This window comes from Erpetoichthys calabaricus, chromosome 4 (genome assembly GCF_900747795.2).
Source record: "Erpetoichthys calabaricus chromosome 4, fErpCal1.3, whole genome shotgun sequence".
NCBI lineage: Eukaryota > Metazoa > Chordata > Cladistia > Polypteriformes > Polypteridae > Erpetoichthys > Erpetoichthys calabaricus.
In genome coordinates this window covers 303,600,603-303,672,691 of record NC_041397.2, presented here as the reverse complement: position 1 = coordinate 303,672,691, position 72,089 = coordinate 303,600,603, and the positions used below count along the sequence as shown (strand labels likewise).

General features: G+C 38.3%; 2 protein-coding genes across 2 annotated transcripts; both read left to right on the top strand.

Annotated features, from left to right (window-relative positions):
- Nucleotides 1–17,854: 17,854 nt before the first annotated feature.
- On the top strand, nucleotides 17,855–18,832 carry LOC114641280 (olfactory receptor 10A2-like). Its single transcript, XM_028790354.1, has one exon. It carries the CDS (start codon nucleotides 17,855–17,857, stop codon nucleotides 18,830–18,832), a length of 978 nt encoding a protein of 325 aa, XP_028646187.1.
- A 14,786-nt stretch (nucleotides 18,833–33,618) lies between these two features.
- LOC114641279 (olfactory receptor 10A6-like) lies at nucleotides 33,619–51,716 on the top strand. The gene is made up of 2 exons (XM_028790353.2): nucleotides 33,619–33,695; nucleotides 50,467–51,716. The coding sequence occupies exons 1-2, from the start codon at nucleotides 33,619–33,621 to the stop codon at nucleotides 51,449–51,451; spliced, it is 1,062 nt and encodes a 353-aa protein (XP_028646186.1). The 3' UTR covers nucleotides 51,452–51,716.
- The last annotated feature ends 20,373 nt before the right edge of the window (nucleotides 51,717–72,089 follow it).

Sequence of the window (72,089 nt, the reverse complement as noted above, 5' to 3'; positions counted from 1 at the left end):
AGCCCTTCAATGGCTCACTTCATATCTCTCTAATAGGCAACAGTTTGTGACACTCGGCCAATATAAATCCTTCACCTCACCTGTGTCACGTGGTGTCCCCTCAGGGTTCAGTCCTTGGGCCATTACTTTTTCTACTTTATACCCTTCCTTTGGGTCAGATTATTCACAGACATGGCCTTAACTGCCACTGTTATGCAGACGATATACAGTTACATCTTAGTACAGACTCCCCTACAGATTCACCACCCAGCACACTCACTGATAGCATCACTGATATTAAGCTATGGATGGAAAGTAACTTTCTCAAACTTAATGTCAATAAAACTGGTAGACCTAAACTCCCAACTTTCTAAGGCATCCAACTTCTCTGTTTCTGTTGAGGGTCCACTTGTCAAACCTGCTCCTGTTGTCAGAAATCTTGGTGTTTTGTTTGATTCATCACTTAACTTTGAGTTACACATTAGGTCTCTTTCAAAAATTAAATTCTATCATCTCCGTAACATTGCCTGCCTCTGTCAATTTCTGTCCTTTAATGATGCTCAAATTCTGGTTCATTGTTTCATAATGTCTTGTATTGATTACTGTAATTCCCTCTTCATCTGCCTCCCTGCAAAAACTATACAGAAGCTACAGTATATTCAGAACTCCACAGCCAGAGTCCTCACCCACACAAAGTGTTTTGCTCACATCTCCGCTGTTCTCTCCCAGCTTCACTGGTTACCGGTTCCATCAAAGATTAAATTCAAGATTCTGCTTCTCACCTTCAAAGCCCTACCTAACCTTGCCCCCCTCTACCTCACTCAGCTCCTAGCACCTTACACTCCTTGTCGCTCTCTCAGGTCCTCGAGCAGCAATCTCCTTACTGTCCCATGCACCAGACTCTCCACCCTGGGAGGCAGGTCCTTTAGTGTTATGGCCCCTCAACTCTGGAACTCTCTTCCTCAGTCTCTCCGAGATTGCTCCTCATTTTCCACCTTTAAGTCTCAACTGAAAACTTTCCTCTTCTACGAACTTTTGTCTTCTGTGTAATTTTTTTTTTACTCTGTATGTAAAGAAACCTTGGGTTTGTCAAAGGCGCTCTATAAATGCAACTTATTATTCTTATTTTATTATTGTTACTCTCAGTGAGAGATTAGATGTGAATAATCAGTGCCAGTCAACAGTGGAGTACATTCTTTATGAATGGGCTTCAGAGACAAGCCTTTCAAATGGTAATATTTACTGGAGAGTTACCTTGAAATAAGAGAGTTTAGCTATCCTCAGGTACCCAGCAGTTACATATACCATAAATTTGTTGAAGTAGACATATTGAGAGAATCATTAAACACACCAAAGTGCTGGGAAAGTTTTACTGCATCATATCTAACTATATTCAATGGCCAATTCTCTAGTGTAGTCCTGCAAAGCATAACTTATTGTCTAAATTAAAGCAAGATAGCCCTTCTGTAGCTTGACCCACAATACTTTGTAGACTTCTTTATACTGGTGGGAGACCCGATTAGCTGTGCTTTACTGTCTGTAAGTGTAAGCATTCAGTTCTACAAGGAACATTTAAAGCAATATGTAAAGCACTAAAGATCAGGACTGGCACTGTGATTTTCCTTGTTGTTTTGCATCCTTCTGTATTGAGAAGGAATACTCATTAAAACCAGTAGCGGGCTGAGAAAGGATTCAAAAATGTTTTTAAACATATTTTGCCAAATCATACAGGTGAACAACGCCTTGCACTGACACACACAATGCCTCATTTGCAATTGATGGGTGTCTACTACACACTCATAATGATCACATTGTTACAGTATGTACAGATGGCTTTTAATCTGGTTTAAAGTTATACATGAGGTGTTCTATAAATTGTCACAAAAAATAATAGAAAAAACAAAAAGTAGTAATTATTCTGTTTAGGAATATCAAAGTGTTATCCATCCATCCATCCATTATCCAACCCACTATATTCTAACTACAGGGTCACGGGGGTCTGCTGGAGCCAATCCCAGCCAACACAGGGCACAAGGCAGGAAACAAACCCCGGGCAGGGCGCACACACACACACCAAGCACACACTAGGGACAATTTAGAATCGCCAATGCACCTAACCTGCATGTCTTTGGACTGTGGGAGGAAACCGGAGCACCCAGAGGAAACCCACGCAGACACGAGGAGAACATGCAAAGTTCATGCAGGGAGGACCTGGGAAGCAAACCCAGGTCTCCTAACTGCGAGGCAGCAGCGCTACCACTGCGCCACCGTGCCGCCCCCCAAGTGTTTATATATCAATGAAAAGGTTTTGACTAGTAGATTTCAACCATTCCATTGAACCCTCCCTTGGATTGAGCAAATGCAAACTACAGGGTGAAAACCGGAAAGGCTGTCATACCTGTCCTCTGATTTTTTGTGTTCTCTTGCATATTACTTCACAAAACAACCACAAATATATACACATCAGTACTTACAGCAAATTCTCCTGATAAAAATAAGCCCAAGCACATTATTGTACGATTTATAAATCATGAGGTATCCTCCAAATAAGAGGGGCCGGGCAACCATGACTTGCACATACCATCTTGTGTTTCTTGGGTCATACCATCACATTCTATTGTATAGCAGTGACTGAGACGTTTGCAATGATAGGTAACACATTCATGTTTGAAAAAAGGAGAGATCCAAAGGTGAGCATAATAAACTAAAATGTGTGTGTACATATATCATAAATATGTTTGTGTATGTGGGAAATTATTTATATTTTATATAAATATTTGATATTTTATATTTATATTCATAACTTAACAGAACACCACACTGGCTACTTTGGACTGGTAGAACATTTCCAGCAGTTTGCTGCACACATCAAAAGACTTGAGTCTCCTCAACAAGTCCAGACTGCTCTGACCTGTTCCAGTTTGTTCTTTATTTGAACCCCCAGGTAACTTGTATCTCTGCACCACTTCCATGTCCTATCCCTGAATGGCGACTGTTCTCAGAGGCTCCTTGACACACTGAAAGCCCACCACCAGCTCTTTTGTCTTGCTTATTTTGAATTGCAGGTTGTTCTCCCTGCACTACAATATGAAGTCCTCCACAATCTTTCTGCACTCCGCTTTGTCTCCATTATTAATGCAGCCTATGATGGAGGAGTCATCTGAAAATGTCTGTAATTGGCAGGTGCTGGTATTGTGCTGGAAGTTTATTATGTAGAGGATGAACAGGAAGAGAGACAGGACAGTTCCCTGAGGTACTCCAATATTTCACACTCTGAGCCTCACAAACTTCTCTCTGTTATTCAGTTAGTCCATGACCCAGGAGATCGTGGGGGCATTAAAATGCAAAGTCTTGAGCTTTTTCCAAGTCAGTGAGGCAGAATGGTGTTGAAGGCATTGGAAAAGTCAAAGAACATGATCCTGATTATAGTGATGGCTTTGTTCAAGTGGGAGTAGGCTGTGTGGAGCATGTAGATGACAGCATCCTCCAAACCTCAACGTTCTACGTTAACTCCTACCAGGCAGCTTTGGGTACAGGGAAGTGACCAGCCATCTATGCACACCCCAACTCACTTACAGGCATGAATGTAGAGCCACAAATCAACCATTTTAAATGTGGGAGGGGACAAACTTGACTTGACTTGACCAAAGATTCTGTTGAAAAGACTTCTTCATCAAGGAAAGACTTGGAAACCACAGCCTGTTGAAGTAATCAGGCTAAAGTTCTCCTGTGTGAACAATTGAATTAGGAAATAATATTAATTAATATATACAAAAACACAACCAAGTAGAATATAGAATGACATTTACTAATCAAGAGAGGAAAAATAAGTGTAAAAAGAAACAACTGCTTAGAGGCAGAAGTTTTAAAAATTATACCTTGTCACACATGCACACCTGAGGGCCGTCTTCCAGGTTCATTATAAGTATGTAATACCACAGGACCAGGAACAAGATGGTGTGCTGCCACTAACAGTCTTGTCCCTTTCTTCCTTCACAATCTCGAGAAAATGCCCTTTCAGAGCACCGAAACGAAAGAAGCCCCACTCCTTCCAGTCTGCACAATAGAAGAGTAGACCTCTCCTGGAGGATGGTGTCTCATTTTCTGATGTTGACCAGGCTTCTGCACTCTCTTCTAAATGTCCAACTGAAAGGACTATTTGTTAACATGATAATGCACATTGAAGTGCTTGAGTTTTGTTACTTGCCTTTTTTATTGAAATGAAATGGGGTTTTTGCCTAATTGGTACCTAGCAGCCTGCTTAGTTCTGCACCATTGTTTCCTCTCGCTACAACCTACATTATAATGATAAAATTGATAAATCCTAGAATGGGACTAAGTATAATAAAAATGGATGATCATTTTTTTATATAGACAGGCATCAAGGAAATTAGTATTTAAACTCTTTCAGAGCAGATTTCGACTTTTGTCAAACTTCATCGGTTGAGGAAGGCAATCAGTTGTAAACTGTGACAAAACTCAGTGTTATGTTTTAGTTCGACTCTCTTTGCTAGAAGGAAAGTCAGCTTCATTGATCTGAGCGAGATTTCCGTTTGCGTGCACGAGTAGCAAAGACCAACAACCTCTAAAATGGCATCCATCTCTGGCGAAAGACCAAAGTGAATGTGCCAAGCAAAATATTCTATGGATGACGTTTTGCGTATGAGCGCTGAATTGGACTCTGAGTTGTCAGATTTTGATGCAAGTAATCTGGAGATCGAAAACGAAAGTGAGGTATGTGCATCACCTGATCGGTCCCCAGCTGATCGTGGTGCTGAATATGTAGCATCGTACAGCTGATGCGCCAATGCCAGCATTCACCCAAGAGGACTGCCACTTATGATGACAAGAGGTACATACCAGATTGCGTCACAATGTGACGTTTTATGTTGATTTTGTGTGTGTAACCATTGCTTTGTGTGCTTTTTAAGAAAATATTCAGCCCTCAAAGAGTTAAATAAAGAAAAGGCAAGATCACCATTTCAGAAATCCCCATCTGCTGGACGTCCTTTATTGCAACAGTCCTGAGGGAGCTTTGTTATGTAATCACATCAGATCAGGTCCCGTATTTATCAGGCATCCCAGAATGATTTCTAGGAAAAGCACTGAAAGTCTGACAATTATTAGAATTTGTCCTAACTCAGAGTAGGACATGAGAAGTAGTTACGACGAGTCCTAATCTCAGTTCTGGAGAAGAACAGGAAGTAACATCTGTGAATGAATGGCATCATGATTTTACGACATCTCTTACAGGAAATTAATACTTGTGATGAAGTTTTGTAGTTTTCTGATACTAATGCTGAGTCCTCACCACAAAGACAATAATAATAATAATAATAATAATCAAAGCAAAGAAGAAGGAAAGCATAATAAACTGGGGTGTTGCATTAAGCTGCATGTAAATGTTGAATAATATTTTAATGAACACAGAGATGGAAAAGGCAGAGACATACACTCTGATTGAGAATTAGACCTGATGTTGGGCACGTTTTTTTATCAATGAATAATCCACAGCCACACTTCCAGAAGAATCGCCTTCCCTCTGTTATGGCACATGGACAACACCCTGTAAAGTAATAGTTATACTGAAACTAGTCTCAGCTGTTCCTGCACTGTTACTGCAGGTGTGTTCACTCTTACTTAGTTCCTCGTTGTCCTCTACAGTCGCATATTGTTCTCTCCCTGAGATCCTCCCTGCTTATCCAATTCCCTGGGAGTATTGCCTCTCTTCTTAAACCTTTCTGGGTTTTTAAAGTGTAAAGCGAATATTCCAGGGGTTTGTGGAATGCAAATTTCTGTGTACTTGTGTGATATTCATTGTCAAACACACATCCAACCCCATCTATTTTCAAGATAATATGCTGGGTACTACAGTATAATTTTGCATCCATGACCACCTGTGATATCACTTGCAATTCACATATATGTGCTCATCCACACTTAGGGCAATGATCTATATTTGCGTGCTTGAGCAAATGCAGCTTGTTTTAACATTACTTCACATTGAGTCATTGGCTACAGGGAGATACTTTAAAAATGAAGACAGCAGTCTTTCTGATACAATATAAGTCTATGCTGACCAATGTTGGACAACAGCAAACAACAGCAAAATATATCTATGAAAAAGTTTCACGTTGGTCGTGTTGCATAATCTAGTTGTGAAGTCATCCATTTATATGTTCATAATGTCCCAAGCACAAGTATTTCTACTAAAATATTATCAAACCAGTAACAGTGTTCTGCACAAAAACGTGCAGTGAATACACTTGACTTATAGTTTTCATACTCTTTCCCTGTAAGATTAGCATTCATTTGCTCAGAGGTTGATGCGCTTGCTGCTCTGTGAGCAGCTCTTGTTTTCTCCACTCTAGTGGCCTGCTTCTTCTCTTCTTTCGTCGGCATCTTTTCGCATTAAAACTGATTAAGTCAGTTTTTGTGTTGCAATTACTTAGTACATTTTTCTTAATTTTTCACTTAAGCTGCCTCAAGAATGATTTAAGATATGGAGAAGTAGAGGAAGCGAAGGTGGTAGGGGTGAGAACAGCACCGGTACACATGCGCTGCATGGCCTCCCTGCTGCGTGCCGCAGAGAGTTTATTCTACAATAAAATAAAATAAAAATAAAAAGAATAATGAAAATCATCACCCCGAAAGTGGATAGAAGAGGACACGTAGTATACAGTATGTGTACCAAATTTCATGTCAATAGGTCAAATTGTTTGAGAGCTACAAGTGATTTAAAATCTTGGACAGACAGGCGGAGGGCCACGGTAGCGTATTATATAAGAAGATATACAAACCACTTCCAGAAAACATTGTTGTGCAGTAAGAGGGAATGCTCTCAGACATGAATGACCATTTGAATTATAGACCTGCCTCTTGTCATTTCATTTATATTCACATCCACAACTGGTGTACCACAGGATTATTTAGTGGTAGGCTGTGAAACTGCATAGGTGAACTGACCTTCTGCTTGTTGGAGCTTCTTGGATATGCACAAGTACAGTATAAGGAATACGCACTTCCTGATAATGTTTTCAGTGACTCTTCTTTAACTTTTTACCTTTAGTTTTATAGCATACATCTCTCAGTGATATTTGCAATGCTAATTCTACATAAAACATAATGTTACCCAATGAAAATGTGTTCATGGACTGGATTCCTGATCAATAAATGTGGTGTGAGGAGGCCGGATTTCAAATGATCGGGTGTGGCTTTTTTTGTTTACAAGAGCATTTTGATTAATTGATTTATTTAACAATATTTTAATAAAAATACATGTGTTTGCGACACTGTCAGCATATGACTGGATTGTGTGCCATGAGTAACGTAAGATTTTTTTTTTAATGGGTGTTTTGATATCAGTATGTGGTTCCTCTGTGTTTTTGTGCGTTGACTCAAGATATTGACACACTTTAGAATATAATGGATTTTAAATAACTTTACTGTTTTGCTGTGGATTAGATGCGTTATGCAGTTGCAGAAACACGGGGAAATGCAGAGTAATGAACAAGCTCTGAATGTATATGTAAATCAGTACATTTATTTTGTTGTGTTAAAGAGGGTAAGCTTCCTAAATATTTAATTTTCAGGTTATTTTATTTTATTTCCAAAAATCAAACAGTAAAAAATATACTGTGGCCAAATGAAACATGTAAACCTGTTAAACAAAATAGACACGAACATTGTCACGAACATGTCAAGTCGAGAGCACAAAAGAAACACTGCATCTTTTTACATCTGCAATGAGTACTATGATATTCTAACAGTTTTCCACCACACTAAAGTTTTGGTAAATTAATTTTTTAAATGTATTTCTAAACTAAAGATGGACATTTAATGAAATGTTTAATGAATGGTAATTAGTAACAGAGAACTGGAAGGGTTTTTCCAAAATTCCAATATTTTCTATAACAGACTGATTAGTACAGGAAAGTCAAAAATGTTAAAATATTCTGTTGAAGAGAAAAGGGAGTCAAATAAGAGGAGACGAAGCAATGTATAAAGAAAAGACAATTCTCTTAATTAAGAGACAAGAAGACAGTGTCAGAGTTAAATCACAAAGCCAGTTCAGGACCTTTATTGACACGTATGTGGAGACTCTCAGTACATAGAAAGTTACGACTGATTCACAGATGGTTTTAACAACTCTTAAAGACATCTGTCAGAAACAGAAGTACGTGATTAGATTTGTTTCTCATATTTCTGCTAATTACTGATAAACAGGACACTTGAAATCAGGATTCTGCTACACTTGATTTTGCTGGTTCTCTTATCAACTCTTGTCCTTGTGCTAAAGTAGCAGTAGGACTGGGTCACAAATCAAGAGACTTTAATTAAATTGCATTCTAAGAATGTTAAAGGCAAAAACTAACAATTAGCAAACATAGAAGTCACTCAATATAATGAATATATAGTCAATTTGTGAAAATCATAATAATCAGTAATAATCAACTCTCACAACAGCAAAAAGACAGCAATACAAAACTGAAAAAGATAAAGGGAAAAGCAAATGAATAAGATGAAATATTTAAGGTAGAGGAAAGGAGCTGTAGAAATGAGTGGATATGGAAAAATCAAAACATTTATCCATGTAGAAAGGAAGAATGTGGGATGTGTAGATCATAGATGATAGATCTTGTCAAAAAATGAGGGTACAAGCAAAAGAAGTTTGGTTTCTCTGCTGTGTTAGATGGTTTAAGAGCAAAGGTTAATAATCCAGGACCTGGTTAGCTGGCTTCTGTGTTTGACTGACAGCAGAAATAAAAATACATGCTAGCTAGTGTTACAGAATAGTTTAGATTGAGTGTTTTATTACATTATTTTGCTTTCTTTGTTTGCGTGTGTATTTTTTTTCTTTTTTGCTGCAGACAGAAATCGTTACAGTTTTTAATGCAGGATAGAAGTATGTAATGTAAAACGTATCTAAAATTACTTCATTTTACAGATATTCTGAAATTATTATTAAAAATATAATTGTCAGGTTTGCGATAGTACAATTATAAACAGGCTGCATTACACATTAATGTAGAATTCCCCCAGCTGTTGCACTTAGGTGCAGTTACAGTACATCTGTGTGAAAAGTGCATCTGATCTCATTCCTCCATAGATTAGGTCTCTGCAGATCAACTGATATTCTATTTCTGAACTTCAGTTCATGTGAGAGAAGCTGTCTGCAGGCACTGAAGCTTAAAATGGTATTTACAAACAAAGTTAACTTACACAGGTAAGAAAGGCACAGCATCCAACACAAGAGAGAAGAACAAGAGACTCCATTTACAAAAACACTTGTCTTCATAAAAATGAATTTTATTCAAGCAGGTACTGGCATTTCTGTTTATACTAATTTATAAGCATAGTTTAAAGCTACAATAAAGGCATAGTAAAACTGATAAACCTGATAATAGTAAATAACATTTCACATGATATCTGTTGATTCACATTCTATTGACTTTCTGAATGACATTTTTTAAAAAAACGTTCTTTAGGTCAGAATTCCATAATTCAAAATATTAAAAATGAGAAGCGAAGACCAGAAAATATTTTTGATATTCCTTGAAATGTGTTTCAAATTAGTGCTGTACCATTTAAGCCCAATGAATTTAACTGTTCCTATTAATCTTCTTCTGTAGTTATTCCCATTTTTTTATGGGGTCACTATTTTTTTTGACTAGACTTCTCCAATAGAGGTTTCAACGTGATTATTACAACAGTCCTCCCCATTTGTAACACTGCTACCTTGCGGTAAGGAGACCAGGGTTCACATCAGGGTTCACGGAGTTTGTATGTTCTTCCTGTGTCTGTGTGGGTTCCCTCCAGGAGCCCTGATTTCCTCCTATAGTCTAAAGACCTGCAGATTAGGTGGATTGGCCATAGTGTGTGTGTTTGTTTGACCTGCAACGGACTGGCACACTGTGCTGGGTTTGTTCCTGGTTTGCATGCTATGCTGGCTGAGATAGGCTCCAGGATCCTCCATGACCCTGTCATACTGTTTGATTAAATGCCTTTTGTTATTGAATAAAACTTACAATAAAAATTAATTTCCTTTAAAAAAATCTAATTAACTGCTAGTTGGTGCATGGAACAGAAAATTCTTGCAGTTGGTAGTCAACGTGTTAAACATAACAAATTAGAAAACGAATGCCAGGCGTAACATTCAAGTGTATTCATGGATTGCATTAACTGTTTGGGGTTAGCTCCTTGCTACTTCTCTGACCTTTTACACCTGTGGACACTGAAAGTCAGAAACAACGGGAGACAAACACCAATTTAAAGTAAAAAGCAATTTCTTTATTCTTGGTGAGTCAAAGAGACTGCAGCCCCTCTCAGCTCAGTGCCACTGACTGGTCAGATCAGACAGCCTGCAGCATCGATAGTAGGGGGCTGACCTCTTTATATCTAGTTTGTGTATTAAACAAAAAAAATATATATATATGGCAGTTCATTTTGAGGTTATACATAAATTACCATAGCTTGCGACTCCCTGAATTGGAATGTGCATATTGCTTCTTTCAGATAAAGAGGTTATCAGAGCACTCACGGTTTTAAGAAATATGCTCAAATAGTTTTAAGCAAGAATTCAAAAATGGTCAAAACTGATTTATAATATCACAGGGTGTTCTGTTAGTATGAAGAGGTCAGCAGTTTCTCATAAAAGAATGCAAGTTAGTCCCTTATCCTGTGCACAAACTTAATTCTTTTTCTACATAAATGAAGAACAAATCATATAGCTTTTTTTAGCATGATTAATACATAATTCAGTCCTTGGTATTGTGAGTTAACTACTTATAATCATTACAGTTAATAATATTTTTTCCTCACACCTTTATATTCCACCTCGCCAACTTAAGTTGTCTGATCACACAGTCTTTGAAGTGGCATAGGCTCAACTAAAACATAAAGATAAGCGAGCTTTTGCAACAGCCACTTTTTGGCTATAGAACAAAGTACCTGTTTATGTCAGGTCTGCCACAGCTGGAACCATTTTTTAAATCTAGCTTGAAAACACATCTTTTTTCTTTTTCAATATTTTTTCCGTTTTATGATTTTTTGTTTAACTTTTAGAATGTAGTTCTACTTACCTTATTTATTCCAATGTACAGCACTTTGGTCAACATTGGTTGTTCTAAAATATGCTTTATAAACAAATTAAACTAAACTAACTAAATAAACTGTTTCTAAAGTTATAGATTTTTTTTTCTTTTTAGCTTAACACTAGAATTACCAGAGCCTACGAAAAAACTCGTAGATCTGGCCCACCTTAAATTGCTTCTTAAAACCATTCTCACCTCTCCGCCAGCGTCTTTTGTCATCTAAATGTACTGATAAAGACAAGCTGCCAGCAGCCGGCTATTCCATCCCCCCACCGACTTAGAACGTAAACGAACTTTTTCCAGCTCATGTCTTGATTGATTATCTGGGAGTGAAGTGGAGTTTTAGAGTGGAAATAATAAATCGTTATTTGGAACACACGCATTTCATGTGTGTTGCGTTTCTACAGTAATCTGTGTAAACACATTGTTAAAACAGAAACTTTTTTTATATTCTAGTAACAAAATGTAGGCATAAACTATATAATGTATGAAGCCTGAAGTCCAAATATCAAAGAAACACTTTCACAAAAGGTACAAAAAAAAAAAGCCGCTGCCAAAAAAAGCCGCCTTAGTGTGCGACATTGACACTCATTTACTATGACTGCCACTGTGGCGCAACAGTATCAGTTGCTGACTGGCAATCAGAAGGTCACGAGTTTGATCCTGCATGACTCCCTTTTGTGAAGTGTCCTTATTTTTACTGTTTTAGAATAAAAAGATACATTTGATTTCAGTCTGTAACAGCCGGTGTAATTTATGATATTTGTAAAGGTTAGCTTTATTTATTTATTTTTTTAAATTCACTTTTCATTCTCTGTCGCATTCAGGATCCTTCCCTAGCCCACCTGACACTGCTGTTATCACATAAAGACACGCTATAGCTCTGCAGTTTATCACGATACATATGACCACGTGTTTTTTTTCCCACAATCTTGCCAGTCTCCACATGTTGCTGTATGCTGTTTCTTTTGTACTCCAGGACATGCAGAGGAAAGCATAGTAAAGAGCAGTCACTTCAGCGCTATATGCAATCATCAGACACTCCCCATCTGACACTGCTGTTTTCACATAAAGACTCGCTATAGCTCTGCAGTGTACTTGTGACTGCATTGTCATACCAATGCTTGCGAACTGAAGTGTCTGCATGCACTTTTCGTGGCATTACATGCGTATTTTTTGAGCATGCCCATGTCGCTCAAACACAGGAACATATGTTGATGTAAAAGTATAACAAAACAAGTGCACTTTTATTCAAGACTATAACCAAAGAAAAAAGAAAGCAAGTTACAGTAGGCGGTTGATATGACAGCTTGCGTGGTGCAATGCTAAGAACTGCTGATTTCCATTACGTGCTATATAACTGTTAACATTTGAATCTGATGATTGCATATAGCGCTGTCTTATTCAGTGTGCGCAAGAGCATGCAGGTGGCCAGTTGCTGCGTGCTACAACGCACATTTTAAAAAAAGAAAGAGACAAATATGTGTGACGTTTTGAAGAAATCATTTTATGCCGCGAATAGTACCAATCAGAAAACATTGTCAAAGTAATGCAATATTATTTGAAAACGAACAGCGTCAGGTTGGGTGTGAAGTTATACTGGCGCTGTTTGAGTCAGATCAGAAGCTAAATAAGCTGAACAAGCTCCTGCTCTGACTCTAAGTAAAAAGCATGAATTAATCAACAGAAATAACCGCGATCGACATTTTAAACTTAACGATTTACAGTGCATACCAATTTATAAATTTTATGTCCGTTTGAGGAAAAAAAAAACACTTTCTCCAAAGCTGGAAATCGAACTCGCGTCTCTGTAGCATTGCAGGGTTGCTGTGGTCCAAGTCAGCAAATCTTAGCGTTAAGCCACAGAAAGAGTTGTAGTATCCTTGAACCTTTTGTGAAAGTGTTTATTTGATGTTTGGACTTCAGGCTTCACACATTCTATAGTTTATGCCTACATTTTGTAACATTTATTACTAAAATATGAAAATGTTTCTGTTTCAGCAATGTGTTTACACAGATTACTGTAGAAACGGAACATGCATGAAATGCGTGTATTCCAAATAACGATCTATTATTTCCATTCTAAAACTCCAGCAGTTCAGTCACTCCCAGGTAATCAAACAACGCATGAGCTGCGAAAACTTAGTGAACGTTCTGCGACAGTGGGGGACGGAATAGCTGGCTACTTGCTGCTCGTCTTAATCAGCACATTTAAAAGACAAAAGAGAGGTGAGAACAGTTTTAAGATGGGCCGGATTTACGAGTTCTTTCATAGACTCTGGTAATTCTAGTGTTAATTGCTTCCCCAAATAGATGGATATCACATTTTTTTAATTAATCATTTGTGTAAAATGTGTGGCACAGTGGTTGCACTGTTGCCTTACACAGTGAGGAGGCCAGGGTTCGTTTTCAGGGTCCTCCTTGCATGCAGTTTGCATATTCTCACTGCGTCTGCGTGGGTTTACTCTGGGTGCTCCAGTTTCCTCCCACAGTCTAAAAACATTCAGGTTAGGTGAACTGGCAATGCTAAATTGGCCCTGGTGTGTGTGTGTGTGTGTTTGTGATTGCCTTGCGATGGACTGGCACCCTGTCCAGGGTTTATTCCCTGCCTGGCACCCTATTGTAGCTGGGATAGGCTCCAGCACCCCATGCAACCCTTTGCAGGATAAAGCTAGTTAGAAAATGACTGATTTGCATAAAAATGATATATATTGTGACGCGTGAGTCCCTGCCTTGCACCCCAAAACACGACGCTGAGTCTCAGTACTTTAGCCAAAACCAGCTTTATTCAGTTTGAAACAAAAATAAGTTGGAAACCAAGAAGGCATCAGAGCTAATCAGTAAAATTACCAGAACAAATCCAGAACATGCCAGGTGCCCAAATGAGGCACTTCATAGGAAAGGACAGGCTTTGCATTCAGAACTCAACCTTTTGATAGCAGATTCTGCTGAATAAAACTAACTCAAGCTCGCTACCGTGGGATGAAGCGTTAGTGAGATATGAGTGGCTGTGCTTGCCAGATGAGCACTGACGATCTGGAACTTCCGGTCTCTGTGGGTTGTGCCATCAAAAGCTTTATACCATTGTATAGGTGCTACTGAGACAACGTATAACATGTCCATGTTTGAAAAAAGGAATGTGGTAAACGAGAACAAAATAAACAAAAAGTTATTTTTTGTTATTTTTTTTTGGGTGTCAGGAGAGTGTGTGTCTTTGTATTATCAACATACCACTTTTCACAGAAACAGCTAACATGTCTGGGAACACCTCAAAGGTGAAAAAACTCACCTGTCATTGTTTGGACTTGAAATATACTGTATTTTAAAACCAAAATTTGGAAAAATCACAGTGTTCGCCGATGTTGTTTTGTTATTTTGGCCTTAGTTTTTTAGTAAAGGAATATTTAAGTTTGACACAAATACAATTTATATCACATTTGAAAAGTTATATGTCAAGTTTTTGTGGAAAAAACATCTATTGCATAATAAGGCTTTATTATAGTGTTCTCCTATCAGGTGGAAATTGCTGAAATGTGCCCTCAGGGCATATTTAGTTAAATACAGTATGTTAGATCTCTTACTATAAATGGAATAAGAAACAATAAAAATATTTTACAAAAATAAAATGGCTTAGGTCAATTCAAAACCATCCAATCACCAGACTCTCAACTCAATTTCACAAACTTGTTCTTGAGTGACTGGACTCAGAGCAAGAATGAATCCCAATTCCCAAGAACAGACGCCGAATCATCTCATAAATGTATCTTAGTTCTTCTGGGTAATTCATATTTAAGGTATACAGCAGCCCCCTCAAGTTCAAAAAAGCGTGCGGGACATCATCAAGATGCCGAAGCACGACTTGTAATTCAATCACAAGGGCAATATCGCTGTAAGCTCTTCATGATGCCTTCTTCAGGTCCAGTAGGCTTAATTGGAATAAATAAATAAAATATATTATTATATTATCCATGTGCATACAAATACCATATAATTCTGTAACACAATTACACAATCCTCACTCTCATGACATTTTATCATGATTGTCTGGCTAAGCACTGTTAAACATACCTCACATATTATGAAGAATTTAGAAGGATTCTCTCTCATGCACCATGGCAGACCCAGAAATCCTGCAGCCCTCTTTTTTGGTTTGATATCTAAATGCGTAAACAAAAGAAAATGAATTCTTCATGAAAATCTCAGGAAACAAAGTTTATACAACATTTACATTTAGCCACCAACAGTTTTAAGTAGACCTGAAAGAACCTCTTAGTAAATGGACATACTGAATATACCCTAGGTTCTTGTCTATAAGCCGGACTCATGTATAAGCCGGAGACCAAAAATCATACGAATTTTTTAAATAAAATCGTATCATAGATAAGCCGGACTCATGGATAAGCCGAACGTACTATAACCTATAACTAATAGAAGGGAGGGAGGTCAGTGGTCTCACTCGCACCCATTTAATTTCTTTAAGGGGGGAGAGAGTGTGAGATATTGGCGTCTCTCTCACTCCCCGCATGGCACGGTTGGAGCGGCCGGAGCGCGTTCTTTCTGTTCTGGGCGTCGGCGAGTCAACACGAGCGCGTAGAGGTCATTTAAATTGTGATTTTATATGTAAGCATATTTAAATATATATCGCGGATTTTTTGCTGGTTTGCGGATTTCTGCGGACAATGGGTCTTTTAATTTCTGGTACATGCTTCCTCAGTTGGTTTGCCCAGTTGATTTCATACAAGGGACGCTATTGGCAGATGGCTGAGAAGCTAGATTGCTTACTTTTCTCTCACTTTTGCGCTGACTATCTGTGATCCTGACGTATGGGGATTGAGCAGGGGGGCTGTTCGCACACCTAGACAATACGGACGCTCGTCTAAAAATGCTGAAAGATTATCTTCACGTTGCTATCTTTTGTAAAGCTGATTCCTAAAAAGACATGCTGCACAGTGCTTCGCATACTTAAAAGCTCGAAGGGCACGTATTGATTTTTGACTGAAAAACAAACTTTGTCTCTCTCTCTCTCTCTCTCTCTCTCTGTCTCTCTGACGGAGGGGGTGTGAGCTGCCGCCTTCAACAGCTTTGTGCCGCGGTGCTTTGCATACCTAAAAGCCAAATAGCACCACTGATTTGTTTGCTAGAGATTGTTTTCTCTATCTATGTGACATTCTGTGCTCCTGACACACACACCTTTGAAGAGGAAGATATGTTTGCACTCTTTTAATTGTGAGACAGAACTGTCATCTCTGTCTTGTCATGGAGCACAGTTTAAACTTTTGAAAAAGAGACAAATGTTTGTTTGCAGTGTTTGAATAACGTTCCTGCCTCTCTACAACCTCCTGTGTTTCTGCGCAAATCTGTGACCCAAGCATGACAATATAAAAATAACCATATAAACATATGGTTTCTACTTCGCGGATTTTCTTATTTCGCGGGTGGCTCTGGAACGCAACCCCCGCGATGGAGGAGGGATTACTGTATAAGCCGGACTTATGTATAAGCCGATATTCTATTTTTTCATTTTCACAACTTTTTTCCTTAGATAAGCCGCGGCTTATAGACAAGAACTTAGGGTAATATAGTTGTAGATCTGCATGTGTATCTGTGAATGTATCTGTCAGATATGGGGAGAATCAGCATCATAAGTATATTCAAAGGTTAATGATTTTAGAGCATTATGAGTTAAACCGTTAAGGGGCTATAATGAAACTACTAGTGAACTTTATTTACACGGCCCATCATGTGAAATCCTACAGTTTGAAATATAACCTTAAATTACACCAAGAAGACGGGCAATCTCCAGCCATCCCTTCTAACAAAGACAATTTTATTGAACTAAAAATAAAAAATAGATCAAACAAAACTGAAAGTCACATCCTTGTCAAGGTTCTGAAGCAGAGTGTTTTTCTACCTTAAGGTATTTGGTTATTTTTTTTTGGTTCTAATGATTGTGTTAACTTCCGCACTTCCCCTTTCATGTAGTGATATAATTTCTATTATGATTTTTTTATATGTGTTTTCATAATTTTTGGTTGCATTTTCAGGGTATATTTGCATTTTCATCTTTTTTGTTGATGTTTTCAGTTTTGTGTGTGTTTTTTCTTTGGAGGCCACTATACTAGGCCTCTTCAGGCCATCCACAACAATTAAGTTGTTTTTTAAGTGGGGCATGAATTTGGAATTTTGGTTGTTTAACTGATATTTGAATGTGCCTTTTTATTTCCTGTAATCATCAGGCTTTTTAACGCCTCCTCCCATGATGCCCATCTCTACTCTAGCCAGTTGTAACAGATGTATTGGAATAGGGAGTATGTTTCTTTGTATTATTATATTGTGTTCTTTGTCACTGCTAAGGAAGTTAATTTCTTTTCTGCTCTCTATAAAGTTCACCATTTATTATTTTTTATTTATTAGTCAAAAGCAAAACAACATGTTAACCAGCTGGGCATATTAAATAACAACTACAAGCTACTTTTTTTGCAGAAGTAGTTTACAAATGTATAACGTTCCAGAGACACGGCGATCGGTCTTCAGTGTTGTCCCGTTGGGGGGAGTCCCAAAACACTTTAGAAACCTCACAAAATATATATATATGCCATGCAGTTCCTTACATATCTACTGTCTAAAGATGCTGTACAAAAGTAATTTCCTGTTCTTCTTTTCACAGGCTGGTTTGCTTACTTTACAGGGTGAAGATATGTATATCATGTAGTACCTTACATATCTACTATCTAAAGATGCTGAAAAAAGTAATTTCCTGTTCTTCTTTTCACAGGGAGGCTATGAAGAGCAAGAACATGAACAATTCCAAGGCTTCACTTTTCACAGAATTTGAAATTGTTGCATTTTCGGGTCTTCAGGAGTACAAGACACTTCTTTTCTTGGGATTCCTCATTTTGTTCTTAATAACACTTACTGCAAATCTGCTGATTCTGTTTTTCGTTGCGGTAGACCACAGGCTCCACACACCCATGTATTTTTTCCTTTGGAATTTATCCCTGTTAGATTTGCTGATGACAATAGCAATTATACCAAAACTGCTAGCAGTTCTCTTAGACATGAATAAAAAAATTTCTTTTGGTGGATGCTTTTTTCAAATGTACTTCATAATTGCAGTTGGGGGAAGTGAACTGTGCTTGGTAGCTGCAATGGCTTATGACCGGTATGTTGCTATTGTGAAGCCTCTCCAGTACAATGTGATTATAGACATGAAAACATGTCTCTCAATAGCTGCCACAGTGTGGATAGTGGGATTTCTCCTTACACTAGTCTCAATAACCTGGGCATCCTATCTTCCATTTTGTGGATCTAATAAAATTTTGCACTGTTTTTGTGATTATCCAGTTGTAATCGCCCTTACGTGTACTGATGTGACTCTCCATGCCAATTTGGCTTTTTCACTGGCTATGCTTGTTATCTTCATCCCATTTCTTTTTGTGCTTTGGTCGTACTACAGAATTGTAATTTCAGTTGTGAGACTTAAGTCAACCGCTAGTCGAACAAAAGCCTTCTCGATGTGTTCCTCGCATTTGCTTGTGGTGCTCCTTTATTATCTTTCTACTGCAGTTCTTTATATCGGTTTCCGAATTGAAAGCATTTCATATGATGAAAGAATTTTCATTGGGGGTTTGAATTATTTTCTCACTCCAATGGTTAATCCTTTAATTTACACTTTAAGGAATGAAAAGATGAAGGAAGCGGCAAAAAAATACCTTAATGTTTACACCCTGTTTCAGTATGGATTACAGTCAAGTGGCTGAGGAGTTTTCCTGGCATTGCTATACTGATGTTATGTGCTTTATTTATTTTAGTTTTCGTGTACCATCTTTTTTTGGCTTTTTCACTATCTATTTTAATTTTTGAATATAAGAACTTGATTTATTATGCAGAGTTTTGGTTCTGACACTTCAGTAAGATTTTTGTAATTTTATTTTATTCTTTTATGCCTATTTTGTTTGCCTGTGTTTGCTGACATTTGTTGGATATGACCTGGATATGCACAGCACATGATGTCATTGAGGTGACAGCATAAAACACCATTAGTAAAGTCACATTTCTATCTGAGATTGTGGATTAACAATCAGTAATTGTTGCAGTTTTTTCAATAAGTTTTCTTGGTAAATTGGTAACTAATTTTTGGCTCTCCTTTCAACTTTGATTTCTGAAAGTCGTCTAAAAGTTTGTTTTGGTCGTCGTATTTTCAAAGTCCTGGTTACAACCTCTAGTTGCTTCATGACTGTGTCTCTTCTCTTGATCCTTTTCATCATTTTGTCCTATACAGTATTTTCTGTCTTAGCACAGCAGATCTCCACATGATCAATGTTACGAGACAGCATCTCCAGGAATTATTATAAAAGTCAAGAAAAAACTGGGAAATAAAAACATAAGATGGGAATCATAATCATGGCCTGGCCAGGTGTAAACCAGAAGATTAAAAAGGAATGCAAGCAAGTACAGCAAATGAGCATACCAAAAATCAAAGTCATATTCAGAAAGGAGATCAAAAACTGAAGTGAAACAAAACACTTGGCCTACTTGAATAGCAAACTAACTAAACTTCTTTTTCTTCTTTCGGCTGCTCCCATTTAAGGGTTGCCACAGCAGATCATCCTTCTCCATCTATCCCTGTCTTTTACATCATTTTCTGCCACACCGACTGCCTTCATGTTCTCCCTCACCACATCCATAAACCTGCTCTTTGCCCTTCCTCATTTCCGGCAGTTCCATCCTCAACATTCTTTTCCCGATGTACCCCTCTATCTCTCCTCTTCACGTGCCCAAACCATCTCAATCTAGCCTCTCTCACTTGGTCACCAAATTGTCATTCCTGTGTTGTCCTTCTAATATACTCATTCCTAATCCTGTCTACCATTGTTACTCCAAGAAAAAATCGCAGCATCTTCAACTCTGCCACTTCTAGCTTTGCCTCCTGTCTTTTCGTCAGTTCCACCATATCCAAACCATACAATATAGCAGGTCTAACTACTGTTTTATAGACCTTCCATTTCACTCTTGCAGATACTCTTCTATCACAAATCACTCCTGCCACTCTTCTCCACCCAGTCCAGCCTGCCTGCATTCTTTTCTTCACCCCTCTGCCACATTCTCCATTTGAAATTTTGAACCCAAGTATTTAAATTTGTCTACATTCACCACCTATGCTCCTTTCAGTTGCACCCTTCCACCACCTTCCTCCTCATTCACGCACATGTACTCCTTATTACACCTACTGACTCTCATTCCCCCTCTGTCCAGTGTGAACCTCCACCTCTCCAGATTCGGCTCAACCTGCTGTCTACGCTCACTACAGAAGATAATGTCATCTGCGAACATCCCAGTCCACAAAGTCTCCTGTCTGACTTCCATCTGTCAATCTGTACATCACCACTGTAACCAGGAAAGGGCTCAGATCCGATCCTTGTAATCCCACTCTCACCCTTGAACCAGGCTGGCATTCCTACCATGCACCTCACAGCATTATATTGTTCTTATGCATATTGTAATATCCCTTCCCAGGCGGGCAAATAAATCTCGTAGGCAAGTGGTGGTAATTGCCCAAAAAAAACTAATCAATGGTTTTATTTATTCTCTTCTGACTTCACAAGCCGAAAAACAACGTAGTCAGGACAAACAACAAGCACTGAACTCAAAAACCATCACACAACCATGAGTTAAACACACTGTTCTTTTACCTGAACCTCCTTTTCCAAATGTCCCTCCTCCCCAGCACCCCAGAGGCTGCTTATTAAGAGTGGCAGTTGTGTCTCTGCCTGCCACTCTGTTTTTTAACTTTTTAGAATACACTGCCTAGTGGCAATTTCTTTCTCAGATTGTTACAATATCCTGCACCACCCTCACAAGAAGATATTCCAACTAAGTGATACCAAAACATGAAACCACTGCCATATTAATAGTGTAACTATAACTTGCATCACAAATGCACCAATTGTGGCCAAGTGGCACAGCTCCTATGTCACATAAACAAAAGAACAGAACAAAAAAAAATCTTCTTCTATAATACGCTACCGCGGCTGTCCGTTTGTCTGTCCAGGATTTTAAATCACCTGTAGCTTGCAAACCATTTGAACTATTGACCTGAAATTTGGTACACATATACTATGTGATGTCTACTATCTGCTTTTGGGGTGATGATTGACCTTCAAGGTTATTCCCCTTTTTATTTTTATTTTATTTTATTGTAGAATCAACTCTCGGCAGTGGCCAGCAGGGCAGCCGTGCGGCGCATGCGTACAATCACCACTCTTATCCCTACCACCTTCGCTGTCACTTTCCCTAGCTCTTCATATCTTAAATCATTCTTGTGGCAGATTGAAGACTTAAGTGCCCGCATAAGTGAAAAATTAAAGAAAACATACTAATTGCAACACAAACACTGACTTGATCAGTATTAACATGAAAAGATGCCGACGAAAGAAAAGAAGAAGTGGGCCACTAGGGTGAAGAAAAGAAGAGCTGCTCAGGAAGCAGCAAGCGCATCAACTTCTGAGCAAACGAATGATAAACGCACAGAGAAAGAGTATGAAAACTAGGCATGCTCAAGTCAAGTGTATTCACTGCACATTATCGTGCAGCACGCTGTTACTGGTAAAAAAATTTACTTTGTGAAAACAAGTAAAAGAGGGTTGGACGCCTGTAAAAACAGTTTTAACCTGTTTTAGAAACTAACAAGAACAGAAAACTCACATATAAAACAGGTTTTAATCCACAAGCAACTCACAACTCATACTAAATATTTTAATAAATAAGAACTCGTTAATTAATTTTTGAACACCAGCAAAACCAAGGAGCTGGTGGTGGATTTTAGGAGGCCCAGACCCCTCATGGACCCCGTGATCATCAGAGGTGACTGTGTGCAGATGGTGCAGACCTATAAATACCTGGGAGTGCAGCTGGATAATAAATTAGACTGGACTGCCAATACTGATGCTCTGTGTAAGGAAGGACAGAGCTGGTTATACTTCCTTAGAAGGCTGGCGTCCTTCAACATCTGCAATAAGATCCTGGAGATGTTCTATCAGACGGTTGTGGCGAGCGCCCTCTTCTACGCGGTGGTGTGCTGGGGAGGAAGAAAGATGCCTCACGCCTGGACAAACTGGTGAGGAAGGCAGGCTCTATTGTTGGCATGGAGCTGGACAGTTTGACATCTGTGGCAGAGCGAAGGGCGCTCAGCAGGCTCCTATCAATTATGGAAAATCCACAGCATCCACTAAACAGTGTCATCCCCAGACAGAAGAGCAGCTTCAGCGACAGACTGCTATAGCTGTCCTGCTCAACTGATAGACTGAGAAGATCATTCCTCCCCCAAACTATGTGACTCTTCAATTCCACCTATTAATTTTTCTATATAAATTATCCAACTTGTTTTTTTGGGAGAAGAGTGCTCTTGTGTTGTTTTTTTTTTACACATTTTGTATTTTGTATATTGTGGGTTAGGTGCAGGGGTTGTGTTGTTTCTTTTTTATTATTACAATTTGATTTTGATTATAATTTCTTTATAATTTCCTTGTAAATTCTACAATAAGAAATTTAACTCAAGGGGGTTGAATTCTTTTTTGTTTAGTTTGACTTGATTATATGTAATGTTTTTCTTCAATAAAATTTTAAAAAGTAAAGAAATTGAACTAAAATAATATTCCGACTACAGATTTGCAAGCAACTCTGACCAGATATTTGCAGTTTATTACATTATATACAATTACCGTGTATACTATATAAAAAAATACATGCAAAAATGTGTGATCTTAATTTTTTAAGTGAATATTTACTCTTTTGTCAAAGGGGAGAATTATTTACTGGGGTCTGTGATGAACCGCGCACCATCTGTGAACATATTGCTTGGATTATGACGTGTTTTCTTTCAAAATGCTTGCTATAAATGTATGATAAATATGCTAAAAAACCCACATTAATTTACAATGAAGTGTTCAAAAGTTGCAACAATATTAAAAATGAGTCTGAAATATCAGGGGCTTCATGCATAACGCTGTGTGTAGAATTCACACTAAGAATTCATGGCGTACGGACAAAAGCGGAAATGTGCGTACACACAAAAAAATCCAGATGCATTAGTCTGTGCGTTCACCAACTTCCATCTTCTTCCGCTCCATAAATAGCACACAGCAACCGGCCACCTTTGTGTTCCTGCTCGCACTGAATAAGCTCACGCCGTCTGGTCCATGATGTCAATGCAGCACAGGGGGAAAAAAGAAAGAGACCTGTTTGCAGTGGTGATGGACAGATTGACAGATGAAGTCAGACAGGAGACTTTGTGGACTGGGATGTTTGCAGATGACATTGTCATCTGTAATGAGAGTAGACAGCAGGTTGAGCTGAATCTGGGAAGGTGGAGGTTTACACTGGACAGAGGGGGAATGAGAGTCAGTAGGTGTAAGATGGAGTACATTTGCGTGAATGAGGAGGAAGGTGATGGAAGGAAAAGGAGCAGAGGTGGTGAATGTAGACAAATATAAATACTTGGTTTCAACAGTTCAAGGCAATGGATAGTGTGGCAGAAAGGTGAAGAAGAGAATGCAGGCAGGCTGGACTGGGTGGAGAAGAGTGACAGGAGTGATTTATGATAGAAGAGTATCTGCAAGAGTGAAATGGAAGGTCTATAAAACAGTAGTGAGACCAGCTATATTGTATGGTTTGGATATGGTGGAACTGACGAAAAGACAGGAGGCAAAGCTAGAAATGGCAGAGTTGAAGATGCTACAATTTTTTCTTGACGTAACAATGGTAGACAGGATTAGGAATGAGTATATTAGAAGGACAACACAGGAACAACAATTTGGTGACCAAATGAGAGAGGCTAAATTGAGTTGGTTTGGGCACATGCAGAGGAGAGTTGAGGGGTACATCGGGAAAAGAATGTTGAAGATTGAACTGCCAGGCAAGAGGAAAAGAGGAAGGTCAAAGGTTTATGGATGTGGTGAGGGAGGACATGGAGGCAGTTGGTGTAGCAGAAAATGGTGTAAAAGACAATGACAGAAGGAGATGAATTATCCGCTGTGGTGACCCCTAAATGGGAGCAACCAAAAGAAGAAGAAGAGGATACATTCAATGAATGGTAATAAGTGAAACAGAACTAGAAAAACTATTCCAAAAATCCAATATCTATTATAAGAGACAGATTAGCGGAAGAAGATCAAAATAAGTGCCCCAAAGTGCTAGAAACAGACAAAGTGAAAAAAAACTTTAAGATATTCTGTCAAAGACAAAAGGGAGTCAAATCAGAGGACGAGAAGTAATGAGTAAAGCAAGCATAATTTTCATAAGTAAGAGACAAGAAGACAACAATACAAAATAGCAAAAAATAATGAAAAATGTAAATGAGTAACATAAAATATTTAAGGTAGAGGGATGGAGCTGTAGAAATGGGTGGATAGAATGGAAAAATGGAGGAAAGAAGGAATATAAAAGGGAAGAATGTGGAATGTTTAGATTATAGGAGATACCACTGGTGAAAAATGAAGGTACAGAAGCAGAAGTTTGGTTTCTCTGCTGTGTTTGATAGTTTAATGCTGGTGACCAAAGTTTGATAATCCATGACCTGGTTATCTGGCTTCTGTGTTTGACTGGCAGCAAAAATTAAAATACATGCTAGCTAGTGTTAGAGAATAACTTAAAGAGTGTTTTATATCATTATTTTGGTTCCTTGGTTTGTGTGTGCTTTTTTATTTTCAACAGACATACATCTTTACAGTTTTTAATGCAGGATAGAGGTATGTAATGTATAGCATATCTAAAATTGTTGTTGAGAGTACAATTATAAACTGGCTGCATTACACATTAATGTAGAATTCCCCGGGCTGCTGTTACATCTGTGTGATAAGTGCATCTGATCTCATTCCTCCATAGATTAGGTCTCTGCAGATCAACTGATATTCTATTTCTGAACTTCAGTTCATGTGAGACCAGCAAGAAGGTCTGCAGGCACTGAGGTTCAAAATGGTGCTTACAAACAAAGTTGACTTACACAGGAAAAGAAAGCCACAGCATTACCATCCAACAAAAGAGAGAAGAACAAGAGACTCTATTTACAAAAACAATTGTCTTCATAAAAATGAATTTCACTCAACCAGGTACTGGAATTTCTGTTTATACTATTCATAAGCATAATTTAAAACTACAATAATGGCATAATAAAAGTGATAAACCTGATTAATATTAAATAACATTTCATATGATATCAATGGTTTCACATTCTACTGACTTTGTGAATGGCATGGATTTACATGACATTTTTTAAAAATGTGCTTTAGGTCAGATTTCCATAATTCACATCAGTTCACGGAAAAATATTTAAAATGAGGAGTGAAGATGAGAAAATATTTTTGATATTCCTTGAAATTTTTTTCAAATTAGTATTTGAGCCCAATGAATTTAACTGTCCCTTGAATGTTCTTCATCTGTAGCTATTCACATTTTTATATGGGGGTTGCTGTTTTTTTTTGAGTACACCTCTCTCGTAGAGGTTTCAACGTGATTATTACGACTATATGCCTTTCCTGACACCAGCCCTCCCCATTTGTCTCTTGAATGTAAGGTTTTTTTGTATGCAAATTAAGATTTTTTTTATTTTTAGTGATTCTAACTGGAAACATAAACAGGATCGTAATGCTAGAGGACAATTTCAAATGTGACTGTTGCAATTACAAATATAAATACAATTAATTAAAACATATTTTCTTATTTGGATAAAGCTGGTTCAGCACGCTGATAAATGATGGGATGCATTTCCTTACATGGCGATCTTTTTATCCAGTATATTCATTGCAAGTTAAACTCTTGGAATTGTCAAAGTGACATTATGTACATCTGTTCCTGGTACGATTGTAAAGTCTTGGTGTTATTTTAGTATACTAATTAAATGTAGGGTGGTGCAGTGGTAGCACTGCTACCTCGCAGAAAGCAGACCAGGATTCACCCTGTGTTGAGTTTGCTTTTTCTCCTTGTGTCTGCGTGGGTTTCCTCCAGCTGCTCCAGTTTCCCTCCACAGTCCAAAGACTTGCAGGTGAGGTGGATTGGCCATAGTGTGTGTGTGTGTGTGTGTTTCACATGCGATGCACTAAAACTCTAACCTGGGTTTGTTCTTGCCTTATGGCCTGTGCTAGCTGGAATAGGCTCCAGCATCCTCTGTGACTCTGCCTGACTGACTGACTAAATGCATGATTGTTCTCTAAGACTCTAAAAAATTGCTAGTTGGTGCATGGAACAGAATATTCTCATAGTTGGCAGTCAACATGTTGAACATAGAAATTAGATAATGCATGCCAGGCATAACATTCAAGTCCATTCTGGGATTTTGTTAACTGTTTGGAGTTAGCTCCTTCCTCTCTCTCTAAACTTTTATACCTTTATATTCCACCTCACCAACTTAGGTTGTCTGATCAGATGATCTTTGTAGTGATGAGGGCTCAACTAAAACGTAAAGGTTAGTGAGTTTTGCAACAGCCACTTCTTGGCTTTGGAAGAAACTACCTGCTTATGTCAGGTCTGCTACAACTCTGCCCATTTTTTACATCCAGTTTGAACACACATGTTTTTTCTTTGACTTTTAATTAGATTTGGTTCCTTTAATATTTTTACTATGTTTTCTGTCTTTTTGTTTAACTTTATCCGGTCTTAGAATGTAGTTCTACTTATGGTATTTATTCTGAAGTACAACACTTTGGTCAATGTTGGTTGTTTTTAAATATGCTTTATAAAAAAATTTAACTAAATTAACTAAACTGTTTCGAAAGTTAAAAATTTCTTTTTTTCTTATTTACGTCCCCAGAGATGTATAGCATCTTTTTTTATTAAACATTTGTATGAAAGAGACAGCATGGTGGCACAATGGAGACCAGGGTACGCATCCTGGATCCACCCTGAATATTCTTGCCATGTTTGCGAGAGTTTCCTCTGGGTGCTCTGGTTTACTCCCAGAGTCCAAAGGCATGCAGGTTAGGTGAATTGGCAATGCTAAATTGGCCCTGGTGTGGGGTTTGGGTGTACAGTATGTGTGTTTGTGTTTGCCCTGAGATGGACTGGCATTGTATTCAGGGTTATTCCTGCCTTGCACCCTATTCTAGCTGGGATAAGCTCAAGCACTCTCCACAACCCTGTCAAGGATTAAGAGGGTTAGAAAATGCGAGGATAATACATTAAACACATACAGTAGAACCTCTGGTCACGAACGTTTCCAAACACGTACAAATCGGGTTATGATCAAAAAATTTGCCAAAATTTTGCATCTGTTCATGACACTGGCGGCCAGTTTCCCCTATGCATGTTCATATGCACCAATGATTTCCTATTCTCCATTTCCCATTTTCTTTTGTTTGCGTATACAGGGCCTAACAAAGCAGCTGATGTTGCAAAATGAGTTACAATGTTAACCAAGCAGAGGCCTCAAGTGCTGGAAGAGGTGGAAAAACTGTTGCTAGTGTGGTTGAACGAGAAGCAACTTGCAGGGGATAGCGTAAGCAAGGCGATCATTTGCGAGAAAGCCAGAAAGATTCATGGCGATTTGCTGAAAAAAAATCCTTCTTTGAGTGGCGAAGGTGAGGAATTTAAAGTCAGTAGAGGATGGTGTGAAAAGTTTCGCAAAGAAAGTGGCATTTAATTTTATTTCCCTGTGCTTAAAACTCATAAAAAAGTGTTTACAGCGAGCGGTTCGTAAGGGTATAGCGCGAACTCTTACAATGTTAGTTTTCTCTGTTGTTCAAGGTTTTCTGAGTGTTATTCAATGTTTTTACATTTAGTTTACTCTTACACTGTGCATTCTATGGTATAATTAACTATTTTTTTGCTTAAAAAATGTATATATTTACATACAGTTCATATGGTCTGGAACGGATTAATTGTATTTACATACAATCTTATGGGGAGATTACGTTCGGGTCGCGACCAAATTGGGTCACGTCCAGAGTTTCGGAACGAATTATGGTCATAACCAGAGGTACCACTGTATTTGTGATATGTTTGAAATGTATTTACAACTCCAAAATAGCACACCTTATTGAAGCTCACTTAGTGTACTTAAATTAATTGTACTTCAGTGTCCATTTATCCTGGGTCTCTGAAAATAAGTGTAAGTAAGTGCAGTGTGGTACATAAGGGCCAAATAACAATCAGAACAGTTCCTCTGCCGTAATACTTTATTAAGATTTGAATTACATGTCAAGCACTTAAACAGACTGTGACAAACAATTGGACCTCTATGGGAAATTGTCACAGAAAAAATATGAAGGCTGTTTGCTATCACTGTAAAAAATGTTGTTCACACAACTTAGCTAAGTCATCTTATCTTGTTGTTTTGACTTAGTTAAGTTGTCTAAACAAGAGTGAAGTTTATGCAACTTGCTGTAATTTTTTGATACAAGTAGTCAACATTTTGTCTCAACTGTATAATTCTAGTAATTTGGGCATCATGACCATTGTTCTGAAAACATGTTAGTTTAGGCATTTTTTATGTTTTCCCAACATATGAAGAAGTCACTTTAACATGTAGTTATAATTTTATTAACTTTAAGCTTTCAGTTTACCAAACATAATAAAGTATGTATTTCCAATATGCCTTAATAAACTTAATCCAAACTACTTTAATAAATTAAATATAAAATGAGATCACTTTGGTCTGGTTTAATTGAACAAGTTTTATTAAGAACAAACAAAAATACAATGTACAACATTAAAACAAATTCAGGACACATTCGCCTTATTAAGAAAATGAAGCATGCCTGTAAACTGGCTTTGGCACATTAGATGTCCACATTCTAAAACATGACATTTCTACCATGAAAAAAATGCAATTAGAATAAAAGTTTAATTCAAAAGAGCTTAAATCTGTCCAATACTTTAAACTTATGCTTGTTATAACATAAAGCCCAAGTGACTGTAGCAAAACACAAATATTACATTTGTTATTTACTACCACTCAAATGAAAAGCTCAGCTTCTTGCTCTAAAACCAATGTGTTAAATATGTATACAAAAAATGAATACAACTCAAACTTCTGCTGTATTTAGTGTATGCTAACACAAAATCAGTATCCCTCAAAATGGGGGGAAAATAATTGGAAACAGTTTCCCATAAACCAGTTATTGTTACCAATCTCAGCTGAAGTGTTTTAACTTAACTTTTTAAGATCAGTTGCTGCTCCCTGTTAACAACACTTTCTGTTTTCCCCAGCCCTCTGCAGTTTGTTCTGTCCTCCTGGCCATTAGACCTTAATTTATTCTTGGTTACTTAGCATTGCCTAATTTTATTTTTATATTTTTAATTTTTCTTTCTTCATCTTGTAAAGCACTTCAAGCTACATCATTTGTATGAAAAGGTACTATATAAATACATGTTGTTAAAATTCGCAATAAATTTGCACTTCTTACACTTCTTTCACTTTTTTATTGTATATATAGTTCATGGATTAGTACTGACTAATCAACACAAGCGCAAACACACTGACCTACACTACCAAACTATCGTATACACCAACCTGTCAATGCTTTTTTTGCACAATATCCATTACTGGACAACTTTTTGCACTAACTTCTTTACTTCCTAATTTTTGCTGCTACACTAAGGAATGTTTACTGTTTCTCCACTACCTCAACTCATCACAACAACACCTTATTATTATGTTACGTTTGTGTTTTTGTCACACTGTCACTTTGTTGCTTTTGTTTGCACATTTCTTAGTTAGCTAGTTTAGTTTTTCTGTTAATTTATGTTGTAATTTATGTTGCATGTAGCACCTTGGTCCTGGAGGAACGTTGTTTCGTTTCACTGTGTACTAACTGTATATGGTTGAAGTGACAATAAAGCCTACTTGAACTTGAACTTGAACTTGAACTTGGATGCATGTGACTCAAACTGCACTCAATTTATTTTAATAGAGTTTATAGTCTTTGCCTTGATTGGTTTCGTTGCCTTGGGGACAAATTAATCTTTCTGTGGTTCATAGGACAAGTCTTATGAATTATCTGAAAACTCATCTGTTCAGGAAGGCGTTTAACTTAACTTGACATTCTGTCTCATCTTTCAGTTTTCCTCTCTGTCCAGATGCTCAGTATAATTTGTGTGTGTGTGTGTGTGTTATATCGCAAATGATGTTATTTGCTAGGCTTTCTTTCAGTACTGAATTGATTATTGTACTATGGTTTATTGTCTTTTATTCTTTTTTAATATTCTATTTAGGAAACATCTGTTTCCACTGTTACATATACCTGCCATTTCTTTATGAGACTCTGTGAAGCACCTTGAGCATGGGAAAGGTGCTATATAATAATAATAATAATAATAATAAATTTTATTTATATTGCACTTTATATTTTAGCAATCCCAAAGTGCTACAGAGTAAAAATAGAATAATAAATAAAAAAACAGAAGAATCTATAAAATACTTTAACAAAATTACTTTCTAAAAAGATGAGTTTTTAGGCTTCGCTTAAAGGCCTCAGTCGACTGTGGGGCTCTCAGGTAATCAGGGAGGGCATTCCACAGCCTCGGCACCACAGATGAAAACGTCCTGTCACCCATGCTGCTGAGCTTAGTTCTGGGGACTTGAAGAGTGTTAGTGTGTACAGAGCGGAGGGAACGTAAGGAGTTATGAGGGGTAAGGAGTTCCTGTACATAAAGAGGGGCATGTCCATAAATGCACTGATGGGTAAGAAGGGAGACCTTGTACTCTATTCTGAATGAAACAGGGAGCCAGTGAAGGGTTTTCAGGATTGGGGTGATGTGATCATGCTTTCGCACCCTCATCAGGATCCTGGCAGCGCTGTTCTGAATATACTGGAGTCTCTGGATACTCTTGCCAGGAATCCCAATGAGGAGCGCATTACAGTAATCCAGCCTGGAAGAGACAAAGGCATGGACGAGCTTCTCTGCATCTGCCAGGGTGAGTAATGGGTGGAGTTTGGCGATGTTCTTGAGACGGAAAAAAGATGACTTACAGAGATTTTTGATGTGGGTGTCAAAAGTAAGTTGGGAGTCCATTCTAACACCCAAATTAGTAACAGATGTGGAAAGAGGAATATTTTGGCCAGAGAAAGTAATACTGGTGATGGTAGAAGAGCGAAGATGATGTGGTGTACCAACTAAGATGGCTTCTGTTCTGGATCTGTTCAACTGAAGAAAATTGAGCCTCATCCATGCCTCTATCACCTCCAGGCAGGTAGACAATGTAGATGTTGGCAGAGGAGCAGTAGAGGAGGTGGGAGTAGTCCTGAGGTAAAGCTGAGCGTCATCGGCATAGCAATGGAACGATAAACCATGTCTGCCAATGACAGTTCCAAGGGGGAGCATGTAGATAGTAAAAAGGATAGGGCCCAGCACAGAGCTCGTGGGACACCACAGGTGACGTTGTGGGTGTGGGACTGTGTGCTGCCAAGGGCGACATACTCAGTTCTGCCAGTCAGGTATGATGTGAACCAATTTAGAACATTTCCTGAGAGTCCAATAGTGTATTGCAGGTGGTGAAGAAGGATGTTATGGTCTATTGTGTCAAAAGCAGCTATCAGGTCAAGGAGGATAAGTAGTGAAGGTGAACCAGTATCTGCCGTCATCAGAAGATCATTGGTGACCCTGACCAGGGCTGTTTCGGTGCTATGGCCAGGGCGAAAACCAGACTGAAACTTTTCAAACAGATTGTTCAGTTTGAGATGATCATGAAGTTGTGCTGCAACTATTTTTTCCAGAACTTTGGAGAGAAATGGAAGATTGGAGATGGGCCTATAATTGGAGAGAACTTCAGGATCCAAGGTGGATTTTTTCAGTAGAGGTCTGATGACAGCAGTTTTTAGTGCAGAAGGAATATGGCCAGCCAGGAGGGACTGATTTATCATCCTGGTGATAAGTGGAGAGATGGCAGAAATGTTGGCCCTCAGCAAGGGTGAGGGGAAAGGGTCCAGGGAACTAGTAGACGGTTTCATTTTCCTGATGACCTCCTCCACCTCTTCCCGTGTGGCAACAGAGAAAGAGCAAAGAGGATGGACGGTCTCAGACAATGAGTCAACAGTTGGGAAGGGCAAGATATCCTTGGTAGAGAGGTGTAAACGGATATTATCAACTTTTTGTTTAAAAAAGTTCATATACATGTTGCACCTCTCATCAGTGGTCTCAGAATGGGCAGGTAAAGGAGGTTTAAGAAGATGATTTATGGTTGAAAAAAGTTTTTTAGGGTCCCTGGAGCCATTTCTGATGATGGTGGAATAAAACTTGGACCGTGCAACCTTCAGAGCTTCTGCATACGCTCTCATGTGTTCTCTGTAAGCCTGTTTATGGACAGTCAGCCCAGAGGCCTTGAGCTGCCGCTCAAGGACACGCCCAGCCGCCTTCATTTTTCGCAGCTCGCAGGTATACCAAGGTGCTGAGCACGAGAATGAGACGGACCTAGATGTTAAAGGGGCATGGAAGTCCAGGAGTCTGCTCAGGGACTGGTTGTAAAAATCGACGAGGTCAGCAACAGAGAGGGAGCTGATAAAGTCAGAGGAGAGAAATGTAAGGCCCAAGGCCAAGGCATCCACATTGATACTCTTCAGATTTCTGAAATAGATCTGTCGTTTTGGTTTGATACGGGAGGAGAAAAAGGGCAGCTCCAATGACACAACGTTGTGGTCTGAAATACCAAGATCAAATACCTGTAGATTCCTGATTGGGGCACAGTTTGAAATGACCAAGTCAAGAGTGTGACCCCTAGAATGTGTGGGAACATCAACATGTTGTTGTAGGTTGAGAGAATCTAGCAGCTCAAGGAAATCAGCAGTGAGATAACCTGTGGGATTGTCAACATGAATATTTATATCTCCTAAGATTGTGATGTTGGCAGAAGTAGCACAGAGTGTTGTGAGAAGATCAGTAATTTCCGGAATAAAGGCAGAGTTGGGTTTTGGAGGTCGATAGATAAGGAGAACAGTCATGGGAAATGGGGGCTTACATTTAAATGCAAGGCACTCACAGGAAGATATTGCAGGTATCGAGATAGGGGACAACCCCAGGTCCTGACGGTGGATAACAACTAGTCCACCACCACGCCCAGCGCTGCGAGCTACCTCCAAGTAACTGTAGCCAAGTGGACAGGCTTCATTTAAGGCAGAGTAAACCTCTGACTGGTGCCAGGTTTCTGTCAGACACATGAAGTCAAGTCCTTTTTCCCTGATGTGTTCTTCAATCAGTATGGATTTATTGCTGATAGATTGAGAATTAAATAGTTCAAATTTAACCAATGTGAAGTAAATCTCTGTACAGGACGCAGCACATTAAAATCCACTCCACGCAGCTTAGAATCCATTCCACAAAATAAATCCAGCCGGCGAAGTGAAGACCTCGCGATATTTCTGTCAGTGGCTCGGGTGTATCCCATGCTAGAGTCCAGAGATCTCACGATACTTCCAATGTTGATAGTAATTGGAGCGACTGTGCTCTGATGACACGTCAAACGTGCGACAGATGACCAGAAAGAAGGAATGTTGGTAGCAGAACACTTTGGGTGGTTATGGAAGACGAACTTTCGGCTGGATCCTCTGTGAATGTAACGAGGATGGCGAAGAAGTCCCAGTTCTTTGATGATGGAGATGTTCATTTCAGGAGTGGTTGCGGGATTAAGTCGGCGGAGTTGTGAGTTAGAATAACTGAACGCCATTCAGACTGAAGAGGTAGGGAGGAATGCTGTCCAGACAGCGCTGAAAATCTAAAGCAGTATATCCGGGCAACAGGTGAGTAGACAACAAAAAGCTTAACTTAACATAACTTAATAAAATCCATAAAGTCCACAGCAAATGGTAGAACAGTATATCCAGGCAGCAAGTGAGTAGGCAACAAAACCTTGATAAAATCCGTAAAATCCACGGCAGACGATTAAAACAGTACAAGAAAGCTTTCAGAAAAAATACGAAACTTTCTAATGAACACTAAAAGAATAATAGTAAATTAATAATGTTAGTAAAATATAAATAATAGTAAAAACATTAAACTAAGAGTCAGAGGGAGAAGCGGCGAACAATCAACGCCAGCGTCCTCTCACCTCACCTATATACAGTAAGTGAATATTAATTTATATAAATTGTTATTATTATTATTATTATTATTATTATTATTAAATTGAATAAGAAATACAAATTTCCAATGACACCCAATATGTTTTTTTCAAAAGTTGCCGCCCTACCATGCATTCGGAGGACATTTTGAGTTTTGTCGCATATAATGTCACAAACCAACAGCGAATATATATTAAAATTTTCAGCAGATTCTTTTTTTTAACATATTATTTAATTTATTAAAAGCAAATAACAGTCCATACAAGCAAGTCAAACTTGACAAAACTATGCCAATAGACAGAGTAAAACTTTAACAGTAGGAAAAAAAATTTAAAAAGGAAGAAAATCCTTCACCAATTTAAATGCTTATTCTAAGATGTTATTGATTTTTTCCAATTTCAAATAGTATGTAACATCAGTTACCCACTGACTTAAAAGAGGTGAGTTAGGTTTCTTCCAGTTGATCAAGATAAGTCTACGTGGCAATAGTGAAGTAAAGGCAATTACAGTTTGTTTGTCCTTCTCCACTTTAAGCCGATCTCGGATCCCACCAAACACAGCTGTTAGTGGATTAGCAGGGATTGTGACACCAAGGCTGTCTGATAAACATTTAAAGATTTTAGTCCAAAATGATGTTCATTTGGTGCAGGCCCAAAATGCCCAAAAGGTTGGATCTTGCCCTGGAAACATTTTGGACAATTTTAAACAAGACAAATGTGCATGATAAAAGATTTTAAGCTGAATAATTGTATGCTTTGTGCATTTGGAACTAGAGCGAATTGCTGTGCATGGCTGCCTTCCACTTCTTTTGTAAAATGTTGAGAAAAGCCAAGCAAAATGACACCTTTTATTGGCTAACTAGAAAGATTACAATATGCCAGCTTTCGAGGCAACTCAGGCCCCTTCTTCAGGCAAGATTGATTACATCTTGCCTGAAGAAGGGGCCTGAGTTGCCTCGAAAGCTTGCATATTGTAATCTTTCTAGTTAGCCAATAAAAGGTGTCATTTTGCTTGGCTTTTCTCTACATTCATAATGGCTAACACGGTACAACACCCTAGTACTGTAAAATGTTGAGTAAGAGATTCTTTTCCCTCTGTACTCTGGGATTTTTGAAAGAGAGGGACTTTGAAATGTTTTTATATGTTACAGAAATGCTGTCTTCTGGCATAGAGGTAGAAGGTGAGGGAAATTAGTCGTGTTTTATTAACAAAGTTTCTAATTTGGAGGTAGTGACAGAAATGTGTTGTTGAAAAATTAAATTTGGAGTGTAACTGTTCAAAGGATGCAAAGACATTATCTATGTACAAATCTCTAAGTGATTTAATCCGGTATGTTTTCCAAACATTAAAAACTGTGGATGTTTGAGAGGGTGGAGAAAGGTGGTTATCATGCAGAGGTGCCACAGATAAAAGCTTCTCTATCTTGAAGTACTTCCTACATCGGTTCCATATTTTGAGTGAGTGAAGCACTATTGGGTTGTTAGTATATTGGTGATGACTTGTACTTATTGGGGAACAAAGCAAGGACTATAAACAAGTACTGCAGGATTTTTGTGGACCAAGCCTGTGTATGTTCATCTGTTGGTGTCAATGTACAGATTTATATAGTTTGTATATTTGCTGCCCTGTAATTAAATTGAAAGTTAGGTAGAGCCATGCCACCTTCTTCTTTAGGTCTTTGTAGGGTAGTCCTTTGGATATGAATTCCAAATAAATGAGGTTATGATTGAATCTAACCTCTTAAAAATGATTTGTTAATGTATATTGGAATGCTTTGGAAAATAAAAAGAAGCTTAGGAAGGACATTAATCTTAAAAGTGTTAATTCTTCCAGGTAAATAGTGATGAAGGGTAGACTATCTATACAAGTCTTGCTTAAGTTTTTCCATGCAGACAGCAAAGTTTTGTTAATAAAGAGATTAATGTTTACTTGTGTTTACCCCTAGGTATTTAAACTGATCTGTGATGAAAAACGGAAGGTGTCCAATCTAATATTGTGAGCTAAAGAGTTCACTGGAAAGAGCACACTTTTATTCAAAGTAATTTTGAGTCCAGAAATCTTGAAACTATGCTAGTTCTGTTAGGACTGCAGGCACAGTATTTTGTGGATCTGATGTATATAGTACCATATCATCTGCACATAGTGATATTTTCTGTTCAAGTCCGTCTCTGAAAATCCCCTTTATCTCATAAGCATTTTGAAAATGATCTGCCAGTGGCTCAATGGCAATTTTGAAAAGCAATGGTGATATGGGTCATCCCTGACTAGTACCACGTTCTAGTTTAAAGTATTCTGAATTAATCGTGTTAATACAAACTGAAGCGTCGGGATTGGTATACAGAAGTTTGAGCCGTACACATATGTTTGTGCCAAACACAAATTTCCCTAATGTAGTGAAAGGGTAGTTCCATTCAACCATGTCAAATGCTTTCTCTGGATGATAATATTTCTGGAGTGTTAAGACTTTGTGAGTGAATATATTACATTAAACAGGTGTTTAAGATTGGATGCTAAGTTTTTATATTTAATAAATCCAGTTTGGTCTTGTGATATTACCAAAGGAAGCACTTTCTTAATCCTTATAGCTAGGACTTTGGAGAGTATCTTAACATCATTATTCAGGAGTGAGATTGGTCTGTATGATTCACATGGTAATAAGTCCTAATTTTACTTAAGAAACATGGCAATTAATGCTTGGCAAAAAGTTTGAGGTAGAATATTATTGCTTCTAGCTTCTGTAAATGTTTCTAATAAAAGGGGAGCTAACTTAATAGAGAATCTCTTATAAAATTCAGCAGGGTAGTGATCAGGGCCTGCTGCTTTCCCACTCTGAAGTGAGTTTATAGCATTTAGTAATTCTGAGAGTGCCAGAGGTTTATGCAGTTCCACAGCACTAAGAGTATCTAGCTGTGGTGTCTGTAATGCATCCAGAAATGTATTAGTTTGTGTTTGTCTTCTTTAAACTGAGTAGAATATAAGGACATATAGTAGTCTCTAAATGCGTGCATTATATTTTTATGGTCAATGATTTTGTCTCCAACTGCGTTGGTAATTACTGGTATTGCATTGTGAACGTTCTGCTTGTGGATTTATTGAGCTAAGATCTTATTAGCCTTCCCTCTGTGTTCATAGTAATGATGTCATGATTTAAAAATGAATTGTTCTGTTCTCTTTTGTTGTCAGCAAGTTGAAGCTATCTTATGTATTAATGTGCTATCCTAAATTAAGGCTACAAAATGTCAACAAAAGTGAAGAAGCAATATTTCCGTGACCAAACAGTTAACACTAGAACGCCTGAAGGCTATGAAAAAACTTGCAATCCCGGGCCACCTTAAATTCCTTTGCATCGATTAGTACAATCAGCAAGAAGCCTGTTATAATACCCTACCCCCCATTTTTGCAGCTCAAGCTGAACATAAAGTCAGTGAGGTGCCTTCAATTGTATAGGGTAAATAAAATATAGATATTTGGAATACATACATTTCATGTTTGCTCTGTGTCTACAACGATCTACAGTATGTAAATTGTAGAATGACAGGAAATGCGAGGCAGGAATTGTTGAGCACATAACTAAAACAGAAACATTTTTCGTGTTTTAGTAATATTTGACAAAATATAGTGTATAATGTAGGGCGGCACGGTGGCGCAGTGGTAGCGCTGCTGCCTCGCAGTTAGGAGACCTGCGTGGAGTTTGCATGTTCTCCCCGTGTCTGCGTGGGTTTCCTCCGGGCGCTCCGGTTTCCTCCCACTGTCCAAAGACATGCAGGTTAGGTGGATTGGTGATTCTAAATTGGCCCTAGTGTGTGCTTGGTGTGTGGGTGTGTTTGTGTGTGTCCTGCGGTGGGTTGGCGCCCTGCCCGGGATTGGTTTCCTGCCTTGTGCCCTGTGTTGGCTGGGATTGGCTCCAGCGGACCCCCGTGACCCTGTGTTCAGATTCAGCGGGTTGGAAAATGGATGGATGGATAGTGTATAATGTGTGAGGACTGAAGTCCAAATACCAAATATCTTTTATTTATTGATTTTATTGTAATCATTCCAAACATATAGATCAATTTTTATAAAAAAATAGGATTGAAAACAAATCAACCCCCACCCCTGAGAAAGCGAGCATGGCCAACGGACTAAAACTTAGTAAAAATAAATAAATTGATGAGTTTAGTAGGCGGATACAGATAACTAGAGAAGAAAAAGGAATGGGGAGAGAGTTACTTCCTCAGTGCTTTAAGAGCTTATTCTAAAATATTATTGATTAGATCCTGCCAGGTTTTGAAAAAGTTCTGCACAGATCCTCTTAAGTGAGAATTTGATTTTTTCCAATTTTAAATAATATATAACATCAGTTACCCACTGACTTAAAAGAGGAGAGTTAGGATTCTTCCAGTTTAGCAAAATAAGGCTGCATGCCAAAAGTGTAGTGAATGCAATCACAGTTTGTTTGTCCTTCTCCACTTTAAACCCATCTGTAAGTACACCAAACACAGCTGTTAATGGGTTAGGAGGGACTGTGACACCAAGGCTGTCTGAAAGGCACTTAAACATTTTGGTCCAAAATGATGTTAATTTGGCGCAGGCCCAAAGAATGTGACCCAGTGAGGCTGGATCTTGATTGCAGCGTTCAGAGGTTGGATCTTGCGCTGGAAACATTTAGACAATTTCAAGCAAGACAGATGTGCTCAATATATAATTTGGAGTTGAATAATTGTATGCTTTGCGCATATGGAGCTCGAATGAATTCTCTGCATTGCTACCTTCCACTCCTTTTCTGATATGTTGAGTGAGAGATCCTTTTCCCATTGTCCTCTTGGATCTTTGAAAGGGAGGGACTGTAAAATAAATTTGTATATTGCAGAGATAGTGTCTAAGTCCTTGAAATTAAGCAATATTTTTTCCAGCATGGACGAGGGTGCAAGATGAGGAACATCGGGCAGGTTCTCATTAACAAAGTTCCTAATTTGAAGATAGTGAAAGAAATGTGTAGCTGGAAATTTAAATTTGGAATGTAATTGTTCGTAGGATGCAACGATGTTGTCTATATAAAGATCTCTGAGCATTTTAATCCCAAATTTTTTCCAGATATTAAAACTGCATATGTTTGCGAGGATTGAAAGAGGTGGTCCTCTTGCAGAGGAGCCACAGATAAAAGCTTCTCCATCCATTCTACATTGGTTCCATATTCTGAGTGAGTGAAGCACAATTGGGTTATTAGTATATCGGCGATAACTTGCATTTATTGGGGCACAAAGCAGGGAATATAGAGAAGTACTGCAGGATTTTATTTCTATTGCGAACCAAGCCTGTGTATCTTCATCTATTTGTGTCCAGGTGTTTATAGCTTGTATGTTTGCTGCCCAGTAGTAAAACATTTTCACAAAATGTACAAGTACTGTATAAGAAAACAAGTGCGGTTTGATTCAAGAATATAACCGAAGAAAAAGAAATCGGGTTAGGGTATGATGCTGACACCATCGCTTGGGTGGTGCAGAGGTAAGAACTGGTGACTCATAATCAAGAAATTTGCGTGATCGATTCCCGGTGAGTAAAGAGCGTTTTGAGCTGCTCTTATTGTTACTATTATAGAATTAAAACATACATTTAACTTATTTGAGTCTTTAACAGCCGGTGTAAATTTATGGTACTTGTTAAAGTTAGCGTTTTTTTTTTTTTATTATTCAGTTTTATTTCCTCAGTCACGTTCACGCTCCCCCTAATCTGAGACTGCTAGTTTTCAAATAAAGACATGCTATAACAGAGGTGAACTCAGATGAGGATGAGGGTTCTACATCGGAAAAAGAGAACAGAAGCCCTCCCCGCAAGAAACGTCCAGTCACACATAAGAACAACACAGCTGTACCATGTGTAAAGGTGAAAGATGGTGCTGTACCAGGTGTAAAGGTGAAAGATGGACTATTTGCTACTATTTGGATGTAGCAAGAGGTCAGGCGTCATCCTGCCAGTGAATCTGACACATGCATGTCCTTCAATGAAACAGCAGGGCATACCGAGATCGCCAAGGTATCGTGCAAATTTCTGTTTGTGATTATGTTTTGTCATGGTCTTTATTTTAAAAAAAAAATTTATATGTTCCTTATATAAAAGCCACATTGAATGTTATTTACCTATTTACTTTGACTTATTTACTTATCTTCCTACAGTGTAAAGTCACAAGTAGACTGCAGAGCTTCCTGTGTTTGATCGACATGGGCACGCTGACAAAGTACATGTGCAATGCTACTTCAATACACGAATGACTTTAGCTGCAGGTGGAAGCTCCTGTCGCACTTTACGCAACTGTTGTTATGGTTCTGCCTTTATCCAGAAGTAATTTCATAAGCTTTATGACCTTAGTGTTGGAAAGTCTTTCTCCCATAGGATGACTGGGATCATTTCCTGAATAAGGACTGGCATTGAACATGTACTTTATCAGCATGCCCGTAGCAGGCTGCTAGCTGTTTGTGCTGATTGACAAATTTGCAAAACAAAAGACGCTAATGGAGAGGTGCGAGAAAATTTAAAGTGGCCAGGGATTTCAAGTGTTTTTGTAGGCTTCCGGGATTCTAGACTTAACTTTGTGAGCTGGAATGTCAAAGGTCTCAATCAAGAATTAAAGAGAAAGAAAGTATACTCTAACTAACAGGTTTAAACGCTAAAATAGTATTTTTACAGGATACCCACTTAATAAGCAAGGATCAGTTTCAGTTGTACAGAGTTTGGACTGGTGAAATATTTCATTCCAGCTATACAAAGAAAACTAGAGGTGTGGGAATTCTTATACACAGAACAATTTCATTTGTAGTATTAGATGTAGTATCTGATTCTGAAGGGTGATATGTGATCGTCATGGGTAATTTATTTAACTGTGAAGTTATTTTATGCACCCAATGTTGATGATAGGGACTTCATCTAAAACATATTTGCATCCATTCGTAATGTGAACACTCATAAAATTATAATGGCTGGTGACTTTAACTGTGTTTTAAATCCAGACCTGGATAGGTCTCTTGACACCGGGGAAATGACACCTAACACTGCAAAAACAATTACCAATTTGTAACTGATCACAACTTATCATACCCCTGGAGCTTTCTAAACCCAATCTCAAGAGCAAATTCCTTTTACTCACCAGTACATCACTGTTACTCAAGAATTTATTATTTCTTTATAGATAACAATTTCTTGCCCACAATTAAATTTTGCAAGTACGTTGCTATTGTAATCTCTGACCGCACCCTTTTGATCAAGGAGTTCAAATCATTATGCCCCACATTCTCATCTCGCAGCTGGTGTGTTAACCCACTTTTATTAGCAGACCAGGGGCCTCATATATAACACTGTGCATAGAATTCACACTATAACATAGGCGTACGGACAAAAGTGGAAATGTTCGAAAGCACAAAAAAATTCAGATGAATAAACCTGTGCGAACGCCAACTTTCACATTCTTCTGCTATATAAATCCTGGTCAGCGTGAAAAGTAACACGTGCACGCACCTGCTTGTCCCGCCCCAACTCCTCCCAGAATTACATATATTTGAATATGCAAATCAATATAAATAGCCCTTAAACTCAGTCTTCTGTGAAAAGACAATGGCAAAAGCATGGTGGAAAATTGAAGAATTTCAGCGAATACCAAGTGAAGGCAAGGAAAAACGTACTATTTGTTGGTTTAAACAGTGATATAATCAACAAACGGAAGTTGATCGAGTGACAGAGTGCTGGAGAAACTTGAAAGCTCAAGTTCACAAAGATGCACAGTGCCCAAAATAAAAAAAAGCAGTCAGATATCAAAGTCGCTGTGAAAAGGTGAGTCGTGAGAAAAAAGCTCGAAATTTCCACTTCAATCATGTAGTTTATTTTGTCATTAAAGTAGAATGTCATAAACTTCATCTTTAAATCATTTAATTTACTAGTTTCTGAAATACCATCGTAACCAAAGTAGCACGTTAAATGCTTTTTTTTGTATGTGCTCTTCTATGTGCTCTATGTGTGTGAATCACTACGTGTTTCTTAAACAGACTTTCTCTTCCTCCGACAGGACACAGAATTAATTACATTTGTGATATTACAGCTCTCTGAATAATTAAAATACTGAGATGTATACTTGATATCATTTTCATTATGATAGGAATTAAAGCATGTTATTAAACATGGGAACACTGTAGCACAGTGATAGTGACGAGTAGGCGCCTCATCCACAGACTGTTCCTGCCTCCCGCAAGATGCTTGCTGCGCCGTGCGTGACCTTCGATGAAATAATTTATTGTAGCAGTACTGTCTCTTTCAAAAATACTAACCTCCAATTCCTGTCCTTCCTTTTCTTTATCCAAGTAACCAATTGCCACACAATCAGCTCTGTAGATGTTAAGCCATCTGTAAGTTTAGAATGCCGATTCTTCAAAACTTTTAACGAACATTGAAATATCTTCATAGTACATGTTTAATTATTCTATCCATCTATCTTTCCAGTGTCGCGCCAGCCCCAGAAAGAATACAGCGTGAGGCAGGAAAAATCCCTGAACTAGTTAGAGCTGAGCCACTGTGTCCTCACATGTTTAATTATTAACAATATTGATTATTTAAATGACTTTAACATTTTATCTGTATAATGTAATAAAAATATTTTGCTGCATTTCATCTTAAAAATGATATCGTCGTCATATGTAAATACACGCTTTATAAAGTGGCTCAGGTTGTGCAATATTATAACTGTATCGCAAGTTTACAGAGAGGTAATTGTACAAGCAGTTCTACAAGGAGCACTTGATGGACTGATTGAGTGTGTTTATAGTTCTTGGGATGAAACTGTTTCCAAACCATGAGGTCTGTAAAGGAAAGGCTCTGAAGCATTTGTCGGATGAGAGTAGTTCAAATAATGAACGGCTCAGGCAGCGTGTGCTTGATTCTGTATACCGGTAATTGTCTTTCCGATCAGCTGCTCCGAGTAGTGCAGTGAGAGTAATATGGAAAAAGATGATCAGCTCTGGCAACCCCTAATGGGAGCAACTGAAAATAGAAGAAGAAGGTGAAGTGAGAGTAATAACGCTAAAGCAACTATGGTATTTGGAATAGTTTGACCATTATGTGGACCATTATATTGTTACAGGTTAATTACAATCAGATGCATTAAACTAATAAACAATATGCAGTTAATTTTAGTGTATTTGATAAAGCCGGCATTGTGGAACAGCAGCACTGCTTTGATGCTGGGTGCCGCCAGTTTGCAAAACCAGGCAGAGAACTTGCGTACGCCAGGGTTGGAGCTACCGTGAAAATGTGCGTGGCTTTACGCCAAGTATAGGTTTTATACATCGCGATTTGAGCGTGGAAACGGGCTTACGCAACATTTTTGTGCGTATGCACCGTTTATACATGAGGCCCCAGAACTGTACATAGTTAATACCCAAGCAAATCTATTTTTTTAGAGACAAATACACCAAGAGGTCTCTCTGCAAGAAGGCTTTCTTAAGAGTACAGATCATTTCATATCTTTCCCACAAAAATAAGTCAGAAACCAAGAAAGCATCAGAGCTAATCAGTGAAATTGCCAGAACAGTTCCAGAACATGCCAGGTGTCCAAATGAGGCACTTCATAGGAAAAGACAACCTCTTGATAGCAGATTCTGCTGAATAAATCTAGCTCAAGCTCGTTATTGTGGAATGAAGCGTTAGTGAGATATGCACTGTTATAGAGTGGCTGTGCTTGGCAGATTAGCATTGACAATTTGGATGTTCTGCTCGGGTTCCTCTGTCTATGTAGGTCATGTCATCAAAAGCTTTATACCATTGTATAGGTGACTGAGACAATGTATAACATGTCCACATTTGAAAAAAGGATTGTGGGGTTTTTTTGGGTGTCGGGAGGGGGTGTGTCTTTGTGTTATCAACATAAAACTTTTCACAGAAACAGCTAACATGTCTGGGAACACCTCAAAGGTGAAAATTCATCAGGTGGAAATTGCTGAAATATGCCCTCAGGGCATAAGAAGTTAAATATGTTAGATTACTTGCTATAAATGGAATAAGAAACAAAAATATTTTACAAAATTAAATGGCTTAGGTCAATTCAAAACCATCCAATCACCAGACTCTCAACTCAATTTCACAAACTTGCTCTTGAGTGACTGGACTCAGAGCAAGAATGAATCCCAATGCCCAAGAACAGATGCCGGATCACCTCAAAAGTGTATCTTAGTTCTTCTGGGTAATCTGTATTTAAGGTATACAGCACGACCACGCTCAAGTTCAAAAAATCATGTGGGACATCATCAAGATGTCAAAGCACAACTTTTAATTCAATCACAAGGGCAATATCGCTGTAAGCAGCTGAGTGTAGTTCTACCGTATCTTCCATGATTGCGATTATTCCAATTGTCATGCTCTTGATGATGCCTTCTTCAGGTCCAGTAGGCTTAATTGGAAAAAATAAATAAAAAATATTATTATATTATCCACATGCACACAAATACCATATACATTCTGTAACACAATTACACAATCCTCACACTCATGACATTTTATCATGATTGTCTGGCATACCACTGTTAAACAAACCTCACATATTATGAAGAGTTTAGAAGGATTCTCTCTCATGCACCATGGCAGACCCAGAAATACTGCAGCCCTTTTTTTGGTTTGATATGTAAATGCGTAAACAAAAGAAAATGAATTCTTCATGAAAATCTCAAGAAACAAGGTTTATACAACATTTACATTTAGCCACCAACAGTTTTAAGTAGACCTGAAATAACCTTTTAGTAAATGGACATAATGAATATAATATAGTTGTAGATCTGCATGTGTATCTGTGAATGTATCTGACATACATGGGCAGAATCAGCATCACAAGTATATTCAAAGGTGAATGAATATAGAGCTGCAGTGGGCTGGCACCCTGCCCGGGGTTGGTTTCCTGCCTTGCGCCCTGTGTTCGCTGGGATTGGCTCCAGCAGAACCCCGTGACCCTGTAGTTAGGATATAGCGGGTTGGATAATGGATGGATGGATGACTATAGAGCATTATGAGTTAAACCGTTAAGGGGCTTTAACGAAACTACTAATGAACTTTAAGTGATTTACACGGCCCATCATGTGAAATCCAATAGTTTGAAATATAACCTTAAATTACACCAAGAAGATGGGCAATGTCTCCAGCCATTCCTTCTAACAAAGACAATTTTAATGAACTAAAGATAAAAAATAGATAAAACAAAACTGAAAGTCACATCCTTGTTAGGGTTCTGAAGCAGAGTGTTTTTTCTACCTTAAGGTATTTGGTTATTTTAGTTTTTTTATTGGTTCTAATGATTGTGTTAACTTCTGCACTTCCTCTTTCATGTAGTGGTATAATTTCTATTTTGATTTTTTTATTTGTGTTTTCATCATTTTTTGGTTGCATTTTCACCTTTTTTGTTTGTTTCTTCATTCTTTTTGTTTGCATTTTCTGGGTATATTTGCGTTTTCATCTTTTTTGTTGATGTTTTTAGTTTTGTGTATGTTTTTTCTTTCGAGGCCATCATACTAGGCCTCTTCAGGTGGACAATCCACGACAATTAAGTTGTTTTTTAAGTGGGACATGAATTTGGAATTTTGGTTGTTTAACTGATATTTGAATGTGCCTTTTTATTTCCTGTAATCAGGCTTTTTAACGCCTCCTGCCATGATGCCCATCTCTACTCTAGCTAGTTGTAACAGATGTATTGAAGTAGGGAGTATGTTTCTTTGTATTATTATATTGTGTTCAGTGTCACTGCTAAGGAAGTTAATTTCTTTTCTGCTCTCTATAAAGTTCACCATTTATTATTTTTTAGTGAAAAGCCAAGCAAAATGACACCTTTTATTGGCTAACTAAAAAGATTACAATATGCAAGCTTTCTAGGCAACTCAGGCCCCTTCTTCAGGCAAGATGTAATGAATTATTTTTTAGTCAAAAACAAAACAACACATGTTAACCAGCTGGGCATATTAAATAACAACTACAAGATACTTTTTTTGCAGAAGTAGTTTACAAATGTATAACCTTACTCACATATTTCTGTGGATATGCAAATATTTATTATCGGCATGCTTACTACAAAACCGTCTGCCATCTTAGCCTCTGGATGCTGTACAAGCGGCAACTTTTTACAGAATTGCAGTCTCTCTGTTTTTACTTTGTAGTTACTAGTTTGATAATTTTCTTTCATTTCTATTTTTCTTGAGCTTCTCTAAACTCTAAATTTCCCTTTGGGGACAAATAAAGTATCATCCATCCATCAATCTATCTAACATTCAACCGAAAATTGTTTTTTTTACTTACCTGATGTAGTGTCCAGTGATGGCCGAGAAGCATTTTGAAATATCATATTTTTTTTGTTGAGAAAGGACATAACTAAATTTCTGACAGAACGGTGACCAATGCTGAATAACAGCCAACAATATCAAAAATGTCCATGAAAAAAACCTCACATTATTCATTGCGCATAATCAAAATGTCAAGCCATACAGTTATATGTTCACAATGTACAAAACACTAAATATTGGAAAATAAATAACTCTGAGAAATGAACAGGAAGCTCCCTTCACATGAGGTCACACTTTTGAATTGAAGATAGGACTCTTGACCAGTGATTGAGGGGGAGAGGCGGTCTGAAATTCAGAAGTGTGACCACAACTACATACTACTTCTGGCAAGTAAAATATTAAATATATATATAGACATGTGAGTCACTGTCTTGCACCCCAAAACACAGCTTGAAACTGGAACAGCACAGTGATTTATTGTAACGGGATCTAACACTCTCCTATACACAGACACAGTAGTCAGGCAGGGTCGTGGTCAGGTTAGTGGCCAAGTAATACTGTTTCCTGCATTTATAATGTTCCTTGCATTACCCATCGATGACAGGCACTTATAGCGCGACTACAATCAGCTTGAATTTGCTTCCACGGCAAACCACTGCAGCACTGTGAGCCTGCGGCTGCTCCAGCAACGAATAAGCTGTCTTCCACAGACGCAGCAATCGGTCTTGAGGACACTCAAGTGTTGTCCCGTTGGGCGGAGTCCCAAAAGAGTTTAGAAACCTCACAAAATATATATACATATACAGTATATATATATATATATATATATATATATATATATATATATACACAGTATACTGTATATATATATATATATATATATATATATATCCATCCATCCATCCATTTTCCAACCCGCTGAATCCGAACACAGGGTCACGGGGGTCTGCTGGAGCCAATCCCAGCCAACACAGGGCACAAGGCAGGAAACAATCCTGGGCAGGGTGCCAACCCACCACAGTATATATATATATATATATATATATATATATATATATATATATATATATTGTCACACACGTGCGAGTTGGAGGCAGTCAAAGAGCCTAAAGGTAAGTGAAATATCGCGAGAGGGTCATCACATGGTGCTTACCTAAATCTCTTTTTGCCTACAGAAAACCTGACGAAAACTAAGAAGCTCCACTTCCGGGTTCAACATTGCTGAAACGACGTCACTTCCGGTTTGTCACGACGACATCACTTCCGGCTCCACAATCCACTGCTTCCTGTCCCATCATTCCCTCTGCTATTTAAACGCCATTTTGTTCACAGTAAAATATTCAATGTACTGAAAAGTCATCTGAATCAGTGTAGTTATTATTGTCTGGACGACAATATATAGGGATGATTCCCAAACCTTTTTCTGTTTGTAGAAGTCTTTTTTTTTTGCGCAAGATCATTTATTACAATTGGCGTAGTCGGCAGGATTTGTTTTTTGAAGATGTCAGAAGAACAGGACCTTAACACCGTGCTGAATACCAATATGGGCGCTCTCCAGACCCTAAAGATCCAGATGAGAGAAACATGACCCAACTGGTGGAAGCTGAGGCTTGTTCTCTCGCTGGTGTACGGACGGAGGTGGCTCGGTCACAACCAATTCAGTTTACTACACTGACTTAATAAGATGATATTGAGACTTACTTTTTGATTTTTGAGCGTACCGCAAAGCGGAACGCTTGGCCAAGGTCGGAATGGGCGTACCAACTGGCTCCATATCTGAAGGGGACGGCGCAGCGGGCCTATTACGACTTAACTGAGGAGCAGGCTGCCGCGAAAGTCGAAGCGCGATATAGCGTGGGATTACTGTATTGGCAAATTCCCTTAACGGATTCCGCTAAAGAAAAAAACGCTTTTAGTACACCCAGTGGACATTGGCAATACAGGGTTCTTCCTTTTGGTGTGCACGGGGTGCCAGCTACTTTCCAACGTCTGGTAGACACACTGCCACGGCCCCACAATTCATATTGTGCCGCCTACCTGGATGACGTCGTCATTTATTCCGGCACATGGAAGGATCATGTATGGCAGGTTCAAACAGTACTCTCCACGCTAGCGTCAGCTGGGCTTCGTATTAACCAGAGGAAATGTTTCTTTGGATTAAGAGAAGCCAAATATTTAGGTTACCTAGTGGGTGGGGGTGTTGTTAAACCACAATGTCTTAAAATTGCTGCCATCATGAATTGGCCCCATCCGATAAATAAGCGGCAAGTACAAGCATTTTTGGGATTGGCCGGTTACTATCACCATTTTGTACCGCATTTCTCAGAAATCGCTACACCCTTATCTAATTTAACAAAGAAACGAGCACCTTTAAAAGTGGTATGGAATAAATCGGTCAATAGAGCATTCAGTGACTTAATATTGGCCCTTACGTCAGCACCTGTATTGAAATCTTCTGACTTTTCTATTCCTTTTATTCTTCAGACCGACGCATTGGCCACAGGATTGGGTGCCGTGCTGAGCCAATGTGTCGATGGTGCTGAACACCCCGTTATGTGACTGAGCCGGAAACTGCTGGAGCGGGAGACTAAGTATGCTGCGGTGGAGCAGGAAGCCTTGGCAATTAAGTGGGCTATCACGTCATTGAGGTACTACCTATTGGGGCATGAATTTACTCTGGTGACGGACTATGCCGCTTTGCAGTGGATGTCTCTTCAATGGGAATTGAATCCTCGCGTCACTAGGTGGTTTTTGGATCTTCAACCTTATTGTTTTAGTGTTACTTATCGCAGAGGTTCCTTGCAGGCCAACGCAGATGCTCTCTCCCGTGTCCACAACCTCTTGGTGCAGGTCGCCCGACCGGATGGGTCTGGGCTGAGGGGGGGTCATGTCACACACGTGCGAGTTGGAGGCAGTCAAAGAGACTAAAGGTGAGTGAAATATTGCGAGACAAAGTGTCATCACGTGGTGCTTACCTAAATCTCTTTTCGCCTACAGAAAACCTGACGTAAACTAAGAAGCTCCACTTCCGGGTTCAAAATGGCCGAAACAATGTCACTTCCGGTTTGTCATGACGACATCACTTCCGGTCCCACAACCCACTGCTTCCTGTCTCCCATCATCACTTCCTGCAAACCATTTCCTGTCCCATCATTCCCTCTGCTATTTAAACGCCATTTTGTTCACAGTAAAACATTCAATGTACTGAAAAGTCATCTGAATCAGTGTTGTTATTATTGTCTGGACGACAATATATGGGGATGGTCCCCAAACCTTTTTCTTTTTGTAGAAGTCTTTTTTTTGTGCAAGATCATTTATTACATTATATACAGTATATGTTAAGTATATATATATATATATATATATATATATATATATATATGTATTCATGGCATTCGTAGTCTGTGTCACAATCTGGTTGTATGGGTGGTTACCTACCAGGTAACGCTTGTGGTTGGCCAGCGAGTCTGCTCACATCCGCCACGGTGCCCTCAGTTGTGAGAAGCAGATCATAGAATGGTTGAAATAGTTTACTGTCAAATAATGCAAAGAGTACGCGACACGTGTTTCACCCTAATTCTGGGCTCATCAGGCGTACACACTCTACTGCACTCCCTCTCGGGAATCGAACCTCGGACGTCAGCGCCAGAGGTGAAGCCTCTAATGTTGCGCCACGGCGTGTGGTTCGTTTATTTGACAGCATGTAGATCGGGGTAATTACATTCATGGCATTCGTAGTCTGTGTCACAATCTGATTGTATGGGTGGTTACCTACCAGGTAACGCTTGTGGTTGGCCAGCGAGTCTGCTAACATCCGCCACGGTGCCCTCAGTTGTGAGAAGCAGATCATAGAATGGTTGAAATAGTTTACTGTATGTGTATATATATGTGTGTGTGTGTGTGTGTGTGTGTGTGTGTGTGTATATATATATATATATATATATATATATATATATATATATATATATATATATATATATAATATAGTGTGTGTATATATGTGTATCATGCAGTGCCTTACATATTTACTGTCAAAAAATGGCAAACAAAAGTAATTTCCTGTTCTTCTTTTCACAGGCAGGCTATGAAGAGCAAGAACATGAACAATTCCAAGGCTGCATCTTTCACAGAGTTTGAAATTGTTGGATTTTTGGGTCTTCAGGAGTACAAGACACCTCTCTTCTTGGGATTCCTCATTTTGTTTTTAATAACACTTACTGCAAATCTGCTGATTCTTTTTTTTGTTGCGGTAGACCACAGGCTCCACACACCCATGTATTTTTTCCTTTGGAATTTATCCCTGTTAGATCTGCTGATGACAACAGCAATTATACCAAAACTGCTAGCAGTTCTCTTAGAAATTAATAAAAAAATTTCTTTTGGTGGATGCTTTTTTCAAATGTACTTCATAATTGCGGTTGGGGGAAGTGAACTGTTCTTGGTAGCTGCAATGGCTTATGACCGGTATGTTGCTATTGTGAAGCCTCTCCAGTACAATGTGATTATAGACATGAAAGTATGTCTCTCAATAGCAGCCACAGTGTGGATAGTGGGATTTCTCCTTCCATTAGTCTCAATAACCTGGGCATCCTATCTTCCATTTTGTGGATCTAATAAAATCTTGCACTGTTTTTGTGATTATTCAGCTGTAGTTGCCCTTACATGTACTGATGTGACTCTCCATGCCAATTTGGCTTTTTCACTGGCTATGCTTGTTATCTTCATCCCATTTCTTTTTGTGCTTTGGTCGTACTACAGAATTATAATTTCAGTTGTAAGACTTAAGACAACTGCTAGTCGAACAAAGGCCTTCTCAATGTGTTCCTCGCATTTGCTTGTGGTGCTCCTTTATTATCTTTCTACTGCACTTTTTTATATTATTTTCCGAACTGAAAGCATTTCATATGAAGAAAGAATTTTTATTGGGGGTTTGAACTATTTTTTCACTCCAATGGTTAATCCTTTAATTTACACTTTAAGAAATGAAAAGATGAAGGAAGCAGCAAAAAAATACCTTAATGTTTACACCCTGTTTCAGTATGGATTACAGTCAAGTGGCTGAGGAGTTTTCCTGGCATTGCTATACTGGTGTTACGTGCTTTATTTATTTTAGTTTTCCTGCACCATCTTTTTTTTTTTGGCTTTTTCACTATCTATTTCAGTTTTTGAATATAAGAACTTGATTTATTATGCAGATTTTTGGTTCTGACACTTCTGTAAGATTTTTGTAATTTCATTTTATTCTTTCATGGCCATTTTGTTTGCCTGTGTTTGCTGACATTTGTTGGATATGACCTGGGGCCTCATGTATAAATGGGGCGCATGCACAAAAATGTTGCATACTCCGGTTTCCATGCTCAAATCGTGATGTATAAAACCTAAACTTGGCGTAAAGCCACGCACATTCTCAAGCTAGCTTAAACCATGGTGTACGCAAGTTATCCGCTCAGTTTTGCTAACTGGCGGCACCCAGCGTCAAAGCAGTGCTTTTGTGCCAGTGTGGTTTCCCTTTCTTTTTTAGATCCACATCCCTGACGCGGCTTTATCATATACACTGAAATTAACCACATATTATTTATTAGTTGAATGCATCTGATTGTAATTAACCCGTAATAATATATTGGTCCATGGAATGGCCAAACTATTCCAAATACCATAACTGCTTTAGCTTTGTTACTCTCACTGCACCTTCTTCTTCTTCTTCTTTCAGCTGCTCCCGTTAGGGGTCACCACAGCGAATCATCTTTATCCATATTACTCTCACTGCACCACTCGGAGTATTTATATCACTGTTTCTGAGTGGGGAATCACAGCTCTACATCAGCTGATCGGAAAGAGCACATGCTGCCTCAGCCATGCTGTCTGTTGAACTGCTCTCATACGACAAATGCTTCAGAGCCTTTCCTGTACAGACTTCATGGTTCAGAAACAGTTTCATCCCAAGAACTATAAAAATAAACAATCAGTGCATCAAGTGTTCCTTGTAGAACTGTTTGTACTTATAAGTACAATTACCTCACTGTAAACTTGTGATACAGTTATATTGCACCACCTGAGCCACTTTATAAAGCACGTATTAATATATGATGACGACATCATTAAGATGAAATGCAGCAAAATATGTTTATTACATTATACAGATAAAACGTTAACTTCATTTAAATAATCTATATGGTGCCTCATTCAAGGATTGTTCCTGCCTCGCACTGTATTCTTGCTGGGGCTGGCACGACACTGGAAGGATAGATGGATAGAATAATTAAACATGTACTGCAAAGATATTTAAATTTTCCTTAAACGTTTTGAAGAATCTGTGTTCTCAGCTTATAGATGGCTTTACATCTATTACAGAGGTGATTGTGTGGCGATTGGGTATTTGGAGAAAGAAAAGGAAGGACAGGAATTTGGGGTTAGAACGTTTGAAAGAGACAGTACTGCTGCAGTAAATTATTTCATCGAAGGTAGCACACGGCGCAGCAAGCATCTTGCATGAGGCAGGAACAATCTCTGGACGGGGCGCCAGTTTGTCACTATCACTGCGCCACCGTGTTCCCATGTTTAATACATGCTTTAATTCCTATCATCATGAAAATGATATCAAGTATACATCTCAGTATTTTAATTATTCAGAGAGCTGTAATATTATGAATGTAATGGATTCTGTTCTTAAAGCCCGTTTAACATGCACGAAGTGATTCACACACATAGAGCACATAGAAGAACATATACAAAACAAAGCATTTGACGTGTTACTTTAGTTATGATGGTATTTGAGAAACTAGTAAATTAAACGATTTTAAGGTGAAGTTTATGATGTTCTACTTTAATCACATAGTTTATTTTGTCATTAAAGTGGAAATTTCAAGATTAAAGTTGACATTTCGAGCTTTTTTCCCCACTGTGTCCCTATTTTTTTTTCTTTTCTCTGTACCCAAGTAAGCTTTCATATGACACTCAGATGGTGGGCTACGACTCACCTTTTCATGGCGACTTTGATATCTGACAACTTCTTTTTTATTTTGGGTACTGCGCGACTTTGTGAACTTGAGCTTTCGAGTTTCTCCGACATTCTATGCCACTCAATCAACTTCCTTTTGTTGTTTCTACCACTGTTTAAACCAACTTATAGTACATTTTTCCTTGCCTCCACTTGGTATTCGCTTAAATTCTTATATTTTCCCTGTGCTTTTGCCATCACCTTTTCACAGAACACTGAGCTTAAGGGCTATTTATATTGATTTGCATATTCAAGGACGCGTAATTCTGGGAGGAGTTGTGGAGTGGCAGCAGGCACATGCACGTGCATTACTTTTTACACTGACCGGGATTTATGGAGCAGAAGAATGTGGAAGTTGGCGAACGTACAGATTTATGCATCTGGATTTTTTTGTGCATATGAACATTTCTGCTTTTGTCCATACGTCATGTTTTAGGGTGAATTCTACACACGGCGTTATGCATGAGGCTCCTGGATATGCACAGCACATGACGTCATTGAGGGGACAGCATAAAACACCATTAGTAAAGTCGCATCTCTATCTGAAATTGTGGATTAACAATCAGTCATTTTTCTTGGTAAATTGGTAACTAATTTTTGGCTCTCCTTTCAACTTTGATTTCTGAAAGTCGTCTAAAAGTTTGTTTTGGTGGTCGTATTTTCAAAGTCCCAGTTACAACCTCTAATTGCCTCTTGACTTTTAGTCATTTTGTGCTATACAGTATTTTCTGATTTACCACAGCAGATCTCCACATGATCAATGTTACGAGATAGCATCTCCAGGAATTATTGTGAAAGTCAACAAAAGACTGGGAAATAAAAACATAATAATGGCCTGGCCAGGTGTAAACCAGAAGATTAAAAAGGAATGCAAGCAAGTACAGTAAAGGAGCATACCAAAAATCAAAGTCATATTAAGAAAGGAGATCAAAACCTGAAGTGAAACAAAACACTTGGCACTACTTGAATAGCAAAATAACGCTGAAGACTGTTAAAGATTATCCAACTTCTATTTTTTCTTCTTTCGGCTGCTCCCACTTAGAGGTTGCCACAGCAGATCATCCATCTCCATCTATCCCTGTCATTTACATCATTTTCTGCCACACCGACTGCTTTCATGTCCTCCCTCACCACATCCATAAACCTGCTCTTTGGCCTTCCTCTTTTCCTCCTTCCTGGCAGTTCCATCCTCAATATTCTTTTCCCGATGTACCCCTCATCTCTCCTCTGCACATGCCCAAACCATCTCAATCTAGCCTCTCTAACTTGGTCACCAAATTGTTGTTCCTGTGTTGTCCTTCTAATATACTCATCCCTAAACCTGTCTACCATTGTTACTCCAAGAAAAACTTGTAGCATCTTCAGCTCTGCCACTTCTAGCTTTGTCTCCTGTCTTTTCGTCGGTTCCACCTTCCTCCTCATTCATGCACATGTACTCCATCTTACACCCACTGACTCTCATTCCCCCTGTGTCCATTGTGAACCTCCACCTCTCCAGATTCGGCTCAACCTGCTGTCTACTCTCACTACAGATGATAATGTCATCTGCGAACATCCCAGTCCACAAAGTCTCCTGTCTGACTTCATCTGTCAATCTGTCCATCACCACTGCAAACAGGAAAGGGCTCAGATCCGATTCTTGTAATCCCACTCTCACCTTGAACCAGGGTGTCATTCCTACCATGCACCTCACAGCATCATATTGTTCTTATGCATATTCTGCACCACCCTCAGATTAAGATGAACTAAGTGATACCAAAACATGGAAACACTGCCATATTTATAGTGTAACTACAACTTGCATCACAAATGCACTAATTGTGGCCAAGTGCCAAAGCTGCCCTGTCACATAAACAAAAGAACAGAACAAAAAAAATCCTCTTGTATAATACGCTACCGTGGCTGTCCGTTTGTTTGTCCAGGATTTTAAATCACCTGAAGCTTGCAAACCGTTTGAACTATTGACCTGAAATTTGGTACACATATACTACATGATGTCTACTATCCACTTGTGGGGTGATGATTGACCTCCAAGATTATTCCTACTTTTATTTTTATTTAATTTTAAAATCAACTGTCGGCAGTGGCCAGCAGGGAAGCCGTGCAGCATCACTTCCCCTACCTCTTCATATCTTACTTCATTCTTGTCGCAGATGGAAGATTGAAGTGTCAGCTTAAGTGAAAAATGAAAGAAAACATACTAAGTAATTGCAACACAAACACTGACTTTAGTTTTAAGTTTTAACGCGAAAAGATGCCGACGAAAGAAAAGAAGAAGCGAGCCACTAGAGTGGAGAAAAGTAGAGCTGCTCAGGAAGCAGCAAGTGCATCAACCTCTGAGCAAATGAATGCTAAACGTACAGAGAAAAAGGATGAAAACTACAGTATGAATGCTCAAGTCAAGTGTATTCACTACACGTTATTGTGCAGTACGCCGTTACTGGTAAAAAATAAACTTTGTGAAATCAAGTAAAAGTGGTTGGACCTCTGTAAAAACAGTTTTAATCTGTTTAAGAAACTAAAAAGAACAGAAAACTCACATCTAAAACATGTAATTACTCAAATTATAGGTTTCATTCCACAAGCAACTTACAACTAATATTAAATATAAAAAAATATATAAAAAAATATAATAAATGAGAACTCGTTAATGAATTTTTCTATATAAATAATCCAGTTTGTTCGTTTGGGAGAAGAGGGCTCTTGTGTTGTTGTTTTTACGAATTTTGGATTTTATATATTCTGGGTTATGTGCAGGGGTTGTGTTGTTTCTTTTTTATTATTGCAATTTGATTTTGACTATAATTTCTTTGTAATTTCCTTGTTAATTCTCCAATAATAAATTTAACTCAAGGGGGTTGAATTCTGATTTGTTTAGTTTGACTTGATTATATGTAATGTTATTTCTTCAATAAAATTTTAAAAAGTAAAGAAATTGAACTAAAATAATATTCTAACTACTGATTTGCAAGCAACTCTGACCAGATCTTTGCAGTTTATTACATTATAAACAATTACCATGTATACTGTAAAAAACATGCAAAAATGCATGATCTTAATTTTTTAAGTGAATATTTACTCTTTTGTCAAAGGGGAGAATTATTTACTGGGGTCTGTGATGAACCGCACACCATCTGTGAACATGTTTCTTGGATTATAACATGTTTTCTTTCAAAATGCCTGTTATAAATGTATGATAAATATGCTGAAAAAATCACATTAATTTACAATGAAGTGTTTAAATGTTGCTACAATATTAAACATGTTTCTCAAATATCAGATGTACTTTTGAATACGGGCGGCATGGTGGCGCAGTGGTAGCACTGCTGCCTCGCAGTTAGGAGACCCAGGTTCGCTTCCCGGGTCCTCCCTGCGTGGAGTCTGCATGTTCTCCCCGTGTCACCGGGTTTCCTCCGGGCGCTCCGGTTTCCTCCCACAGTCCAAAGACATGCAGGTTAGGTGGAATGGTGATTCTAAATTGGCCCTAGTGTGTGCTTGGTGTGTGGGTGTGTTTGTGTGTGTCCTGCGGTGGGTTGGCACCCTGCCAAGGATTGGTTCCCTGTCTTGTGCCCTGTGTTGGCTGGGATTGGCTCCAGCAGACCCCGTGACCCTGTGTTCAGATTCAGCGGGTTGGAAAATGAATGGATAGACTTTTGAATACTGCCAGTCTTTCATCATCTTTGCAGATGTTCTTTTTATTAGCTGATGTAAAGACTATTATTGTCCAACCTGAACTCTATGTTACTTCACCTATTGTGTGGAAATATTTCATTATATCCTGTTCTTTAAATATAGAAAAAGAATAAAGTATTACTTCATTTGAAATTAGTAAAAGAACCAATAAGAACAAATATAACGTCAATATTCAAATTATAATGACGCTAAAGCAACTGGAAATATGCACAATGAGTTTTCACTTTGAAGAGGCTACTCTGCACAGCAAGTGATAGGTACTCAATATGACCTAAGGTCAATCACAGCTATATGACCTTGTTTCAAAATCCCATTCCAAAACTCTGGGCATTAATATGATGTTGTCCCCAACTCACTATGCTGCTATAACAGCCTCCACTCTTCTGAGAAGACTTTGCTCAGGATTTTGGAGATTGCCTATGGGAATTTGTACGGGCGACTTGAGTTCCTCCATGTCATTATGGACCAGGGCACAGACATCCTGGAAGAGATAAGGGCCTGTCTCAAACATTTGCTACAAAGTAGGAAGCACACAATTGTCTAAAATGTCTTAGTATATTTTGACATTAATAGGACCCTTAACTGACCTAGCCCAAACTCTGTAAAACAGCTCTAGACCATAAGCTCTCCTACACAAATCTTTACAATAGGTACTATGCAGTCCTTAAGGTAATGTTCTGCTGGCATCTCCCAAACCCAGATTTATCCAGCACACTGCCAGGTAGTGAAGTTTCTGTGGTGCAGCGGTAAGAACTGGTGGGTTGTAATCAAGAGGTAGCTGGTTCGATACTGGCTGCCTTGCAAATTTTCTGTTTTGAGTAGTGAGCAGCTCATTTTGTTAATATTATACAATAAAAACATACATTTGATTTGCTTCTGTAACAGTCGCTGTTAATTTATTTAGTGTTTGTTTTCACTTTTATTCTCTCAGTCACTATGATGATACAACCCTCCCACGGTCTGATGCTGTTAGTTTTTATTTGTATATTTTGACATTAACAGGACCCTTAACTGGCTTAGCCCAAACTTTGTAAAACAGCTCTAGACCATAATCCCTCCTACACAAAACTTTACAATAGGTATGAGGCAGTCTGTTAGGTAATTTTCTGATTGCATCTCTCAAACCCAGATTTGTCCAGTAGAATGTCAGGTAGTGAAGTGTGATTCATTACTTCAGAGAACACTTTTCAGCTGCTGCAGAGTTCGATGGTGGAGTTCTTTACATCATTGCAGCCACCACTTGGCATGTAGGGTTGTGTGGATGCTCTGCCATGGAAGCCCATTTTGTGAAGGTTCCAATGCACAGTACTTGTGCTGATGCTGCTTCCAGAGGCATCTTGGATTTTTTAAATAAATGGTCAATTCTTTGAGAAATTTCCAGGAAAAGAAGAATATCATTGGCATAAGGAAATATTTTGTGAGATTAATTATTAATAATTACAGGGGAAAACTTAAGCTGTAATGAGAGTCAAACTAAAATCATAACTTCACTTTTACAGGAGGATATTGAGGATGAGGCAGTGATGAGATAATGCTGCATTGCAGCACGCTGTGCCTCTTCAGACAGCAGATATGTTACTTGAAAAAAAAACTATGCTCACTTTATGCTGTAGAAGATTGTTAACACTAGAATTACCAAAGCCTACGAAAAATAAATGTAAATCTGACCCACCGTAAAAATCCCTTCGCACCTCTCCATCAGCGTCTTTTGTCTTGTAAATGTCTCGATCAACACGAGCAGCAATCATCCTACTATCCCATCCTCCCACTGCCGCAGAAAGGGCAAAAAGTTCTCCCAGTTCAAGCCTTGATTATCTGGGAGTGAGGTACCAAGAGTTGTATAGGGGAATAATATATCATTATTTGTAACACATGCATTTCATGTGTGTTCCATTTCTACAACATTCTATGTAAACACATTGTTAAAACAGAAACGTTTTTCATGTTTTAGTAATAAATGACAAAATGTAGACATGAACTGTTGTGGTGGATTGCCGTCTTCCTATTCCGGCCCTCACCCCCAGGCCGCCAGGAAGAGCACTCCCAACAGCATGGACCTGCCCCGAGTTCCAGCAGGGCCTCATGGACTATGTAGTTTTTATACACAGCCCTGCTGGATACCTTGGGGACCACTGTCAGGAAGCCCGTGGACTCATATGTGCCCTATAACCTGGAAGTACGTCCTGGTCACGTGAGCAGGAGAGATGACGTGCCTGCAGGTTGAAGATAAGGACTGTTTACCCTGACCCAGAAGGAATAAGGAACTGTGGACTGTTGGGCAGGAACACCTCCGGGTCAGGGTGTATAAAAGGACTCTGGGAAAGCCCAGACACTGAGCTGAGCTGGGAGATAGGGTGGCGAAGTGTCTGGGCGAGGAGGAGTGTTTATTTGTGATAGTGATTGTGATTATATGAGTAGTGTGGAGTGGAGGGTGCTTTGTGCACGTGAACATAGTACAATAAAAGAGAACTGTACTATTACCTGGTGTTTGGAGTGGCACCTGAGGGTTCAAGAGGTGGACACACGCTTCAACTGCTACACTGGCATAGCCGGCAGGATTCTCTGGCCGTCTGTTGGCAGGGGACCTGTAATTCAATCAAATATCGTGTATGCAGACGACCCTAAGAAGGTCCCGCTTCAATACACGAAGGTGAAAACCCCACCCACTATAAGGACAGACAGGAGTCTCTGTGGACTATGATGTTGGTGGATGACATTGTGATCTCTTTTGAGAGTAGACAGGAGGTAGAGACAAACCTGGATAGGTGGACGTATGCACTGGACAGACGGGGAATGAAAGTCAGTAGGAGAGGGAAGGTGGTGGAAGAGTATGACTGCAAGGAGCAGAGGTGGTGAAGTTGGACAAATTTAAGTACTTTGGTTCAATAGTCCAAAGCAACAGAAAATGTGGCAGAGTGGTGAAGAAGAGAGTACAAGCAGGGTGGATTGAGTGGAGAAGAATGGCAGGAGTGATTTGTGATAGAGGAGTAACTGCAAGAGTGAAAGGGAAGGTCTATAAAACGGTAGTGAGACCAGCTATGTTGTATGGTTTGGTGTGGAGATGAAGATGCTATGCTATTCACTCAGAGTAACAAGGATTGACAGAGTTAGGAATAACAGGTATGACAGTTTGGTGACCAAGTGAGAGAGGCTCGATTGAGATAGTTTGGGCACATGCAGAGGAGAAATGAAGGGTACACCGGGAAAAGAATATTGAGGATGGAAGTGCTAGGCAAGAGGAAAAGAGGAAGGTCAAAGAGGAGGTTAATGGATGCAGTGAGAGAGGACATGGAGGCAGTTGGCAGAAAAAGCAGAAAATGATGAAAAAGACAATGATAGATGGAGACGGATGATCCGCTGTGGTGACCTCTAAATGGGAGCAACCAAAAGAAGAAGAAAAAGATAAATTCAATGAATGGTAATAAGTGAAAAAGAACTAGAAAAGCTATTCCAAAAGTCCAAATTTCTTCTGTAAGAGACAGATTAGCGGAAGAAGGTCAAAATAAGTGCCGCAAAGTGCTAGAAACAGACAAAGTGAAAAAAAAAATCTTTTAAGAGATTCTGTCAAAGTCAAAAGGGAGTCAAATCAAAGGATGAGAAGTAATGAATAAAGCAAACATAATTTTCATAAGTAAGAGACAAGAAGACAACAACACAAAATAGCAAAAAATAATGAAAAATGTAAATGAGTAACATAGAATATTTAAGGTAGAGGGATGGAGCTATAGAAATAGGTGGATAGAATGGAAAAATGGAAGAAAGGAGGAATATAAAAAGGAAGAACGTGGAACGTTTAGATTATAGGAGATAACACTGGTGAAAAATGAAGGTACAGAGGCAGAAGTGTGGTTTCTCTGCTGTGTTTGATAGTTTAATGCTGGTGACCAAAGTCTGATAATCCAGGACCTGGTTAGCTGGCTTATGTTTTTGACTGGCAGTAGAAATGAAACTACATGCTAGCTATTGTTAGAGAATAACTTAAATTGAGTGTTTTATATCATTATTTTGGTTCCTTTGTTTGCATGTTTTTTTTTTTTACAACAGACATAAATCTTTACAGCTTTTAATGCAGGATAGAAGTATGTAATGTATAACATATCTAAAATTGTTTCATTTTACAGATATTCTGAAATTATTTTTAAAAATATAATTGTCAGGTTTGAGATAGTATAATTATAAACAGGCTGCATTACACATTAATGTAGAATTCCCCTGTCTGTGTGAAAAGTGCATCTAATCTCATTCCTCCATAGATTAGGTCTCTGCAGATCAACTGATATTCTATTTCTGAACTTCAGTTCATGTGAGACCAGCAAGAAGGTCTGCAGGCACTGAGGTTCAAAATGGTGTTTACAAACAAAGTTGACTTACACAGGAAAAGAAAGCCACAGCATGACCATCGAAAAAAAAGAAAGAAGAACAAGAGACTCTATTTACAAAAACAATTGTCTTCATAAAATGAATTTCACTCAACCAGGTACAGTACTGGAATTTATGTTTATACTATTCATAAGCATAATTTAAAGCTACAATAATGGCATAATAAAACTGATAAACCTGATTAATATTAAATAACATTTCATATGATATGAATTGTTTCACATTCTACTGGCTTTGTGAATGGCATAGAGTTACATGACATTTTTAAAAAATATGCTTTAGGTCAGATTTCCATAATTCACATCAGTTCACGGAAAAATATTTAAAATGAGGAGTGAAGATGAGAAAATATTTTTGATATTCATTGAAATTTGTTTCAAATTAGTGCTGTACCATTTGAGCCCAATGAATTTAACTGTCCCTTGAATGTTCTTCATCCGTAGCTATTCCCATTTTTATATGGGGTTGCTATTTTTTTTTTTTACTACACCTCTCCAGTAGAGGTTTCAACGTGATTATTACGACCGTATGCATTTCCTGGTGCCATTTGTCTCTTGAATGTAAGGTTTTTTTGTATACAAATTAAGATTTTATTTAATTTTAGTGATTCTAACTGGAAACATAAACAGGATCGTAATGCTAGAGGACAATTTCAGATGTGACTGTTGCAATTACAAATATAAATACAATTAATGAAAACTTATTTTCTTATTTGGATAAAGCTGGTTCAGCACACTGATAAATGGTGGGATGCATTTCCTTACATGGCAATCTTTTTATCCAGTATATTCATTGCAAGTTAAACTCTTTGAATTGTCAAAGTGACATTATGTACATCTGTTCCTGGTGCCATTGTAAAGTCATGGTGTTATTTTAGTATACTAATTAAATGTAGGGTGGTGCAGTAGTAGCACTGCTACCTCGCAATAAGCACACCAGGATTCACGTCCATGAACCTCCCTGTGTTGAGTTTGCTTTTTCTCCTTGTGTCTGCGTGGGTTTCCTCCAGCTGCTCCAGTTTTCCTCCACAGTCCAAAGACTTGCAGGTGAGGTGGATTGGCCATAGTGTGTGTGTGTGTGTGTGTGTGTGTGTGTGTGTGTGTGTGTGTGTGTGTGTGTGTGTGTGTGTGTGTGTGTTTGACACGCGATGCACTAGCACCCTGTCCTGGGTTTGTTCCTGCCTTATGCCCTGTGCTAGCTGGAATAGGCTCCAGCATCCTCTGCGACTCTGCCTGCCTGACTGACTGATTAAATGTAGTTTGTAATTGAACAAAACTTACAATAAAAATGATTGTTCTCTAAGACTTTAAAAAATTTAATTAATTGTTAGTTGGTGCATGGAACAGAAAATTCTCATAGTTGGCAGTCAACATGTTGAACATAGAAATTAGAAAATGCATGCCAGGCATAACATTCAAGTCCATTCTGGGATTTTGTTAACTGTTTGGGGTTAGCTCCTTCCTACTTCTCTGAACTTTTACACCTTTATATTCCACTTCAGCAACTTAGGTTGTCTGATCAGACGCTCTTTGTAGTGATGAGGGCTCGACTAAAATGTAAAGGTTAGTAATGTTTTGCAACAGCCACTTCTTGGCTTTGAAAGAAACTACCTGCTTATGTCAGGTCTGCTACAACTGTGGCCATTTCTTAAATCCAGTTTGAACACACATCTTTTTCTTTTGCTTTTAATTAGATTTGGTTCCTTTAATATTTTTTACTATGTTTTCTGTCTTTTTGTTTAACTTTATCCAGTCAGAATGTTGTTCTACTTATGTTATTTATTCTGATGTACAGTGATCCCTCGCTATATCGCGCTTCGCCTTTCGCGGCTTCACTGTATCGCGGATTTTATATGTAAGCATATTTAAATATATATCGCGGATTTTTTGCTGGTTCGCAGATTTCTGCGGACAATGGGTCTTTTAATTTCTGGTACACGCTTCCTCAGTTGGTTTGCCCAGTTGATTTCATACAAGGGACGCTATTGGCAGATGGCTGAGAAGCTACCCAGCTTACTTTTCTCTCTCTCTCTCTCTCTCTTGCGCTGACTTTTTCTGATCCTGACGTAGGGGGATTGAGCAGGGGGGCTGTTCGCACACCTAGACGATACGGACGCTCGTCTAAAAATGCGGAAAGATTATCTTCACGTTGGCTACCTTCTGTGCAGCTGCTTCGTGAAGCGACATGCTGCACGGTGCTTCGCATACTTAAAAGCACGAAGGGCACGTATTGATTTTTTTATCTGTCTCTCTCTCTCTTTCTCTGCTCCTGACGGAGGGGGTGTGAGCTGCCGCTTTCAACAGCTTTGTGCCGCGGTGCTTCGCATACTTAAAAGCAAACAGCCCTATTGATTTGTTTGCTCCTTTGAAGAGGAAGATATGTTTGCATTCTTTTAATTGTGAGACAGAACTGTCATCTCTGTCTTGTCATGGAGCACAGTTTAAACTTTTGAAAAAGAGACAAATGTTTGTTTGCAGTGTTTGAATAACGTTCCTGTCTCTCTACAACCTCCTGTGTTTCTGCGCAAATCTGTGACCCAAGCATGACAATATAAAAATAACCATATAAACATATGGTTTCTACTTCGCGGATTTTCTTATTTCGCGGGTGGCTCTGGAACGCAACCCCCGCGATGGAGGAGGGATTACTGTATCATCTTTTCTTATTAAACATTTGTATGAAAGAGACAGCATGGTGGCACAATAGAGACCAGGGTACGCATCCTGGATCCTCCCTGAATATTCTTGCCATGTTTTTGAGGGTTTCCTCTGGGTGCTCCGGTTTCCTCCCAGAGTCCAAAGACATGCAGGTTAGGTGAATTGGCAATGCTAAATTGGCCCTGGTGTGTGGTTTGAGTGTGTATGCGTTTGTGTTTTCCCTGAGATGGACTGGCATCGTATTCAGGGTTTATTCCTGCCTTGCACCCAATGCTAGCTGGGGTAGGCTCAAGCACTCTCCACAACTCTGTCAAGGATTAAGAGGGTTAGAAAATGCAAGGATAATACATTGACCACATATTTGTGATATATTTGAAATCTATTTACAACTCAAAAATAGCACACCTTATGGAGGCACACTTAATTGTACTTCAGTGTACATTTATTCTGAGTCTCTCAAAATACATGTAAGTAACTGCAGTGTGGTACTTAAGGGCCAAATAACAATCAGAACATTTCCTCTGCCGTAACATTTTCTTGAGATTTGAATTACATGTCAAGCACTTAAACAGACTGCGACAAACACTTGGACCTCTATGGGAAATTGTCACAAAAAAAAATCTGTTCGCTACACTGTAAAAAATGTTGTTCACGCAACTTAAATAAGTCAGCTTGTCTTGTTGCTTTAACTCAGTTAAGTTGTCTAAACAAGAATTGTAAATTTTATGCAACTTGCTGTAATTTTTTGATACAAGTAGTCAACACATTTTCTCAACTGTATAATTCTAGTAATTTAGGCATCATGTCCATTGTTCTGAAAACATGTTAGTTTAGGAATTTTTTATGTTTATCCAACATATGAAGAAGTCACTTTAATATGTAGTTATAATTTTATTAACTTTACGCTTTCAGTTTACCAAACATAATAATGTATGTATTTCCAATATGCCTTAATAAACTTAATCCATACTACTTTAATAAATTAAATATAGAATGAGATCACTTTGGTCTGGTTTAATTGAACAAGTTTTATTAAGAAAAAACAAAAATACAATGTACAATATTAAAACAAATCCAGGACACAGTCACCTTATTAATAAAATGAAGCATGTCTGTAAACTGGCTTTGGCATAGTAGATATCCACATTCTAAAACATGACATTTCCACCATGAAAAAAATGCAATTAGAATAAAATTTAATTCAAATGAGCTTAAACCTGTCTGATATTTTAAACTTGTGATTGTTGCAAACATAAAGCCCAAGTTACTGTAGCAAATCACAAATATTGCATTTATTTACTACCATTCAAATAAAAAGCTCAGCTTCTTGCTCTAAAACCAATGTGTTAAATATGTATACAAAAAAACAAATACAACTCAAACTTCTGTTGCATTTAGTGTAAGCTAACACAAAATCAGTATCCCTCAAAGTGAGATAAAAATAATTGGAAACAGTTTCCCATAAAGCAGTTATACCAATCTCAACTGAAGAGTTTTAACTTAAATATTTAAGATCAGTTGCTCCTCCCTGTTAACAACACTTTCTTTTTTCCCCAGCCCTCTGCAGTTTGTTCTGTCCTCCTGGCCATCAGACCTTACTTTATTCTTGGTTACTTAGCATTGCCTAATTTTATCTTATAAAATTATATTTAAAATTTTTCTTTCTTCATCTTGTAAAGCACTTTGAACTACCTCATTTGTATGAAAATATATGTTGTTAAAATTTGCATTAAATTTGCACTTCTTACACTTCTTTCACTTTTTTGTTTTATATATAGTTCATGGATGCATGTGACTCAAACTGCACTGAATTTATTTTAATAGAGTTTATAGTCTTTGCCTTGATTGGTTTCGCTGCCTTGGGGACAAATGAATCTTTCTGTGGTTCACAGAACAAGTCTTATGAATCAACTAAAAACTCATCTGATCAGGAAGGCATTTAACTTAACTTGACACTCTGTCTCCTCTTTCAGTTTTCCTCTCTGTCCAGATGCTCAGTATAATTTGTGTGTGTGTGTGTATTATATCGCAAATGATGTTATTTGCTAGGCTTTCTTTCAGTATTGAATTTATTATTTTACTATGGTTTATTATCTTTTATTCTGTTTAATGCCTATATATATCCTGTGTCTATCTTTTTTAATATTCTATTTAGGAAACATCTGTTTCCAATGTTACATAGTCCTTCTTTTTCTTTATGAGACTCTGTGAAGTGCCTTGAGCATGGGAAAGGTGCTATATAAATAAAATGTTATTGTTATTATTATTAAATTGAATAAGAAATACAAATTTTCAATGACACCAATATGTTTTTTTCAAAAGCTGCCGCCCTACCATGCATTCGGAGGAAATTTTGAGTTTTGTCGCATATAATGTCACAAACCCACAGCGAATATATGTCAAAAAATTTTTAACATATTTTTGAATTTATTAAAAGCAAGTAACATTCCATACAAGCAAGTCAAACTTGACAAAACTATGCCAATATACAGAGCAAAACTTTAAGAGTAGGAAAAAAAATTAAAAAGGAAGAAAATACTAAACCAATTTAAATGCTTATTCTAAGATGTTATTGATTTTTTCCAATTTCAAATAGTATGTAACATTAGTTACCCACTGACTTAAAAGAGGTGAGTTAGGTTTCTTCCAGTTGAGCAAGATAAGTCTACGTGGTAGTAGTGAAGTAAAGGCAATTACTGTTTGTTTGTCCTTCTCCACTTTAAGCCCATCTGGGATCCCACCAAACACAGCTGTTAGTGGATTAGGAGGGATTGTGACACCAATGCTGTCTGATAAACATTTAAAGATTTTGTTCCAAATTGACGTCCATTTGGTGCAGGCCCAAAACACCCAAAAGATTGGATCTTGCCCTGGAAACATTTTAGACAATTATAAACAATATGCTAATATCAAAGATTTTAAGTTGAATAATTGTATGCTTTGTGCATTTGGAGCTAGAGCGAATTCTGTGCATGGCTGCCTTCCACTTCTTTTCTAAAATGTTGAGTAAGAGATCCTTTTCCCACTGTACTCTGGGATTTTTGAAAGAGAGGGACTTTGAAATGTTTTTGTATATTACAGAAATGCTGTCTCAAGACTGATCAGTAGTTCTTCCGGCATAGAGGTAGGAGGGAAGTGAGGGAAATTAGTCGTGTTTTTTTAGCAAAGTTTCTAATTTGGAGGTAGTGAAAGAAATGTGTTGTTGGAAAATTAAATTTGTTCATAGGATGCAAAGACATTATCTATGTACAAATTCTCCAAGTGATTTAATCCGGTATGTTTTCCAAACATTAAAAAATGTGTACATTTGAGAGGGTGGAAAAAGGTGGTTATCATGCAGAGGTGCCACAGATAAAAGCTTCTCTATCTTGAAGTACTTCCTACATTGGTTCCATATTTTGAGTGAGTGAAGCACTATTGGGTTGTTAGTATATTGGCGATGACTTGTACTTATTGGGGAACAAGGCAAGGACTATAAACAAGCACTGCAGGATTTTTGTGGACCAATCCTGTGTATGTTCATCTATTGGTGTCAATGTCCAGGTTTTTATAGCTTTTATATATTTGCTGCCCAGTAATTAAACTGAAAGTTAGGTAGAGCCATGCCACCTTCTTCTTTAGGTCTTTGTAGTGTTGGCCTTTGGATACGAGGATGTTTTGAATTCCAAATAAATGAGGTTATGATAGAATCTAACCTCTTAAAAACGATTTGTTAATGTATATTGGAATGCTTTGGAATATAAAAAGAAGCTTAGGAAGGATATTAATCTTAACAGTGTTAATTCTTCCAGCTAAAGTGTGATGAAGGGTAGACTATCTATGCAAGTCTTGCTTGTTTTTCCATGCAGACAGCAAAATTTTGTTAAAAAAGAGATTTATGTTTACTTGTGTTTACCCCTAGGTACCTAAACTGATCTGTGATGAAAAAGGGAAGGTGTCCAGCCTAATATTGTGAGCTAAAGAGTCCAGAAATCTTGAAATGCTGCTAGTGCTGTTAGGACTGCAGGCACGGTATTTTGTGGACCTGATGTATACAGTACCATATCATTTGCATATAGTGATATTTTCTTTTCAAGTCCGTCTCTGAAAATCCCCTTTATCTCATAAGCATTTTGAAAGTGATCTACCAGTGGCTCAATGGCAATTGCAAAAGGCAATGGTGATATGGGTCATCCCTGACTAGTACCACATTCTAGTTTAAAGTATTCTGAATTAATGGTCTTAATACAAACTGAAGCTTCTGGATTGGTATACAGTAGTTTGATCCATACACATATGTTTGGGCCAAACACAAATTTCTCTAATGTAGTTAAAAGGCAGTTCCATCCAACCATGTCAAATGCTTTCTGTGGATGATAGTATTTCTGGGGTGTTAGACTTTGTGGGTGAATATATTAAATTAAACAGGGGTTTTTTTTCATACGTGGATTACTCGTTTACTCGTAATTGTTGACGATTTGGCATGATCCTGGATCTGTCAGTTTTTCAAAACTCTTGCTGGATGTATTGTCATAGCAACACATCCAAATCCTTAAACCTGCTCTGAGTAGGTTTGTTCTATGTAAACAAGGATTAGCTCACACACTTAATCAGTGTCCATGCGTGGAATTCATTCAGTCATGACTTCGCCGTACATGAATGAGCTACCAATTGATATTGGTACGCAAAGTATAAGAAGAGAATTTCATATAGAGAGGGTTTTGCACGATCAGCAGGATCCTTTATTGCTCCCGGAGGAAATTCTTTTCGAAAGATACCGCTTTAGCCGAGGGGGAATATTGTACCTCAAAAATTTATTAGGACCTTATATTCAAAGTCAAACTCGGCGAAGTCAGGCTCTCACATCCACACAGACAGTATGCATTGCTTTGAGGTTTTTTGCAAGCAGCACTTTTTTATGTACTGTAGGCGATAGGGAAAATCTATCTAAAAGTGCAGTTTGCCAGGCAATTCGTAAATTCTGTTTGGCTCTGAAATATTTCCTTCGGGTTTTCATAGCATTTCCTGGACTCCTGCGTGTGGAGACAATAAAAGAGGCGTTTCATGCCATTGCAGGTAGGTAAAACACAGGCAAAAACACCCACAGTTCCATAAAGAATCTGACAATCAGTCTAACATTCTCATTACCCAGGATTTCCAAATGTGATTGGGGGCACATGGGACTGATCAGAGTGGAGTTTGATTTGGAAAATGTACCTCTCCTTCTTATGAATAATCAGACACAGTGTCTTCATCAAATATTTGACCTTTGTCAATATCTCACTGGTCAGACACAGGTTCTAGGGATATGACATTCCCTGCAACTGACCCAACAAAAAAACAGGGCTATATGGAACATACCTATGGCACACATTGAGGACAAATATATGCAATGACCATCCTTTACCTGAAATGAAGTGACCACTGCATCCTGCCACTGGTTCTGAGGAGGAGCTTCCCCCTGGAATGCCCTCAGAAACAGGGCAATGGGCATTTTGCTGGAGAGCCAACTCTTCTGCAGGGGTTAGGTCTGGACCGCGTGGACCTCCACCTGTTTTTTTGCTTGTCTGCCTTCTTATTAGCTTTAAAATTAATGTTCTTTACATTATATATGATTGTTTATGTCAACAATTCTTTAAATAGTTATATACCAATATTTACCAGTTTCAAGTATATTCTTGTACTTCACTTTAACCTGTTCCCGTGTTCTCCTTGTGCTCACGTTTGATCTGGAATTATGACATATTAAATAATAATTAATCTGACACATAGGAAATGAAACGCTGCTTTCAGTAAGTGCAATGCACACGCGTTTAATTTGTCGGCCACTTTTTGCCAGCCGTCTTTTCTGGTTTGGGCTGCTTTTGCAGTGTTACCCCTTGTGCATATTAAATCTTGAAATCCTTCGACTAACTAACTAACTAACTAACTAACTAACTAACTAACTAACTAACTAACTAACTAACTAACTAACTAACTAACTAACACCCACACACAAATGCTCACAGCTTGTGTGAAAAAAAATGTGCCCTTTCTTTCGTCATTTTGTTGCAGCCTATCAAAGACTTGCTGATCATGTTTTCTATACTCAATATATATGGGCTTTTCACTCAGCACGGGCGCGCGCATTCATCTCGGATGATTAGATCCAGCTAGACTAATCTACTGTGTGGTTGCATTTGATAAACCGACTTATCCCGGATGAGTTTCACCGGCATTAACTCATCCAAGATCAGGTATCTGATCTTGGATTATTTAAGCGACGTACGGAAAATACCCCCTAGGTGTTTAAGATTGGATGCTAAGTTTGTATATTTAATAAATCCAGTATGGTCTTGTGATATTACCAAAGGAAGCACTTTCTCAATCCTTACAACTAGCACTTTGGAGAGTATCTTAGCATCATTATTCAGGAGTGACATTGGTCTGTATGATTCACATGGTAATAAGTCCTAATTTTGCTTAGGAAAGATGGTAATTAATGCTTGGCAAAAAGTTTGAGGTAGAATATCATTGCCTCTAGCTTCTGTAAATGTTTCTAATAAAAAGCTAACTTAAAATTCAGCAGGGTAGCCATCAGGGCCTGCTGCTGTCCCATTCTGAAGTGAATTTATAGCATCTAGTAATTCTGAGAGTGCCAGAGATTTATCCAGTTCCACAGCACTAAGAGTATCTAACTGTGGTGTCTGTAATGCATCCAAAAACGTATTAGGTTGTGTTTTGTCTTCTTTAAACTGAGTAGAATATAAGGATTTATAGTAGTCTCTAAATGCGTGCATTATATTTTTATGGTAAATGATTTTGTCTCCAACTGCGTTGGTAATTACTGGTATTGCATTTTGAACGTCCTGCTTGTGGATTTGTTGAGCTAAGATCTTATTAGCCTTCCCTCCGTGTTCATAGTAATGATGTCATGATTTAAAAATGAATTGTTCTGTTCTCTTTTGTTGTCAACAGGCCGAAGCTATCTTATGTTTTAATGTGCCATCTTAAATTAATACTACAAAATGTCAACAAAAGTGAAAAAGCAATATTTCCATGACCAAACAGTTATCACTACAATCCCTGAAGGCTATGAAAAAACTTATAATCCCGGGCCATCTTAAATTCCATTGCACCGCTCCATTACTGTCTTTTCTTTTGCAAATTTATCGACCAGCTCAGGCATCAAGCAGCCTGCTATCCCAATAACCCCCTCCCACTGCCGCAGCTCAAGCTGGTCATAAGCTGGATAATATATCATCATTTAGAATACATTTCATGTGTGCTCTGTGTCTACAACAATCTACAGTATGTAAATTGTAGAATGACAGGAAATGTGATGCAGGAAGTGTTGAGCACATAACTAGAACAGAAACATTTTTCATGTTTTAGTAATATTTGACAAAATGTACTGTATAATGTGTGAGGACTGAAGTCCAAATATCAAAAAAACATTTTCACAAAATGTACAAGAACTGTATAAGAAAACAAGTGCAGTTTGATTCAAGAATATAACCGAAGAAAAAGAAATCGGGTTAGGGTACGATGCTGACACCATTGCTTGGGTGGTGCAGAGGTAAGAACTGCTGACTCATAATCAAGAAGTTGCGCAATCAATTCCTGGTGAATAAAGAGCATTTTGAGCTGCTCTTATTATTACTATTATAGAATTAAAACATACATTTAATTTATTTGAGTCTTTAACAGCTGGTGTAAATTAATTGTTAAAGTTAGCGTTTTTTTTATTATTCAGTTTTATTTTCTCAGTCATGTTCACGGTACAGTTTTCAAATAAAGACATGCTATAACAGAGGTGAACTGAGATGAGGATGAGGGTTCTACATCGGAAAAAGAGAACAGAAGCTCTCCCCACAAGAAACGTTCAGTCACACATAAGAACCAGGTGTACCAGGTGTAAAGGTGAAAGATGGCACTATTTGTATGCAGCAAGAGGTCAGGCGTCATCCTGCCAGTAAATCTAACACATGCATGTCCTTCAACGAAACAGCAGG

Coding starts and splice junctions, on each gene's coding strand:
- LOC114641279 (XM_028790353.2), top strand. CDS start 33,619: ATGGCGAAGAAGTCCCAGTTCTTTGATGATGGAGATGTTCATTTCAGG. Junction 33,696..50,466: donor GGGATTAAGTCGGCGGAGTT/GTGAGTTAGAAT, acceptor TTCTTTTCACAG/GCAGGCTATGAAGAGCAAGA.
- LOC114641280 (XM_028790354.1), top strand. CDS start 17,855: ATGAAGAGCAAGAACATGAACAATTCCAAGGCTTCACTTTTCACAGAA.